This window comes from Eschrichtius robustus, chromosome 21 (assembly GCF_028021215.1).
Source record: "Eschrichtius robustus isolate mEscRob2 chromosome 21, mEscRob2.pri, whole genome shotgun sequence".
Taxonomy (NCBI): Eukaryota; Metazoa; Chordata; class Mammalia; order Artiodactyla; family Eschrichtiidae; genus Eschrichtius; species Eschrichtius robustus.
In genome coordinates, this window is record NC_090844.1 from 37,538,022 (window position 1) to 37,608,442 (window position 70,421).

A 70,421-nucleotide genomic window follows, 5' to 3' on the forward strand; every position below is an offset into this window, starting at 1 on the left:
TTCGCTTCAGGAGGGCTTTTCAGGCCTTAGCTTGAGGCAAGTACTCACGTCAAGTTTCCCTGTAGCTCTAGAGCATGACAGGAGGAGCTCCCCCACATGCTATGGAAGCACCGTGTTTCCTTAGAGAAAACGCCTTTTTTTCCAGAGGGCTCCCTACAGTGACTAGAGGCCAGTCAAAAACAGTGTTATTTAGGGATCTTCAGGCTAGCATGGATAGTGATTTAAAATGGGAAAGCAAGGCTTGTGCCATCAGGTCTTCTATTCCGGTGAACATGCAGCCAAAACCCTTCTGAATTCTTACAAGTCAAAAGAGACTCTAGCTACACCCTTGTCCCTTGCTGAATCAACTTTTCTTCACAGGGTGTTCTACATGTATCGAACTCCCTCATCCTTGGAACGTTCTATGTATGCTATCGGGCCTAACCCTATTCTAAAGTCCTGCAGTGTAACAGGAAAATATTTGCTTTGGTTCCAGTACGAATGCAAGCCTCTTTAACCTTTAGGTATGGGGTCCTTGGGTCAGAGTTCCTAGAGGACGGCGAAGCAGATTGTGTTTCTTAGTGTAGGTCCAATGAGGGCAATGAGGCAGAATTCCATGGCATGTAGGACGTGCGAGAACAGAATCCCTGGAGCTGTTGAAGAGCTGAGTCCACCTAGCTTCTTAAGGAAGGGTGCAGCGAGTTGCCCTACACTCTGAATACGTAGAGTTACTGGGAAAGGCTTTTATGTCTGGATGTGTCCTGGAAGGGGAAAGGAGACTGCTGGTACTCACTGTATTTGCAAGAAAAAGGGTGCCTACACGAGGGTGCCTAGTGTCAGGAAAAGTGAAGAAACGTTAAAGCAGAGCAGAACTGCGAATACGACCTAATGGAAACTGCTAAGCGCTTTCGCTTCAGCAGGGCTTTTCAGGCCTTAGCTTGAGGCAAGTACTCACGTCAAGTTTCCCTGTAGCTCTAGAGCATGACAGGAGGAGCTCCCACCCATGCTATGGAAGCACCGTGTTTTCTTAGAGAAAACTCATTTTCTTTCCAGAGGGCTGCCTGCAGTGTCTAGAGGCCAGTCAAAAACAGTGTTATTTAGGTATCTTCAATGCAGCATGGATAGAGCTTTTAAAATGGAAACGCAAGGTTTGTGCCATCAGGTGTTCTTTTCCAATGAACATGCAGCCGAACACCTTCTGATTTCTAACAAGTCAAAAGAGACTCTAGCTACACCCTGGTCCCTTGCTGTATCAACTTTTCTTCACAGGGTGTTCTGCATGTATCGAACTCCTTCATCCTTGGAACGTTCTATGTATGCTATCGGGCCTAACCCTATTGTAAAGTCCTGCAGTGTAACAGGAAAAACTTTGCTTTGGTTCCAGTAGAAATGCAAGCCTCCTTTATCCTGTAGGTATGGGGTCCTTGGGTAAGAGTTTCTAGAAGGAAGGCGAAGCAGATTGCGTTTTTTAGTGTAGCTCCAATGAGGGCAATGAGGCAGACTTCCATGGCATGTAGGACGTGAGAGAACAGAATCCCTGGAGCTCTTGGAGCGCTGAGGACATCTAGCTTTACCAAGGAAGAGTGCAGTGTGTTGCCCTCCCCTCTGAATACATTGACTGACTGGGAAAGGCTACTAGGCCTGGATGTTTCTTAGAAGGGCAGAGGAGCCTGCTGGTACTCACTGTATTTGTAGGCAAAAGGGTGCCTACACGAGGGTGCCTAGTGTCTAGAAAAGTGAAGAAAAGTTAAAGTATAGCAGAACTGCGAATACGACCTAGTGGAAACTGCTAAGCGCTTTCGCTTCAGGAGGGCTTTTCAGGCCTTAGCTTGAGGCAAGTACTCACGTCAAGTTTCCCTGTAGCTCTAGAGCATGACAGGAGGAGCTCCCCCACATGCTATGGAAGCACCGTGTTTCCTTAGAGAAAACGCCTTTTCTTTCCAGAGGGCTCCCTACAGTGACTAGAGGCCAGTCAAAAACAGTGTTATTTAGGGATCTTCAGGCTAGCATGGATAGTGATTTAAAATGGGAAAGCAAGGCTTGTGCCATCAGGTCTTCTATTCCGGTGAACATGCAGCCAAAACCCTTCTGAATTCTTACAAGTCAAAAGAGACTCTAGCTACACCCTTGTCCCTTGCTGAATCAACTTTTCTTCATAGGGTGTTCTACATGTATCGAAGGCCCTCATTCTTGGAAAGTTGTATGTATGCTATCAGGCCTAAGCCTATTTTCAAGCCCTGCAGTGTACCAGGAAAAACTGTGCTTTGGTTGCAGTAGGAATGCAAGCCTCCTTTCTCCTGTAGGTATGGTGTCCTTGGGTAAGAGTTCCTAGAAGGAAGGCGAAGCAGATTGCTTTTTTTAGTGTAGGTCCAATGAGGGCAATGAGGCAGACTTCCATGGCATGTAGGACGTGCGAGAACAGAATCCCTGGAGCTGTTGAAGATCTGAGTCCACCTAGCTTCTTAAGGAAGGGTGCAGCGAGTTGCCCTACACTCTGAATACGTAGAGTTACTGGGAAAGGCTTTTATGTCTGGATGTGATCCTGGAAGGGCAAAGGAGACTGCTGGTACTCACTGTATTTGCAAGAAAAAGGGTGCCTACACGAGGGTGCCTAGTGTCAGGAAAAGTGAAGAAACGTTAAAGTAGAGCAGAACTGCGAATACGACCTAATGGAAACTGTTAAGCACTTTCGCTTCAGCAGGGCTTTTCAGGCCTTAGCTTGAGGCAAGTACTCACGTCAAGTTTCCCTGTAGCTCTAGAGCATGACAGGAGGAGCTCCCACCCATGCTATGGAAGCACCGTGTTTCCTTAGAGAAAACTCCTTTTCTTTCCAGAGGGCTGCCTGCAGTGACTAGAGGCCAGTCAAAAACAGTGTTATTTAGGTATCTTCAGTGCAGCGTGGATAGAACTTTTCAACTGGGAAAGCAAGGTTTGTGCTCTCAGGTGTTCTTTTCCAGTGAACATGCAGCCGAACACCTTCTGATTTCTAACAAGTCAAAAGAGACTCTAGCTACACCCTTGTCCCTTGCTGAATCAACTTTTCTTCACAGGGTGTTCTGCATGTATCGAACGCCCTCATTCTTGGAAAGTTCTCTGTATGCTATCAGGCCTAAGCCTATTTTCAAGCCCTGCAGTGTACCAGGAAAAACTGTGCTTTTGTTGCAGTAGGAATGCAAGCCTCCTTTCTCCTGTAGGTATGGGGTCCTTGGGTCAGAGTTCCTAGAGGACGGCGAAGCAGATTGTGTTTCTTAGTGTAGGTCCAATGAGGGCAATGAGGCAGACTTCCATGGCATGTAGGACGTGCGAGAACAGAATCCCTGGAGCTGTTGAAGAGCTGAGTCCACCTAGCTTCTTAAGGAAGGGTGCAGCGAGTTGCCCTACACTCTGAATACGTAGAGTTACTGGGAAAGGCTTTTATGTCTGGATGTGTCCTGGAAGGGGAAAGGAGACTGCTGGTACTCACTGTATTTGCAAGAAAAAGGGTGCCTACACGAGGGTGCCTAGTGTCAGGAAAAGTGAAGAAACGTTAAAGCAGAGCAGAACTGCGAATACGACCTAATGGAAACTGCTAAGCGCTTTCGCTTCAGCAGGGCTTTTCAGGCCTTAGCTTGAGGCAAGTTCTCACGTCAAGTTTCCCTGTAGCTCTAGAGCATGACAGGAGGAGCTCCCACCCATGCTATGGAAGCACCGTGTTTTCTTAGAGAAAACTCATTTTCTTTCCAGAGGGCTGCCTGCAGTGACTAGAGGCCAGTCAAAAACAGTGTTATTTAGGTATCTTCAATGCAGCATGGATAGAGCTTTTAAAATGGAAACGCAAGGTTTGTGCCATCAGGTGTTCTTTTCCAGTGAACATGCAGCCGAACACCTTCTGATTTCTAACAAGTCAAAAGAGACTCTAGCTACACCCTGGTCCCTTGCTGTATCAACTTTTCTTCACAGGGTGTTCTGCATGTATCGAACTCCTTCATCCTTGGAACGTTCTAGGTATGCTATCGGGCCTAACTCTATTGTAAAGTCCTGCAGTGTAACAGGAAAAACTTTGCTTTGGTTCCAGTAGGAATGCAAGCCTCCTTTATCCTGTAGGTATGGGGTCCTTGGGTAAGAGTTTCTAGAAGGAAGGCGAAGCAGATTGCGTTTTTTAGTGTAGCTCCAATGAGGGCAATGAGGCAGACTTCCATGGCATGTAGGACGTGAGAGAACAGAATCCCTGGAGCTGTTGGAGCGCTGAGGACATCTAGCTTTACCAAGGAAGAGTGCAGTGTGTTGCCCTCCCCTCTGAATACATTGACTGACTGGGAAAGGCTTACTAGGCCTGGATGTTTCTTAGAAGGGCAGAGGAGCCTGCTGGTACTCACTGTATTTGTAGGCAAAAGGGTGCCTACACGAGGGTGCCTAGTGTCTAGAAAAGTGAAGAAACGTTAAAGTAGAGCAGAACTGCGAATACGACCTAATGGAAACTGTTAAGCACTTTCGCTTCAGCAGGGCTTTTCAGGCCTTAGCTTGAGGCAAGTACTCACGTCAAGTTTCCCTTTAGCTCTATAGCATGACAGGAGGAGCTCCCACCCATGCTATGGAAGCACCGTGTTTACTTAGAGAAAACTCCTTTTCTTTCCAGAGGGCTGCCTGCAGTGACTAGAGGCCAGTCAAAAACTGTGTTATTTAGGTATCTTCAATGCAGCGTGGATAGAGGTTTTAAAATGGAAACGCAAGGTTTGTGCTCTCAGGTGTTCTTTTCCAGTGAACATGCAGCCGAACACCTTCTGATTTCTAACAAGTCAAAAGAGACTCTAGCTACACCCTGGTCCCTTGCTGAATCAACTTTTCTTCACAGGGTGTTCTGCATGTATCGAACTCCCTCATCCTTGGAACGTTCTATGTATGCTATCGGGCCTAACCCTATTCTAAAGTCCTGCAGTGTAACAGGAAAATATTTGCTTTGGTTCCAGTAGGAATGCAAGCCTCTTTAACCTGTAGGTATGGTGTCCTTGGGTAAGAGTTCCTAGAAGGAAGGCGAAGCAGATTGCTTATTTTAGTGTAGGTCCAATGAGGGCAATGAGGCAGACTTCCATGGCATGTAGGATGTGCGAGAACAGAATCCCTGGAGCTGTTGAAGAGCTGAGTCCACCTAGCTTCTTAAGGAAGGGTGCAGCGAGTTGCCCTACACTCTGAATACGTAGAGTTACTGGGAAAGGCTTTTATGTCTGGATGTGTCCTGGAAGGGCAAAGGAGACTGCTGGTACTCACTGTATTTGCAAGAAAAAGGGTGCCTACACGAGGGTGCCTAGTGTCAGGAAAAGTGAAGAAACGTTAAAGTAGAGCAGAACTGCGAATACGACCTAGTGGAAACTGCTAAGCGCTTTCGCTTCAGGAGGGCTTTTCAGGCCTTAGCTTGAGGCAAGTACTCACGTCAAGTTTCCCTGTAGCTCTAGAGCATGACAGGAGGAGCTCCCCCACATGCTATGGAAGCACCGTGTTTCCTTAGAGAAAACGCCTTTTTTTCCAGAGGGCTCCCTACAGTGACTAGAGGCCAGTCAAAAACAGTGTTATTTAGGGATCTTCAGGCTAGCATGGATAGTGATTTAAAATGGGAAAGCAAGGCTTGTGCCATCAGGTCTTCTATTCCGGTGAACATGCAGCCAAAACCCTTCTGAATTCTTACAAGTCAAAAGAGACTCTAGCTACACCCTTGTCCCTTGCTGAATCAACTTTTCTTCACAGGGTGTTCTACATGTATCGAACGCCCTCATTCTTGGAAAGTTCTATGTATGCTATCAGGCCTAAGCCTATTTTCAAGCCCTGCAGTGTACCAGGAAAAACTGTGCTTTGGTTGCAGTAGGAATGCAAGCCTCCTTTCTCCTGTAGGTATGGGGTCCTTGGGTCAGAGTTCCTAGAGGACGGCGAAGCAGATTGTGTTTCTTAGTGTAGGTCCAATGAGGGCAATGAGGCAGACTTCCATGGCATGTAGGACGTGCGAGAACAGAATCCCTGGAGCTGTTGAAGAGCTGAGTCCACCTAGCTTCTTAAGGAAGGGTGCAGCGAGTTGCCCTACACTCTGAATACGTAGAGTTACTGGGAAAGGCTTTTATGTCTGGATGTGTCCTGGAAGGGCAAAGGAGACTGCTGGTACTCACTGTATTTGCAAGAAAAAGGGTGCCTACACGAGGGTGCCTAGTGTCTAGAAAAGTGAAGAAACGTTAAAGTATAGCAGAACTGCGAATACGACCTAATGGAAACTGTTAAGCACTTTCGCTTCAGCAGGGCTTTTCAGGCCTTAGCTTGAGGCAAGTACTCACGTCAAGTTTCCCTGTAGCTCTAGAGCATGACAGGAGGAGCTCCCACCCATGCTATGGAAGCACCGTGTTTCCTTAGAGAAAACTCCTTTTCTTTCCAGAGGGCTGCCTGCAGAGACTAGAGGCCAGTCAAAAACAGTGTTATTTAGGTATCTTCAGTGCAGCGTGGATAGAGGTTTTAAAATGGAAACGCAAGGTTTGTGCTCTCAGGTGTTCTTTTCCAGTGAACATGCAGCCGAACACCTTCTGATTTCTAACAAGTCAAAAGAGACTCTAGCTACACACTTGTCCCTTGCTGAATCAACTTTTCTTCACAGGGTGTTCTGCATGTATCGAACTCCCTCATCCTTGGAACGTTCTATGTATGCTATCGGGCCTAACCCTATTCTAAAGTCCTGCAGTGTAACAGGAAAATATTTGCTTTGGTTCCAGTAGGAATGCAAGCCTCTTTAACCTGTAGGTATGGTGTCCTTGGGTAAGAGTTCCTAGAAGGAAGGCGAAGCACATTGCTTTTTTTAGTGTAGGTCCAATGAGGGCAATGAGGAAGACTTCCATGGCATGTAGGATGTGCGAGAACAGAATCCCTGGAGCTGTTGAAGAGCTGAGTCCACCTAGCTTCTTAAGGAAGGGTGCAGCGAGTTGCCCTACACTCTGAATACGTAGAGTTACTGGGAAAGGCTTTTATGTCTGGATGTGTCCTGGAAGGGCAAAGGAGACTGCTGGTACTCACTGTATTTGCAAGAAAAAGGGTGCCTACACGAGGGTGCCTAGTGTCAGGAAAAGTGAAGAAACGTTAAAGTAGAGCAGAACTGCGAATACGACCTAGTGGAAACTGCTAAGCGCTTTCGCTTCAGGAGGGCTTTTCAGGCCTTAGCTTGAGGCAAGTACTCACGTCAAGTTTCCCTGTAGCTCTAGAGCATGACAGGAGGAGCTCCCCCACATGCTATGGAAGCACCGTGTTTCCTTAGAGAAAACGCCTTTTTTTCCAGAGGGCTCCCTACAGTGACTAGAGGCCAGTCAAAAACAGTGTTATTTAGGGATCTTCAGGCTAGCATGGATAGTGATTTAAAATGGGAAAGCAAGGCTTGTGCCATCAGGTCTTCTATTCCAGTGAACATGCAGCCAAAACCCTTCTGAATTCTTACAAGTCAAAAGAGACTCTAGCTACACCCTTGTCCCTTGTTGAATCAACTTTTCTTCACAGGGTGTTCTACATGTATCGAACGCCCTCATTCTTGGAAAGTTCTATGTATGCTATCAGGCCTAAGCCTATTTTCAAGCCCTGCAGTGTACCAGGAAAAACTGTGCTTTGGTTGCAGTAGGAATGCAAGCCTCCTTTCTCCTGTAGGTATGGGGTCCTTGGGTCAGAGTTCCTAGAGGACGGCGAAGCAGATTGTGTTTCTTAGTGTAGGTCCAATGAGGGCAATGAGGCAGACTTCCATGGCATGTAGGACGTGCGAGAACAGAATCCCTGGAGCTGTTGAAGAGCTGAGTCCACCTAGCTTCTTAAGGAAGGGTGCAGCGAGTTGCCCTACACTCTGAATACGTAGAGTTACTGGGAAAGGCTTTTATGTCTGGATGTGTCCTGGAAGGGCAAAGGAGACTGCTGGTACTCACTGTATTTGCAAGAAAAAGGGTGCCTACACGAGGGTGCCTAGTGTCTAGAAAAGTGAAGAAACGTTAAAGTATAGCAGAACTGCGAATACGACCTAATGGAAACTGTTAAGCACTTTCGCTTCAGCAGGGCTTTTCAGGCCTTAGCTTGAGGCAAGTACTCACGTCAAGTTTCCCTGTAGCTCTAGAGCATGACAGGAGGAGCTCCCACCCATGCTATGGAAGTACCGTGTTTCCTTAGAGAAAACTCCTTTTCTTTCCAGAGGGCTGCCTGCAGTGACTAGAGGCCAGTCAAAAACAGTGTTATTTAGGTATCTTCAGTGCAGCGTGGATAGAGGTTTTAAAATGGAAACGCAAGGTTTGTGCTCTCAGGTGTTCTTTTCCAGTGAACATGCAGCCGAACACCTTCTGATTTCTAACAAGTCAAAAGAGACTCTAGCTACACACTTGTCCCTTGCTGAATCAACTTTTCTTCACAGGGTGTTCTGCATGTATCGAACTCCCTCATCCTTGGAACGTTCTATGTATGCTATCGGGCCTAACCCTATTCTAAAGTCCTGCAGTGTAACAGGAAAATATTTGCTTTGGTTCCAGTAGGAATGCAAGCCTCTTTAACCTGTAGGTATGGTGTCCTTGGGTAAGAGTTCCTAGAAGGAAGGCGAAGCAGATTGCTTTTTTTAGTGTAGGTCCAATGAGGGCAATGAGGCAGACTTCCATGGCATGTAGGACGTGCGAGAACAGAATCCCTGGAGCTGTTGAAGATCTGAGTCCACCTAGCTTCTTAAGGAAGGGTGCAGCGAGTTGCCCTACACTCTGAATACGTAGAGTTACTGGGAAAGGCTTTTATGTCTGGATGTGTCCTGGAAGGGCAAAGGAGACTGCTGGTACTCACTGTATTTGCAAGAAAAAGGGTGCCTACACGAGGGTGCCTAGTGTCAGGAAAAGTGAAGAAACGTTAAAGTAGAGCAGAACTGCGAATACGACCTAATGGAAACTGCTAAGCGCTTTCGCTTCAGGAGGGCTTTTCAGGCCTTAGCTTGAGGCAAGTACTCACGTCAAGTTTCCCTGTAGCTCTAGAGCATGACAGGAGGAGCTCCCACCCATGCTATGGAAGCACCGTGTTTCCTTAGAGAAAACTCCTTTTCTTTCCAGAGGGCTGCCTGCAGTGACTAGAGGCCAGTCAAAAACAGTGTTATTTAGGTATCTTCAGTGCAGCGTGGATAGAACTTTTCAACTGGGAAAGCAAGGTTTGTGCTCTCAGGTGTTCTTTTCCAGTGAACATGCAGCCGAACATCTTCTGATTTCTAACAAGTCAAAAGAGACTCTAGCTACACCCTTGTCCCTTGCTGAATCAACTTTTCTTCACAGGGTGTTCTGCATGTATCGAACGCCCTCATTCTTGGAAAGTTCTATGTATGCTATCAGGCCTAAGCCTATTTTAAAGCCCTGCAGTGTACCAGGAAAAACTGTGCTTTGGTTGCAGTAGGAATGCAAGCCTCCTTTCTCCTGTAGGTATGGGGTCCTTGGGTCAGAGTTCCTAGAGGACGGCGAAGCAGATTGTGTTTCTTAGTGTAGGTCCAATGAGGGCAATGAGGCAGACTTCCATGGCATGTAGGACGTGCGAGAACAGAATCCCTGGAGCTGTTGAAGAGCTGAGTCCACCTAGCTTCTTAAGGAAGGGTGCAGCGAGTTGCCCTACACTCTGAATACGTAGAGTTACTGGGAAAGGCTTTTATGTCTGGATGTGTCCTGGAAGGGGAAAGGAGACTGCTGGTACTCACTGTATTTGCAAGAAAAAGGGTGCCTACACGAGGGTGCCTAGTGTCAGGAAAAGTGAAGAAACGTTAAAGCAGAGCAGAACTGCGAATACGACCTAATGGAAACTGCTAAGCGCTTTCGCTTCAGCAGGGCTTTTCAGGCCTTAGCCTGAGGCAAGTACTCACGTCAAGTTTCCCTGTAGCTCTAGAGCATGACAGGAGGAGCTCCCACCCATGCTATGGAAGCACCGTGTTTTCTTAGAGAAAACTCATTTTCTTTCCAGAGGGCTGCCTGCAGTGTCTAGAGGCCAGTCAAAAACAGTGTTATTTAGGTATCTTCAATGCAGCATGGATAGAGCTTTTAAAAAGGAAACGCAAGGTTTGTGCCATCAGGTGTTCTTTTCCAATGAACATGCAGCCGAACACCTTCTGATTTCTAACAAGTCAAAAGAGACTCTAGCTACACCCTGGTCCCTTGCTGTATCAACTTTTCTTCACAGGGTGTTCTGCATGTATCGAACTCCTTCATCCTTGGAACGTTCTATGTATGCTATCGGGCCTAACCCTATTGTAAAGTCCTGCAGTGTAACAGGAAAAACTTTGCTTTGGTTCCAGTAGAAATGCAAGCCTCCTTTATCCTGTAGGTATGGGGTCCTTGGGTAAGAGTTTGTAGAAGGAAGGCGAAGCAGATTGCGTTTTTTAGTGTAGCTCCAATGAGGGCAATGAGGCAGACTTCCATGGCATGTAGGACGTGAGAGAACAGAATCCCTGGAGCTCTTGGAGCGCTGAGGACATCTAGCTTTACCAAGGAAGAGTGCAGTGTGTTGCCCTCCCCTCTGAATACATTGACTGACTGGGAAAGGCTACTAGGCCTGGATGTTTCTTAGAAGGGCAGAGGAGCCTGCTGGTACTCACTGTATTTGTAGGCAAAAGGGTGCCTACACGAGGGTGCCTAGTGTCTAGAAAAGTGAAGAAACGTTAAAGTAGAGCAGAACTGCGAATACGACCTAATGGAAACTGTTAAGCACTTTCGCTTCAGCAGGGCTTTTCAGGCCTTAGCTTGAGGCAAGTACTCACGTCAAGTTTCCCTGTAGCTCTAGAGCATGACAGGAGGAGCTCCCACCCATGCTATGGAAGCACCGTGTTTACTTAGAGAAAACTCCTTTTCTTTCCAGAGGGCTGCCTGCAGTGACTAGAGGCCAGTCAAAAACAGTGTTATTTAGGTATCTTCAGTGCAGCGTGGATAGAGGTTTTAAAATGGAAACGCAAGGTTTGTGCTCTCAGGTGTTCTTTTCCAGTGAACATGCAGCCGAACACCTTCTGATTTCTAACAAGTCAAAAGAGACTCTAGCTACACCCTGGTCCCTTGCTGAATCAACTTTTCTTCACAGGGTGTTCTGCATGTATCGAACTCCCTCATCCTTGGAACGTTCTATGTATGCTATCGGGCCTAACCCTATTGTAAAGTCCTGCAGTGTAACAGGAAAAACTTTGCTTTGGTTCCAGTAGAAATGCAAGCCTCCTTTATCCTGTAGGTATGGGGTCCTTGGGTAAGAGTTTGTAGAAGGAAGGCGAAGCAGATTGCGTTTTTTAGTGTAGCTCCAATGAGGGCAATGAGGCAGACTTCCATGGCATGTAGGACGTGAGAGAACAGAATCCCTGGAGCTCTTGGAGCGCTGAGGACATCTAGCTTTACCAAGGAAGAGTGCAGTGTGTTGCCCTCCCCTCTGAATACATTGACTGACTGGGAAAGGCTACTAGGCCTGGATGTTTCTTAGAAGGGCAGAGGAGCCTGCTGGTACTCACTGTATTTGTAGGCAAAAGGGTGCCTACACGAGGGTGCCTAGTGTCTAGAAAAGTGAAGAAACGTTAAAGTAGAGCAGAACTGCGAATACGACCTAATGGAAACTGTTAAGCACTTTCGCTTCAGCAGGGCTTTTCAGGCCTTAGCTTGAGGCAAGTACTCACGTCAAGTTTCCCTGTAGCTCTAGAGCATGACAGGAGGAGCTCCCCCACATGCTATGGAAGCACCGTGTTTCCTTAGAGAAAACGCCTTTTTTTCCAGAGGGCTCCCTACAGTGACTAGAGGCCAGTCAAAAACAGTGTTATTTAGGGATCTTCAGGCTAGCATGGATAGTGATTTAAAATGGGAAAGCAAGGCTTGTGCCATCAGGTCTTCTATTCCGGTGAACATGCAGCCAAAACCCTTCTGAATTCTTACAAGTCAAAAGAGACTCTAGCTACACCCTTGTCCCTTGCTGAATCAACTTTTCTTCACAGGGTGTTCTACATGTATCGAACGCCCTCATTCTTGGAAAGTTCTATGTATGCTATCAGGCCTAAGCCTATTTTCAAGCCCTGCAGTGTACCAGGAAAAACTGTGCTTTGGTTGCAGTAGGAATGCAAGCCTCCTTTCTCCTGTAGGTATGGGGTCCTTGGGTCAGAGTTCCTAGAGGACGGCGAAGCAGATTGTGTTTCTTAGTGTAGGTCCAATGAGGGCAATGAGGCAGACTTCCATGGCATGTAGGACGTGCGAGAACAGAATCCCTGGAGCTGTTGAAGAGCTGAGTCCACCTAGCTTCTTAAGGAAGGGTGCAGCGAGTTGCCCTACACTCTGAATACGTAGAGTTACTGGGAAAGGCTTTTATGTCTGGATGTGTCCTGGAAGGGCAAAGGAGACTGCTGGTACTCACTGTATTTGCAAGAAAAAGGGTGCCTACACGAGGGTGCCTAGTGTCTAGAAAAGTGAAGAAACGTTAAAGTATAGCAGAACTGCGAATACGACCTAATGGAAACTGTTAAGCACTTTCGCTTCAGCAGGGCTTTTCAGGCCTTAGCTTGAGGCAAGTACTCACGTCAAGTTTCCCTGTAGCTCTAGAGCATGACAGGAGGAGCTCCCACCCATGCTATGGAAGCACCGTGTTTCCTTAGAGAAAACTCCTTTTCTTTCCAGAGGGCTGCCTGCAGTGACTAGAGGCCAGTCAAAAACAGTGTTATTTAGGTATCTTCAGTGCAGCGTGGATAGAGGTTTTAAAATGGAAACGCAAGGTTTGTGCTCTCAGGTGTTCTTTTCCAGTGAACATGCAGCCGAACACCTTCTGATTTCTAACAAGTCAAAAGAGACTCTAGCTACACACTTGTCCCTTGCTGAATCAACTTTTCTTCACAGGGTGTTCTGCATGTATCGAACTCCCTCATCCTTGGAACGTTCTATGTATGCTATCGGGCCTAACCCTATTCTAAAGTCCTGCAGTGTAACAGGAAAATATTTGCTTTGGTTCCAGTAGGAATGCAAGCCTCTTTAACCTGTAGGTATGGTGTCCTTGGGTAAGAGTTCCTAGAAGGAAGGCGAAGCACATTGCTTTTTTTAGTGTAGGTCCAATGAGGGCAATGAGGCAGACTTCCATGGCATGTAGGATGTGCGAGAACAGAATCCCTGGAGCTGTTGAAGAGCTGAGTCCACCTAGCTTCTTAAGGAAGGGTGCAGCGAGTTGCCCTACACTCTGAATACGTAGAGTTACTGGGAAAGGCTTTTATGTCTGGATGTGTCCTGGAAGGGCAAAGGAGACTGCTGGTACTCACTGTATTTGCAAGAAAAAGGGTGCCTACACGAGGGTGCCTAGTGTCAGGAAAAGTGAAGAAACGTTAAAGTAGAGCAGAACTGCGAATACGACCTAGTGGAAACTGCTAAGCGCTTTCGCTTCAGGAGGGCTTTTCAGGCCTTAGCTTGAGGCAAGTACTCACGTCAAGTTTCCCTGTAGCTCTAGAGCATGACAGGAGGAGCTCCCCCACATGCTATGGAAGCACCGTGTTTCCTTAAAGAAAACGCCTTTTTTTCCAGAGGGCTCCCTACAGTGACTAGAGGCCAGTCAAAAACAGTGTTATTTAGGGATCTTCAGGCTAGCATGGATAGTGATTTAAAATGGGAAAGCAAGGCTTGTGCCATCAGGTCTTCTATTCCAGTGAACATGCAGCCAAAACCCTTCTGAATTCTTACAAGTCAAAAGAGACTCTAGCTACACCCTTGTCCCTTGTTGAATCAACTTTTCTTCACAGGGTGTTCTACATGTATCGAACGCCCTCATTCTTGGAAAGTTCTATGTATGCTATCAGGCCTAAGCCTATTTTCAAGCCCTGCAGTGTACCAGGAAAAACTGTGCTTTGGTTGCAGTAGGAATGCAAGCCTCCTTTCTCCTGTAGGTATGGGGTCCTTGGGTCAGAGTTCCTAGAGGACGGCGAAGCAGATTGTGTTTCTTAGTGTAGGTCCAATGAGGGCAATGAGGCAGACTTCCATGGCATGTAGGACGTGCGAGAACAGAATCCCTGGAGCTGTTGAAGAGCTGAGTCCACCTAGCTTCTTAAGGAAGGGTGCAGCGAGTTGCCCTACACTCTGAATACGTAGAGTTACTGGGAAAGGCTTTTATGTCTGGATGTGTCCTGGAAGGGCAAAGGAGACTGCTGGTACTCACTGTATTTGCAAGAAAAAGGGTGCCTACACGAGGGTGCCTAGTGTCTAGAAAAGTGAAGAAACGTTAAAGTATAGCAGAACTGCGAATACGACCTAATGGAAACTGTTAAGCACTTTCGCTTCAGCAGGGCTTTTCAGGCCTTAGCTTGAGGCAAGTACTCACGTCAAGTTTCCCTGTAGCTCTAGAGCATGACAGGAGGAGCTCCCACCCATGCTATGGAAGTACCGTGTTTCCTTAGAGAAAACTCCTTTTCTTTCCAGAGGGCTGCCTGCAGTGACTAGAGGCCAGTCAAAAACAGTGTTATTTAGGTATCTTCAGTGCAGCGTGGATAGAGGTTTTAAAATGGAAACGCAAGGTTTGTGCTCTCAGGTGTTCTTTTCCAGTGAACATGCAGCCGAACACCTTCTGATTTCTAACAAGTCAAAAGAGACTCTAGCTACACACTTGTCCCTTGCTGAATCAACTTTTCTTCACAGGGTGTTCTGCATGTATCGAACTCCCTCATCCTTGGAACGTTCTATGTATGCTATCGGGCCTAACCCTATTCTAAAGTCCTGCAGTGTAACAGGAAAATATTTGCTTTGGTTCCAGTAGGAATGCAAGCCTCTTTAACCTGTAGGTATGGTGTCCTTGGGTAAGAGTTCCTAGAAGGAAGGCGAAGCAGATTGCTTTTTTTAGTGTAGGTCCAATGAGGGCAATGAGGCAGACTTCCATGGCATGTAGGACGTGCGAGAACAGAATCCCTGGAGCTGTTGAAGATCTGAGTCCACCTAGCTTCTTAAGGAAGGGTGCAGCGAGTTGCCCTACACTCTGAATACGTAGAGTTACTGGGAAAGGCTTTTATGTCTGGATGTGTCCTGGAAGGGCAAAGGAGACTGCTGGTACTCACTGTATTTGCAAGAAAAAGGGTGCCTACACGAGGGTGCCTAGTGTCAGGAAAAGTGAAGAAACGTTAAAGTAGAGCAGAACTGCGAATACGACCTAATGGAAACTGCTAAGCGCTTTCGCTTCAGGAGGGCTTTTCAGGCCTTAGCTTGAGGCAAGTACTCACGTCAAGTTTCCCTGTAGCTCTAGAGCATGACAGGAGGAGCTCCCACCCATGCTATGGAAGCACCGTGTTTCCTTAGAGAAAACTCCTTTTCTTTCCAGAGGGCTGCCTGCAGTGACTAGAGGCCAGTCAAAAACAGTGTTATTTAGGTATCTTCAGTGCAGCGTGGATAGAACTTTTCAACTGGGAAAGCAAGGTTTGTGCTCTCAGGTGTTCTTTTCCAGTGAACATGCAGCCGAACATCTTCTGATTTCTAACAAGTCAAAAGAGACTCTAGCTACACCCTTGTCCCTTGCTGAATCAACTTTTCTTCACAGGGTGTTCTGCATGTATCGAACGCCCTCATTCTTGGAAAGTTCTATGTATGCTATCAGGCCTAAGCCTATTTTAAAGCCCTGCAGTGTACCAGGAAAAACTGTGCTTTGGTTGCAGTAGGAATGCAAGCCTCCTTTCTCCTGTAGGTATGGGGTCCTTGGGTCAGAGTTCCTAGAGGACGGCGAAGCAGATTGTGTTTCTTAGTGTAGGTCCAATGAGGGCAATGAGGCAGACTTCCATGGCATGTAGGACGTGCGAGAACAGAATCCCTGGAGCTGTTGAAGAGCTGAGTCCACCTAGCTTCTTAAGGAAGGGTGCAGCGAGTTGCCCTACACTCTGAATACGTAGAGTTACTGGGAAAGGCTTTTATGTCTGGATGTGTCCTGGAAGGGGAAAGGAGACTGCTGGTACTCACTGTATTTGCAAGAAAAAGGGTGCCTACACGAGGGTGCCTAGTGTCAGGAAAAGTGAAGAAACGTTAAAGTAGAGCAGAACTGCGAATACGACCTAATGGAAACTGCTAAGCGCTTTCGCTTCAGCAGGGCTTTTCAGGCCTTAGCTTGAGGCAAGTACTCACGTCAAGTTTCCCTGTAGCTCTAGAGCATGACAGGAGGAGCTCCCACCCATGCTATGGAAGCACCGTGTTTTCTTAGAGAAAACTCCTTTTCTTTCCAGAGGGCTGCCTGCAGTGACTAGAGGCCAGTCAAAAACAGTGTTATTTAGGTATCTTCAGTGCAGCATGGATAGAGCTTTTAAAATGGAAACGCAAGGTTTGTGCCATCAGGTGTTCTTTTCCAGTGAACATGCAGCCGAACACCTTCTGATTTCTAACAAGTCAAAAGAGACTCTAGCTACACCCTGGTCCCTTGCTGTATCAACTTTTCTTCACAGGGTGTTCTGCATGTATCGAACTCCTTCATCCTTGGAACGTTCTATGTATGCTATCGGGCCTAACCCTATTGTAAAGTCCTGCAGTGTAACAGGAAAAACTTTGCTTTGGTTCCAGTAGGAATGCAAGCCTCCTTTATCCTGTAGGTATGGGGTCCTTGGGTAAGAGTTTCTAGAAGGAAGGTGAAGCAGATTGCGTTTTTTAGTGTAGCTCCAATGAGGGCAATGAGGCAGACTTCCATGGCATGTAGGACGTGCGAGAACAGAATCCCTGGAGCTGTTGAAGAGCTGAGGACATCTAGCTTCTTAAGGAAGGGTGCAGCGAGTTGCCCTACACTCTGAATACGTAGAGTTACTGGGAAAGGCTTTTATGTCTGGATGTGTCCTGGAAGGGCAAAGGAGACTGCTGGTACTCACTGTATTTGCAAGAAAAAGGGTGCCTACACGAGGGTGCCTAGTGTCAGGAAAAGTGAAGAAACGTTAAAGTAGAGCAGAACTGCGAATACGACCTAATGGAAACTGCTAAGCGCTTTCGCTTCAGGAGGGCTTTTCAGGCCTTAGCTTGAGGCAAGTACTCACGTCAAGTTTCCCTGTAGCTCTAGAGCATGACAGGAGGAGCTCCCACCCATGCTATGGAAGCACCGTGTTTCCTTAGAGAAAACTCCTTTTCTTTCCAGAGGGCTGCCTGCAGTGACTAGAGGCCAGTCAAAAACAGTGTTATTTAGGTATCTTCAGTGCAGCGTGGATAGAACTTTTCAACTGGGAAAGCAAGGTTTGTGCTCTCAGGTGTTCTTTTCCAGTGAACATGCAGCCGAACATCTTCTGATTTCTAACAAGTCAAAAGAGACTCTAGCTACACCCTTGTCCCTTGCTGAATCAACTTTTCTTCACAGGGTGTTCTGCATGTATCGAACGCCCTCATTCTTGGAAAGTTCTATGTATGCTATCAGGCCTAAGCCTATTTTAAAGCCCTGCAGTGTACCAGGAAAAACTGTGCTTTGGTTGCAGTAGGAATGCAAGCCTCCTTTCTCCTGTAGGTATGGGGTCCTTGGGTCAGAGTTCCTAGAGGACGGCGAAGCAGATTGTGTTTCTTAGTGTAGGTCCAATGAGGGCAATGAGGCAGACTTCCATGGCATGTAGGACGTGCGAGAACAGAATCCCTGGAGCTGTTGAAGAGCTGAGTCCACCTAGCTTCTTAAGGAAGGGTGCAGCGAGTTGCCCTACACTCTGAATACGTAGAGTTACTGGGAAAGGCTTTTATGTCTGGATGTGTCCTGGAAGGGGAAAGGAGACTGCTGGTACTCACTGTATTTGCAAGAAAAAGGGTGCCTACACGAGGGTGCCTAGTGTCAGGAAAAGTGAAGAAACGTTAAAGTAGAGCAGAACTGCGAATACGACCTAATGGAAACTGCTAAGCGCTTTCGCTTCAGCAGGGCTTTTCAGGCCTTAGCTTGAGGCAAGTACTCACGTCAAGTTTCCCTGTAGCTCTAGAGCATGACAGGAGGAGCTCCCACCCATGCTATGGAAGCACCGTGTTTTCTTAGAGAAAACTCCTTTTCTTTCCAGAGGGCTGCCTGCAGTGACTAGAGGCCAGTCAAAAACAGTGTTATTTAGGTATCTTCAGTGCAGCATGGATAGAGCTTTTAAAATGGAAACGCAAGGTTTGTGCCATCAGGTGTTCTTTTCCAGTGAACATGCAGCCGAACACCTTCTGATTTCTAACAAGTCAAAAGAGACTCTAGCTACACCCTGGTCCCTTGCTGTATCAACTTTTCTTCACAGGGTGTTCTGCATGTATCGAACTCCTTCATCCTTGGAACGTTCTATGTATGCTATCGGGCCTAACCCTATTGTAAAGTCCTGCAGTGTAACAGGAAAAACTTTGCTTTGGTTCCAGTAGGAATGCAAGCCTCCTTTATCCTGTAGGTATGGGGTCCTTGGGTAAGAGTTTCTAGAAGGAAGGTGAAGCAGATTGCGTTTTTTAGTGTAGCTCCAATGAGGGCAATGAGGCAGACTTCCATGGCATGTAGGACGTGCGAGAACAGAATCCCTGGAGCTGTTGAAGAGCTGAGGACATCTAGCTTCTTAAGGAAGGGTGCAGCGAGTTGCCCTACACTCTGAATACGTAGAGTTACTGGGAAAGGCTTTTATGTCTGGATGTGTCCTGGAAGGGCAAAGGAGACTGCTGGTACTCACTGTATTTGCAAGAAAAAGGGTGCCTACACGAGGGTGCCTAGTGTCAGGAAAAGTGAAGAAACGTTAAAGTAGAGCAGAACTGCGAATACGACCTAATGGAAACTGCTAAGCGCTTTCGCTTCAGGAGGGCTTTTCAGGCCTTAGCTTGAGGCAAGTACTCACGTCAAGTTTCCCTGTAGCTCTAGAGCATGACAGGAGGAGCTCCCACCCATGCTATGGAAGCACCGTGTTTCCTTAGAGAAAACTCCTTTTCTTTCCAGAGGGCTGCCTGCAGTGACTAGAGGCCAGTCAAAAACAGTGTTATTTAGGTATCTTCAGTGCAGCGTGGATAGAACTTTTCAACTGGGAAAGCAAGGTTTGTGCTCTCAGGTGTTCTTTTCCAGTGAACATGCAGCCGAACATCTTCTGATTTCTAACAAGTCAAAAGAGACTCTAGCTACACCCTTGTCCCTTGCTGAATCAACTTTTCTTCACAGGGTGTTCTGCATGTATCGAACGCCCTCATTCTTGGAAAGTTCTATGTATGCTATCAGGCCTAAGCCTATTTTAAAGCCCTGCAGTGTACCAGGAAAAACTGTGCTTTGGTTGCAGTAGGAATGCAAGCCTCCTTTCTCCTGTAGGTATGGGGTCCTTGGGTCAGAGTTCCTAGAGGACGGCGAAGCAGATTGTGTTTCTTAGTGTAGGTCCAATGAGGGCAATGAGGCAGACTTCCATGGCATGTAGGACGTGCGAGAACAGAATCCCTGGAGCTGTTGAAGAGCTGAGTCCACCTAGCTTCTTAAGGAAGGGTGCAGCGAGTTGCCCTACACTCTGAATACGTAGAGTTACTGGGAAAGGCTTTTATGTCTGGATGTGTCCTGGAAGGGGAAAGGAGACTGCTGGTACTCACTGTATTTGCAAGAAAAAGGGTGCCTACACGAGGGTGCCTAGTGTCAGGAAAAGTGAAGAAACGTTAAAGCAGAGCAGAACTGCGAATACGACCTAATGGAAACTGCTAAGCGCTTTCGCTTCAGCAGGGCTTTTCAGGCCTTAGCCTGAGGCAAGTACTCACGTCAAGTTTCCCTGTAGCTCTAGAGCATGACAGGAGGAGCTCCCACCCATGCTATGGAAGCACCGTGTTTTCTTAGAGAAAACTCATTTTCTTTCCAGAGGGCTGCCTGCAGTGTCTGGAGGCCAGTCAAAAACAGTGTTATTTAGGTATCTTCAATGCAGCATGGATAGAGCTTTTAAAATGGAAACGCAAGGTTTGTGCCATCAGGTGTTCTTTTCCAATGAACATGCAGCCGAACACCTTCTGATTTCTAACAAGTCAAAAGAGACTCTAGCTACACCCTGGTCCCTTGCTGTATCAACTTTTCTTCACAGGGTGTTCTGCATGTATCGAACTCCTTCATCCTTGGAACGTTCTATGTATGCTATCGGGCCTAACCCTATTGTAAAGTCCTGCAGTGTAACAGGAAAAACTTTGCTTTGGTTCCAGTAGAAATGCAAGCCTCCTTTATCCTGTAGGTATGGGGTCCTTGGGTAAGAGTTTGTAGAAGGAAGGCGAAGCAGATTGCGTTTTTTAGTGTAGCTCCAATGAGGGCAATGAGGCAGACTTCCATGGCATGTAGGACGTGAGAGAACAGAATCCCTGGAGCTCTTGGAGCGCTGAGGACATCTAGCTTTACCAAGGAAGAGTGCAGTGTGTTGCCCTCCCCTCTGAATACATTGACTGAGTGGGAAAGGCTACTAGGCCTGGATGTTTCTTAGAAGGGCAGAGGAGCCTGCTGGTACTCACTGTATTTGTAGGCAAAAGGGTGCCTACACGAGGGTGCCTAGTGTCTAGAAAAGTGAAGAAACGTTAAAGTAGAGCAGAACTGCGAATACGACCTAATGGAAACTGTTAAGCACTTTCGCTTCAGCAGGGCTTTTCAGGCCTTAGCTTGAGGCAAGTACTCACGTCAAGTTTCCCTGTAGCTCTAGAGCATGACAGGAGGAGCTCCCACCCATGCTATGGAAGCACCGTGTTTACTTAGAGAAAACTCCTTTTCTTTCCAGAGGGCTGCCTGCAGTGACTAGAGGCCAGTCAAAAACAGTGTTATTTAGGTATCTTCAGTGCAGCGTGGATAGAGGTTTTAAAATGGAAACGCAAGGTTTGTGCTCTCAGGTGTTCTTTTCCAGTGAACATGCAGCCGAACACCTTCTGATTTCTAACAAGTCAAAAGAGACTCTAGCTACACCCTGGTCCCTTGCTGAATCAACTTTTCTTCACAGGGTGTTCTGCATGTATCGAACTCCCTCATCCTTGGAACGTTCTATGTATGCTATCGGGCCTAACCCTATTGTAAAGTCCTGCAGTGTAACAGGAAAAACTTTGCTTTGGTTCCAGTAGAAATGCAAGCCTCCTTTATCCTGTAGGTATGGGGTCCTTGGGTAAGAGTTTGTAGAAGGAAGGCGAAGCAGATTGCGTTTTTTAGTGTAGCTCCAATGAGGGCAATGAGGCAGACTTCCATGGCATGTAGGACGTGAGAGAACAGAATCCCTGGAGCTCTTGGAGCGCTGAGGACATCTAGCTTTACCAAGGAAGAGTGCAGTGTGTTGCCCTCCCCTCTGAATACATTGACTGACTGGGAAAGGCTACTAGGCCTGGATGTTTCTTAGAAGGGCAGAGGAGCCTGCTGGTACTCACTGTATTTGTAGGCAAAAGGGTGCCTACACGAGGGTGCCTAGTGTCTAGAAAAGTGAAGAAACGTTAAAGTAGAGCAGAACTGCGAATACGACCTAATGGAAACTGTTAAGCACTTTCGCTTCAGCAGGGCTTTTCAGGCCTTAGCTTGAGGCAAGTACTCACGTCAAGTTTCCCTGTAGCTCTAGAGCATGACAGGAGGAGCTCCCACCCATGCTATGGAAGCACCGTGTTTACTTAGAGAAAACTCCTTTTCTTTCCAGAGGGCTGCCTGCAGTGACTAGAGGCCAGTCAAAAACAGTGTTATTTAGGTATCTTCAGTGCAGCGTGGATAGAGGTTTTAAAATGGAAACGCAAGGTTTGTGCTCTCAGGTGTTCTTTTCCAGTGAACATGCAGCCGAACACCTTCTGATTTCTAACAAGTCAAAAGAGACTCTAGCTACACCCTGGTCCCTTGCTGAATCAACTTTTCTTCACAGGGTGTTCTGCATGTATCGAACTCCCTCATCCTTGGAACGTTCTATGTATGCTATCGGGCCTAACCCTATTCTAAAGTCCTGCAGTGTAACAGGAAAATATTTGCTTTGGTTCCAGTAGGAATGCAAGCCTCTTTAACCTGTAGGTATGGTGTCCTTGGGTAAGAGTTCCTAGAAGGAAGGCGAAGCAGATTGCTTATTTTAGTGTAGGTCCAATGAGGGCAATGAGGCAGACTTCCATGGCATGTAGGATGTGCGAGAACAGAATCCCTGGAGCTGTTGAAGAGCTGAGTCCACCTAGCTTCTTAAGGAAGGGTGCAGCGAGTTGCCCTACACTCTGAATACGTAGAGTTACTGGGAAAGGCTTTTATGTCTGGATGTGTCCTGGAAGGGCAAAGGAGACTGCTGGTACTCACTGTATTTGCAAGAAAAAGGGTGCCTACACGAGGGTGCCTAGTGTCAGGAAAAGTGAAGAAACGTTAAAGTAGAGCAGAACTGCGAATACGACCTAGTGGAAACTGCTAAGCGCTTTCGCTTCAGGAGGGCTTTTCAGGCCTTAGCTTGAGGCAAGTACTCACGTCAAGTTTCCCTGTAGCTCTAGAGCATGACAGGAGGAGCTCCCCCACATGCTATGGAAGCACCGTGTTTCCTTAGAGAAAACGCCTTTTTTTCCAGAGGGCTCCCTACAGTGACTAGAGGCCAGTCAAAAACAGTGTTATTTAGGGATCTTCAGGCTAGCATGGATAGTGATTTAAAATGGGAAAGCAAGGCTTGTGCCATCAGGTCTTCTATTCCGGTGAACATGCAGCCAAAACCCTTCTGAATTCTTACAAGTCAAAAGAGACTCTAGCTACACCCTTGTCCCTTGCTGAATCAACTTTTCTTCACAGGGTGTTCTACATGTATCGAACGCCCTCATTCTTGGAAAGTTCTATGTATGCTATCAGGCCTAAGCCTATTTTCAAGCCCTGCAGTGTACCAGGAAAAACTGTGCTTTGGTTGCAGTAGGAATGCAAGCCTCCTTTCTCCTGTAGGTATGGGGTCCTTGGGTCAGAGTTCCTAGAGGACGGCGAAGCAGATTGTGTTTCTTAGTGTAGGTCCAATGAGGGCAATGAGGCAGACTTCCATGGCATGTAGGACGTGCGAGAACAGAATCCCTGGAGCTGTTGAAGAGCTGAGTCCACCTAGCTTCTTAAGGAAGGGTGCAGCGAGTTGCCCTACACTCTGAATACGTAGAGTTACTGGGAAAGGCTTTTATGTCTGGATGTGTCCTGGAAGGGCAAAGGAGACTGCTGGTACTCACTGTATTTGCAAGAAAAAGGGTGCCTACACGAGGGTGCCTAGTGTCTAGAAAAGTGAAGAAACGTTAAAGTATAGCAGAACTGCGAATACGACCTAATGGAAACTGTTAAGCACTTTCGCTTCAGCAGGGCTTTTCAGGCCTTAGCTTGAGGCAAGTACTCACGTCAAGTTTCCCTGTAGCTCTAGAGCATGACAGGAGGAGCTCCCACCCATGCTATGGAAGCACCGTGTTTCCTTAGAGAAAACTCCTTTTCTTTCCAGAGGGCTGCCTGCAGTGACTAGAGGCCAGTCAAAAACAGTGTTATTTAGGTATCTTCAGTGCAGCGTGGATAGAGGTTTTAAAATGGAAACGCAAGGTTTGTGCTCTCAGGTGTTCTTTTCCAGTGAACATGCAGCCGAACACCTTCTGATTTCTAACAAGTCAAAAGAGACTCTAGCTACACACTTGTCCCTTGCTGAATCAACTTTTCTTCACAGGGTGTTCTGCATGTATCGAACTCCCTCATCCTTGGAACGTTCTATGTATGCTATCGGGCCTAACCCTATTCTAAAGTCCTGCAGTGTAACAGGAAAATATTTGCTTTGGTTCCAGTAGGAATGCAAGCCTCTTTAACCTGTAGGTATGGTGTCCTTGGGTAAGAGTTCCTAGAAGGAAGGCGAAGCACATTGCTTTTTTTAGTGTAGGTCCAATGAGGGCAATGAGGCAGACTTCCATGGCATGTAGGATGTGCGAGAACAGAATCCCTGGAGCTGTTGAAGAGCTGAGTCCACCTAGCTTCTTAAGGAAGGGTGCAGCGAGTTGCCCTACACTCTGAATACGTAGAGTTACTGGGAAAGGCTTTTATGTCTGGATGTGTCCTGGAAGGGCAAAGGAGACTGCTGGTACTCACTGTATTTGCAAGAAAAAGGGTGCCTACACGAGGGTGCCTAGTGTCAGGAAAAGTGAAGAAACGTTAAAGTAGAGCAGAACTGCGAATACGACCTAGTGGAAACTGCTAAGCGCTTTCGCTTCAGGAGGGCTTTTCAGGCCTTAGCTTGAGGCAAGTACTCACGTCAAGTTTCCCTGTAGCTCTAGAGCATGACAGGAGGAGCTCCCCCACATGCTATGGAAGCACCGTGTTTCCTTAGAGAAAACGCCTTTTTTTCCAGAGGGCTCCCTACAGTGACTAGAGGCCAGTCAAAAACAGTGTTATTTAGGGATCTTCAGGCTAGCATGGATAGTGATTTAAAATGGGAAAGCAAGGCTTGTGCCATCAGGTCTTCTATTCCAGTGAACATGCAGCCAAAACCCTTCTGAATTCTTACAAGTCAAAAGAGACTCTAGCTACACCCTTGTCCCTTGTTGAATCAACTTTTCTTCACAGGGTGTTCTACATGTATCGAACGCCCTCATTCTTGGAAAGTTCTATGTATGCTATCAGGCCTAAGCCTATTTTCAAGCCCTGCAGTGTACCAGGAAAAACTGTGCTTTGGTTGCAGTAGGAATGCAAGCCTCCTTTCTCCTGTAGGTATGGGGTCCTTGGGTCAGAGTTCCTAGAGGACGGCGAAGCAGATTGTGTTTCTTAGTGTAGGTCCAATGAGGGCAATGAGGCAGACTTCCATGGCATGTAGGACGTGCGAGAACAGAATCCCTGGAGCTGTTGAAGAGCTGAGTCCACCTAGCTTCTTAAGGAAGGGTGCAGCGAGTTGCCCTACACTCTGAATACGTAGAGTTACTGGGAAAGGCTTTTATGTCTGGATGTGTCCTGGAAGGGCAAAGGAGACTGCTGGTACTCACTGTATTTGCAAGAAAAAGGGTGCCTACACGAGGGTGCCTAGTGTCTAGAAAAGTGAAGAAACGTTAAAGTATAGCAGAACTGCGAATACGACCTAATGGAAACTGTTAAGCACTTTCGCTTCAGCAGGGCTTTTCAGGCCTTAGCTTGAGGCAAGTACTCACGTCAAGTTTCCCTGTAGCTCTAGAGCATGACAGGAGGAGCTCCCACCCATGCTATGGAAGTACCGTGTTTCCTTAGAGAAAACTCCTTTTCTTTCCAGAGGGCTGCCTGCAGTGACTAGAGGCCAGTCAAAAACAGTGTTATTTAGGTATCTTCAGTGCAGCGTGGATAGAGGTTTTAAAATGGAAACGCAAGGTTTGTGCTCTCAGGTGTTCTTTTCCAGTGAACATGCAGCCGAACACCTTCTGATTTCTAACAAGTCAAAAGAGACTCTAGCTACACACTTGTCCCTTGCTGAATCAACTTTTCTTCACAGGGTGTTCTGCATGTATCGAACTCCCTCATCCTTGGAACGTTCTATGTATGCTATCGGGCCTAACCCTATTCTAAAGTCCTGCAGTGTAACAGGAAAATATTTGCTTTGGTTCCAGTAGGAATGCAAGCCTCTTTAACCTGTAGGTATGGTGTCCTTGGGTAAGAGTTCCTAGAAGGAAGGCGAAGCAGATTGCTTTTTTTAGTGTAGGTCCAATGAGGGCAATGAGGCAGACTTCCATGGCATGTAGGACGTGCGAGAACAGAATCCCTGGAGCTGTTGAAGATCTGAGTCCACCTAGCTTCTTAAGGAAGGGTGCAGCGAGTTGCCCTACACTCTGAATACGTAGAGTTACTGGGAAAGGCTTTTATGTCTGGATGTGTCCTGGAAGGGCAAAGGAGACTGCTGGTACTCACTGTATTTGCAAGAAAAAGGGTGCCTACACGAGGGTGCCTAGTGTCAGGAAAAGTGAAGAAACGTTAAAGTAGAGCAGAACTGCGAATACGACCTAATGGAAACTGCTAAGCGCTTTCGCTTCAGGAGGGCTTTTCAGGCCTTAGCTTGAGGCAAGTACTCACGTCAAGTTTCCCTGTAGCTCTAGAGCATGACAGGAGGAGCTCCCACCCATGCTATGGAAGCACCGTGTTTCCTTAGAGAAAACTCCTTTTCTTTCCAGAGGGCTGCCTGCAGTGACTAGAGGCCAGTCAAAAACAGTGTTATTTAGGTATCTTCAGTGCAGCGTGGATAGAACTTTTCAACTGGGAAAGCAAGGTTTGTGCTCTCAGGTGTTCTTTTCCAGTGAACATGCAGCCGAACATCTTCTGATTTCTAACAAGTCAAAAGAGACTCTAGCTACACCCTTGTCCCTTGCTGAATCAACTTTTCTTCACAGGGTGTTCTGCATGTGTCGAACGCCCTCATTCTTGGAAAGTTCTATGTATGCTATCAGGCCTAAGCCTATTTTAAAGCCCTGCAGTGTACCAGGAAAAACTGTGCTTTGGTTGCAGTAGGAATGCAAGCCTCCTTTCTCCTGTAGGTATGGGGTCCTTGGGTCAGAGTTCCTAGAGGACGGCGAAGCAGATTGTGTTTCTTAGTGTAGGTCCAATGAGGGCAATGAGGCAGACTTCCATGGCATGTAGGACGTGCGAGAACAGAATCCCTGGAGCTGTTGAAGAGCTGAGTCCACCTAGCTTCTTAAGGAAGGGTGCAGCGAGTTGCCCTACACTCTGAATACGTAGAGTTACTGGGAAAGGCTTTTATGTCTGGATGTGTCCTGGAAGGGGAAAGGAGACTGCTGGTACTCACTGTATTTGCAAGAAAAAGGGTGCCTACACGAGGGTGCCTAGTGTCAGGAAAAGTGAAGAAACGTTAAAGTAGAGCAGAACTGCGAATACGACCTAATGGAAACTGCTAAGCGCTTTCGCTTCAGCAGGGCTTTTCAGGCCTTAGCTTGAGGCAAGTACTCACGTCAAGTTTCCCTGTAGCTCTAGAGCATGACAGGAGGAGCTCCCACCCATGCTATGGAAGCACCGTGTTTTCTTAGAGAAAACTCCTTTTCTTTCCAGAGGGCTGCCTGCAGTGACTAGAGGCCAGTCAAAAACAGTGTTATTTAGGTATCTTCAGTGCAGCATGGATAGAGCTTTTAAAATGGAAACGCAAGGTTTGTGCCATCAGGTGTTCTTTTCCAGTGAACATGCAGCCGAACACCTTCTGATTTCTAACAAGTCAAAAGAGACTCTAGCTACACCCTGGTCCCTTGCTGTATCAACTTTTCTTCACAGGGTGTTCTGCATGTATCGAACTCCTTCATCCTTGGAACGTTCTATGTATGCTATCGGGCCTAACCCTATTGTAAAGTCCTGCAGTGTAACAGGAAAAACTTTGCTTTGGTTCCAGTAGGAATGCAAGCCTCCTTTATCCTGTAGGTATGGGGTCCTTGGGTAAGAGTTTCTAGAAGGAAGGTGAAGCAGATTGCGTTTTTTAGTGTAGCTCCAATGAGGGCAATGAGGCAGACTTCCATGGCATGTAGGACGTGCGAGAACAGAATCCCTGGAGCTGTTGAAGAGCTGAGGACATCTAGCTTCTTAAGGAAGGGTGCAGCGAGTTGCCCTACACTCTGAATACGTAGAGTTACTGGGAAAGGCTTTTATGTCTGGATGTGTCCTGGAAGGGCAAAGGAGACTGCTGGTACTCACTGTATTTGCAAGAAAAAGGGTGCCTACACGAGGGTGCCTAGTGTCAGGAAAAGTGAAGAAACGTTAAAGTAGAGCAGAACTGCGAATACGACCTAATGGAAACTGCTATGCGCTTTCGCTTCAGGAGGGCTTTTCAGGCCTTAGCTTGAGGCAAGTACTCACCTCAAGTTTCCCTGTAGCTCTAGAGCATGACAGGAGGAGCTCCCACCCATGCTATGGAAGTACCGTGTTTCCTTAGAGAAAACTCCTTTTCTTTCCAGAGGGCTGCCTGCAGTGACTAGAGGCCAGTCAAAAACAGTGTTATTTAGGTATCTTCAGTGCAGCGTGGATAGAGCTTTTCAACTGGGAAAGCAAGGTTTGTGCTCTCAGGTGTTCTTTTCCAGTGAACATGCAGCCGAACACCTTCTGATTTCTAACAAGTCCAAAGAGACTCTAGCTACACCCTTGTCCCTTGCTGAATCAACTTTTCTTCACAGGGTGTTCTGCATGTATCGAACGCCCTCATTCTTGGAAAGTTCTATGTATGCTATCAGGCCTAAGCCTATTTTAAAGCCCTGCAGTGTACCAGGAAAAACTGTGCTTTGGTTGCAGTAGGAATGCAAGCCTCCTTTCTCCTGTAGGTATGGGGTCCTTGGGTCAGAGTTCCTAGAGGACGGCGAAGCAGATTGTGTTTCTTAGTGTAGGTCCAATGAGGGCAATGAGGCAGACTTCCATGGCATGTAGGACGTGCGAGAACAGAATCCCTGGAGCTGTTGAAGAGCTGAGTCCACCTAGCTTCTTAAGGAAGGGTGCAGCGAGTTGCCCTACACTCTGAATACGTAGAGTTACTGGGAAAGGCTTTTATGTCTGGATGTGTCCTGGAAGGGGAAAGGAGACTGCTGGTACTCACTGTATTTGCAAGAAAAAGGGTGCCTACACGAGGGTGCCTAGTGTCAGGAAAAGTGAAGAAACGTTAAAGCAGAGCAGAACTGCGAATACGACCTAATGGAAACTGCTAAGCGCTTTCGCTTCAGCAGGGCTTTTCAGGCCTTAGCTTGAGGCAAGTACTCACGTCAAGTTTCGCTGTAGCTCTAGAGCATGACAGGAGGAGCTCCCAGCCATGCTATGGAAGCACCGTGTTTTCTTAGAGAAAACTCCTTTTCTTTCCAGAGGGCTGCCTGCAGTGACTAGAGGCCAGTCAAAAACAGTGTTATTTAGGTATCTTCAGTGCAGCATGGATAGAGCTTTTAAAATGGAAACGCAAGGTTTGTGCCATCAGGTGTTCTTTTCCAGTGAACATGCAGCCGAACACCTTCTGATTTCTAACAAGTCAAAAGAGACTCTAGCTACACCCTGGTCCCTTGCTGTATCAACTTTTCTTCACAGGGTGTTCTGCATGTATCGAACTCCTTCATCCTTGGAACGTTCTATGTATGCTATCGGGCCTAACCCTATTGTAAAGTCCTGCAGTGTAACAGGAAAAACTTTGCTTTGGTTCCAGTAGGAATGCAAGCCTCCTTTATCCTGTAGGTATGGGGTCCTTGGGTAAGAGTTTCTAGAAGGAAGGCGAAGCAGATTGCGTTTTTTAGTGTAGCTCCAATGAGGGCAATGAGGCAGACTTCCATGGCATGTAGGACGTGAGAGAACAGAATCCCTGGAGCTGTTGGAGCGCTGAGGACATCTAGCTTTACCAAGGAAGAGTGCAGTGTGTTTCCCTACCCTCTGAATACATTGACTGACTGGGAAAGGCTACTAGGCCTGGATGTTTCTTAGAAGGGCAGAGGAGCCTGCTGGTACTCACTGTATTTGTAGGCAAAAGGGTGCCTACACGAGGGTGCCTAGTGTCTAGAAAAGTGAAGAAAAGTTAAAGTATAGCAGAACTGCGAATACGACCTAGTGGAAACTGCTAAGCGCTTTCGCTTCAGGAGGGCTTTTCAGGCCTTAGCTTGAGGCAAGTACTCACGTCAAGTTTCCCTGTAGCTCTAGAGCATGACAGGAGGAGCTCCCCGACATGCTATGGAAGCACCGTGTTTCCTTAGAGAAAACGCCTTTTCTTTCCAGAGGGCTCCCTACAGTGACTAGAGGCCAGTCAAAAACAGTGTTATTTAGGGATCTTCAGGCTAGCATGGATAGTGATTTAAAATGGGAAAGCAAGGCTTGTGCCATCAGGTCTTCTATTCCGGTGAACATGCAGCCAAAACCCTTCTGAATTCTTACAAGTCAAAAGAGACTCTAGCTACACCCTTGTCCCTTGCTGAATCAACTTTACTTCATAGGGTGTTCTACATGTATCGAAGGCCCTCATTCTTGGAAAGTTGTATGTATGCTATCAGGCCTAAGCCTATTTTCAAGCCCTGCAGTGTACCAGGAAAAACTGTGCTTTGGTTGCAGTAGGAATGCAAGCCTCCTTTCTCCTGTAGGTATGGGGTCCTTGGGTCAGAGTTCCTAGAGGACGGCGAAGCAGATTGTGTTTCTTAGTGTAGGTCCAATGAGGGCAATGAGGCAGACTTCCATGGCATGTAGGACGTGCGAGAACAGAATCCCTGGAGCTGTTGAAGAGCTGAGTCCACCTAGCTTCTTAAGGAAGGGTGCAGCGAGTTGCCCTACACTCTGAATACGTAGAGTTACTGGGAAAGGCTTTTATGTCTGGATGTGTCCTGGAAGGGCAAAGGAGACTGCTGGTACTCACTGTATTTGCAAGAAAAAGGGTGCCTACACGAGGGTGCCTAGTGTCTAGAAAAGTGAAGAAACGTTAAAGTATAGCAGAACTGCGAATACGACCTAATGGAAACTGTTAAGCACTTTCGCTTCAGCAGGGCTTTTCAGGCCTTAGCTTGAGGCAAGTACTCACGTCAAGTTTCCCTGTAGCTCTAGAGCATGACAGGAGGAGCTCCCACCCATGCTATGGAAGCACCGTGTTTCCTTAGAGAAAACTCCTTTTCTTTCCAGAGGGCTGCCTGCAGTGACTAGAGGCCAGTCAAAAACAGTGTTATTTAGGTATCTTCAGTGCAGCGTGGATAGAGGTTTTAAAATGGAAACGCAAGGTTTGTGCTCTCAGGTGTTCTTTTCCAGTGAACATGCAGCCGAACACCTTCTGATTTCTAACAAGTCAAAAGAGACTCTAGCTACACACTTGTCCCTTGCTGAATCAACTTTTCTTCACAGGGTGTTCTGCATGTATCGAACTCCCTCATCCTTGGAACGTTCTATGTATGCTATCGGGCCTAACCCTATTCTAAAGTCCTGCAGTGTAACAGGAAAATATTTGCTTTGGTTCCAGTAGGAATGCAAGCCTCTTTAACCTGTAGGTATGGTGTCCTTGGGTAAGAGTTCCTAGAAGGAAGGCGAAGCAGATTGCTTTTTTTAGTGTAGGTCCAATGAGGGCAATGAGGCAGACTTCCATGGCATGTAGGACGTGCGAGAACAGAATCCCTGGAGCTGTTGAAGATCTGAGTCCACCTAGCTTCTTAAGGAAGGGTGCAGCGAGTTGCCCTACACTCTGAATACGTAGAGTTACTGGGAAAGGCTTTTATGTCTGGATGTGTCCTGGAAGGGCAAAGGAGACTGCTGGTACTCACTGTATTTGCAAGAAAAAGGGTGCCTACACGAGGGTGCCTAGTGTCAGGAAAAGTGAAGAAACGTTAAAGTAGAGCAGAACTGCGAATACGACCTAATGGAAACTGCTAAGCGCTTTCGCTTCAGGAGGGCTTTTCAGGCCTTAGCTTGAGGCAAGTACTCACGTCAAGTTTCCCTGTAGCTCTAGAGCATGACAGGAGGAGCTCCCACCCATGCTATGGAAGCACCTTGTTTCCTTAGAGAAAACTCCTTTTCTTTCCAGAGGGCTGCCTGCAGTGACTAGAGGCCAGTCAAAAACAGTGTTACTTAGGTATCTTCAGTGCAGCGTGGATAGAACTTTTCAACTGGGAAAGCAAGGTTTGTGCTCTCAGGTGTTCTTTTCCAGTGAACATGCAGCCGAACACCTTCTGATTTCTAACAAGTCAAAAGAGACTCTAGCTACACACTTGTCCCTTGCTGAATCAACTTTTCTTCACAGGGTGTTCTGCATGTATCGAACGCCCTCATTCTTGGAAAGTTCTATGTATGCTATCAGGCCTAAGCCTATTTTCAAGCCCTGCAGTGTACCAGGAAAAACTGTGCTTTGGTTGCAGTAGGAATGCAAGCCTCCTTTCTCTTGTAGGTATGGGGTCCTTGGGTCAGAGTTCCTAGAGGACTGCGAAGCAGATTGTGTTTCTTAGTGTAGGTCCAATGAGGGCAATGAGGCAGACTTCCATGGCATGTAGGACGTGCGAGAACAGAATCCCTGGAGCTGTTGAAGAGCTGAGTCGACCTAGCTTCTTAAGGAAGGGTGCAGCGAGTTGCCCTACACTCTGAATACGTAGAGTTACTGGGAAAGGCTTTTATGTCTGGATGTGTCCTGGAAGGGCAAAGGAGACTGCTGGTACTCACTGTATTTGCAAGAAAAAGGGTGCCTACACGAGGGTGCCTAGTGTCAGGAAAAGTGAAGAAACGTTAAAGTAGAGCAGAACTGCGAATACGACCTAATGGAAACTGCTACGCGCTTTTGCTTCAGCAGGGCTTTTCAGGCCTTAGCTTGAGGCAAGTACTCACGTCAAGTTTCCCTGTAGCTCTAGAGAATGACAGGAGGAGCTCCCACCCATGCTATGGAAGCACCGTGTTTTCTTAGAGAAAACTCCTTTTCTTTCCAGAGGGCTGCCTGCAGTGACTAGAGGCCAGTCAAAAACAGTGTTATTTAGGTATCTTCAGTGCAGCAAGGATAGAGCTTTTAAAATGGAAATGCAAGGTTTGTGCCATCAGGTGTTCTTTTCCAGTGAACATGCAGCCGAAAACCTTCTGATTTCTAACAAGTCAAAAGAGACTCTAGCTACACCCTGGTCCCTTGCTGTATCAACTTTTCTTCACAGGGTGTTCTGCATGTATCGAACTCCTTCATCCTTGGAACGTTCTATGTATGCTATCGGGCCTAACCCTATTGTAAAGTCCTGCAGTGTAACAGGAAAAACTTTGCTTTGGTTCCAGTAGGAATGCAAGCCTCCTTTATCCTGTAGGTATGGGGTCCTTGGGTAAGAGTTTCTAGAAGGAAGGCGAAGCAGATTGCGTTTTTTAGTGTAGCTCCAATGAGGGCAATGAGGCAGACTTCCATGGCATGTAGGACGTGAGAGAACAGAATCCCTGGAGCTGTTGGAGCGCTGAGGACATCTAGCTTTACCAAGGAAGAGTGCAGTGTGTTGCCCTCCCCTCTGAATACATTGACTGACTGGGAAAGGCTTACTAGGCCTGGATGTTTCTTAGAAGGGCAGAGGAGCCTGCTGGTACTCACTGTATTTGTAGGCAAAAGGGTGCCTACACGAGGGTGCCTAGTGTCTAGAAAAGTGAAGAAACGTTAAAGTAGAGCAGAACTGCGAATACGACCTAATGGAAACTGCTACACGCTTTCGCTTCAGCAGGGCTTTTCAGGCCTTAGCTTGAGTCAAGTACTCACGTCAAGTTTCCCTGTAGCTCTAGAGCATGACAGGAGGAGCTCCCACCCATGCTATGGAAGCACCGTGTTTCCTTAGAGAAAACTCCTTTTCTTTCCAGAGGGCTGCCTGCTGTGACTAGAGGCCAGTCAAAAACAGTGTTATTTAGGTATCTTCAGTGCAGCGTGGATAGAGGTTTTAAAATGGAAACGCAAGGTTTGTGCTCTCAGGTGTTCTTTTCCAGTGAACATGCAGCCGAACACCTTCTGATTTCTAACAAGTCAAAAGAGACTCTAGCTACACCCTGGTCCCTTGCTGAATCAACTTTTCTTCACAGGGTGTTCTGCATGTATCGAACTCCCTCATCCTTGGAACGTTCTATGTATGCTATCGGGCCTAACCCTATTGTAAAGTCCTGCAGTGTAACAGGAAAAACTTTGCTTTGGTTCCAGTAGAAATGCAAGCCTCCTTTATCCTGTAGGTATGGGGTCCTTGGGTAAGAGTTTGTAGAAGGAAGGCGAAGCAGATTGCGTTTTTTAGTGTAGCTCCAATGAGGGCAATGAGGCAGACTTCCATGGCATGTAGGACGTGAGAGAACAGAATCCCTGGAGCTCTTGGAGCGCTGAGGACATCTAGCTTTACCAAGGAAGAGTGCAGTGTGTTGCCCTCCCCTCTGAATACATTGACTGACTGGGAAAGGCTACTAGGCCTGGATGTTTCTTAGAAGGGCAGAGGAGCCTGCTGGTACTCACTGTATTTGTAGGCAAAAGGGTGCCTACACGAGGGTGCCTAGTGTCTAGAAAAGTGAAGAAACGTTAAAGTAGAGCAGAACTGCGAATACGACCTAATGGAAACTGTTAAGCACTTTCGCTTCAGCAGGGCTTTTCAGGCCTTAGCTTGAGGCAAGTACTCACGTCAAGTTTCCCTGTAGCTCTAGAGCATGACAGGAGGAGCTCCCACCCATGCTATGGAAGCACCGTGTTTACTTAGAGAAAACTCCTTTTCTTTCCAGAGGGCTGCCTGCAGTGACTAGAGGCCAGTCAAAAACAGTGTTATTTAGGTATCTTCAGTGCAGCGTGGATAGAGGTTTTAAAATGGAAACGCAAGGTTTGTGCTCTCAGGTGTTCTTTTCCAGTGAACATGCAGCCGAACACCTTCTGATTTCTAACAAGTCAAAAGAGACTCTAGCTACACCCTGGTCCCTTGCTGAATCAACTTTTCTTCACAGGGTGTTCTGCATGTATCGAACTCCCTCATCCTTGGAACGTTCTATGTATGCTATCGGGCCTAACCCTATTCTAAAGTCCTGCAGTGTAACAGGAAAATATTTGCTTTGGTTCCAGTAGGAATGCAAGCCTCTTTAACCTGTAGGTATGGTGTCCTTGGGTAAGAGTTCCTAGAAGGAAGGCGAAGCAGATTGCTTATTTTAGTGTAGGTCCAATGAGGGCAATGAGGCAGACTTCCATGGCATGTAGGATGTGCGAGAACAGAATCCCTGGAGCTGTTGAAGAGCTGAGTCCACCTAGCTTCTTAAGGAAGGGTGCAGCGAGTTGCCCTACACTCTGAATACGTAGAGTTACTGGGAAAGGCTTTTATGTCTGGATGTGTCCTGGAAGGGCAAAGGAGACTGCTGGTACTCACTGTATTTGCAAGAAAAAGGGTGCCTACACGAGGGTGCCTAGTGTCAGGAAAAGTGAAGAAACGTTAAAGTAGAGCAGAACTGCGAATACGACCTAGTGGAAACTGCTAAGCGCTTTCGCTTCAGGAGGGCTTTTCAGGCCTTAGCTTGAGGCAAGTACTCACGTCAAGTTTCCCTGTAGCTCTAGAGCATGACAGGAGGAGCTCCCCCACATGCTATGGAAGCACCGTGTTTCCTTAGAGAAAACGCCTTTTTTTCCAGAGGGCTCCCTACAGTGACTAGAGGCCAGTCAAAAACAGTGTTATTTAGGGATCTTCAGGCTAGCATGGATAGTGATTTAAAATGGGAAAGCAAGGCTTGTGCCATCAGGTCTTCTATTCCGGTGAACATGCAGCCAAAACCCTTCTGAATTCTTACAAGTCAAAAGAGACTCTAGCTACACCCTTGTCCCTTGCTGAATCAACTTTTCTTCACAGGGTGTTCTACATGTATCGAACGCCCTCATTCTTGGAAAGTTCTATGTATGCTATCAGGCCTAAGCCTATTTTCAAGCCCTGCAGTGTACCAGGAAAAACTGTGCTTTGGTTGCAGTAGGAATGCAAGCCTCCTTTCTCCTGTAGGTATGGGGTCCTTGGGTCAGAGTTCCTAGAGGACGGCGAAGCAGATTGTGTTTCTTAGTGTAGGTCCAATGAGGGCAATGAGGCAGACTTCCATGGCATGTAGGACGTGCGAGAACAGAATCCCTGGAGCTGTTGAAGAGCTGAGTCCACCTAGCTTCTTAAGGAAGGGTGCAGCGAGTTGCCCTACACTCTGAATACGTAGAGTTACTGGGAAAGGCTTTTATGTCTGGATGTGTCCTGGAAGGGCAAAGGAGACTGCTGGTACTCACTGTATTTGCAAGAAAAAGGGTGCCTACACGAGGGTGCCTAGTGTCTAGAAAAGTGAAGAAACGTTAAAGTATAGCAGAACTGCGAATACGACCTAATGGAAACTGTTAAGCACTTTCGCTTCAGCAGGGCTTTTCAGGCCTTAGCTTGAGGCAAGTACTCACGTCAAGTTTCCCTGTAGCTCTAGAGCATGACAGGAGGAGCTCCCACCCATGCTATGGAAGCACCGTGTTTCCTTAGAGAAAACTCCTTTTCTTTCCAGAGGGCTGCCTGCAGTGACTAGAGGCCAGTCAAAAACAGTGTTATTTAGGTATCTTCAGTGCAGCGTGGATAGAGGTTTTAAAATGGAAACGCAAGGTTTGTGCTCTCAGGTGTTCTTTTCCAGTGAACATGCAGCCGAACACCTTCTGATTTCTAACAAGTCAAAAGAGACTCTAGCTACACACTTGTCCCTTGCTGAATCAACTTTTCTTCACAGGGTGTTCTGCATGTATCGAACTCCCTCATCCTTGGAACGTTCTATGTATGCTATCGGGCCTAACCCTATTCTAAAGTCCTGCAGTGTAACAGGAAAATATTTGCTTTGGTTCCAGTAGGAATGCAAGCCTCTTTAACCTGTAGGTATGGTGTCCTTGGGTAAGAGTTCCTAGAAGGAAGGCGAAGCACATTGCTTTTTTTAGTGTAGGTCCAATGAGGGCAATGAGGCAGACTTCCATGGCATGTAGGATGTGCGAGAACAGAATCCCTGGAGCTGTTGAAGAGCTGAGTCCACCTAGCTTCTTAAGGAAGGGTGCAGCGAGTTGCCCTACACTCTGAATACGTAGAGTTACTGGGAAAGGCTTTTATGTCTGGATGTGTCCTGGAAGGGCAAAGGAGACTGCTGGTACTCACTGTATTTGCAAGAAAAAGGGTGCCTACACGAGGGTGCCTAGTGTCAGGAAAAGTGAAGAAACGTTAAAGTAGAGCAGAACTGCGAATACGACCTAGTGGAAACTGCTAAGCGCTTTCGCTTCAGGAGGGCTTTTCAGGCCTTAGCTTGAGGCAAGTACTCACGTCAAGTTTCCCTGTAGCTCTAGAGCATGACAGGAGGAGCTCCCCCACATGCTATGGAAGCACCGTGTTTCCTTAGAGAAAACGCCTTTTTTTCCAGAGGGCTCCCTACAGTGACTAGAGGCCAGTCAAAAACAGTGTTATTTAGGGATCTTCAGGCTAGCATGGATAGTGATTTAAAATGGGAAAGCAAGGCTTGTGCCATCAGGTCTTCTATTCCAGTGAACATGCAGCCAAAACCCTTCTGAATTCTTACAAGTCAAAAGAGACTCTAGCTACACCCTTGTCCCTTGTTGAATCAACTTTTCTTCACAGGGTGTTCTACATGTATCGAACGCCCTCATTCTTGGAAAGTTCTATGTATGCTATCAGGCCTAAGCCTATTTTCAAGCCCTGCAGTGTACCAGGAAAAACTGTGCTTTGGTTGCAGTAGGAATGCAAGCCTCCTTTCTCCTGTAGGTATGGGGTCCTTGGGTCAGAGTTCCTAGAGGACGGCGAAGCAGATTGTGTTTCTTAGTGTAGGTCCAATGAGGGCAATGAGGCAGACTTCCATGGCATGTAGGACGTGCGAGAACAGAATCCCTGGAGCTGTTGAAGAGCTGAGTCCACCTAGCTTCTTAAGGAAGGGTGCAGCGAGTTGCCCTACACTCTGAATACGTAGAGTTACTGGGAAAGGCTTTTATGTCTGGATGTGTCCTGGAAGGGCAAAGGAGACTGCTGGTACTCACTGTATTTGCAAGAAAAAGGGTGCCTACACGAGGGTGCCTAGTGTCTAGAAAAGTGAAGAAACGTTAAAGTATAGCAGAACTGCGAATACGACCTAATGGAAACTGTTAAGCACTTTCGCTTCAGCAGGGCTTTTCAGGCCTTAGCTTGAGGCAAGTACTCACGTCAAGTTTCCCTGTAGCTCTAGAGCATGACAGGAGGAGCTCCCACCCATGCTATGGAAGTACCGTGTTTCCTTAGAGAAAACTCCTTTTCTTTCCAGAGGGCTGCCTGCAGTGACTAGAGGCCAGTCAAAAACAGTGTTATTTAGGTATCTTCAGTGCAGCATGGATAGAGCTTTTAAAATGGAAACGCAAGGTTTGTGCCATCAGGTGTTCTTTTCCAGTGAACATGCAGCCGAACACCTTCTGATTTCTAACAAGTCAAAAGAGACTCTAGCTACACCCTGGTCCCTTGCTGTATCAACTTTTCTTCACAGGGTGTTCTGCATGTATCGAACTCCTTCATCCTTGGAACGTTCTATGTATGCTATCGGGCCTAACCCTATTGTAAAGTCCTGCAGTGTAACAGGAAAAACTTTGCTTTGGTTCCAGTAGGAATGCAAGCCTCCTTTATCCTGTAGGTATGGGGTCCTTGGGTAAGAGTTTCTAGAAGGAAGGTGAAGCAGATTGCGTTTTTTAGTGTAGCTCCAATGAGGGCAATGAGGCAGACTTCCATGGCATGTAGGACGTGCGAGAACAGAATCCCTGGAGCTGTTGAAGAGCTGAGGACATCTAGCTTCTTAAGGAAGGGTGCAGCGAGTTGCCCTACACTCTGAATACGTAGAGTTACTGGGAAAGGCTTTTATGTCTGGATGTGTCCTGGAAGGGCAAAGGAGACTGCTGGTACTCACTGTATTTGCAAGAAAAAGGGTGCCTACACGAGGGTGCCTAGTGTCAGGAAAAGTGAAGAAACGTTAAAGTAGAGCAGAACTGCGAATACGACCTAATGGAAACTGCTAAGCGCTTTCGCTTCAGGAGGGCTTTTCAGGCCTTAGCTTGAGGCAAGTACTCACGTCAAGTTTCCCTGTAGCTCTAGAGCATGACAGGAGGAGCTCCCACCCATGCTATGGAAGCACCGTGTTTCCTTAGAGAAAACTCCTTTTCTTTCCAGAGGGCTGCCTGCAGTGACTAGAGGCCAGTCAAAAACAGTGTTATTTAGGTATCTTCAGTGCAGCGTGGATAGAACTTTTCAACTGGGAAAGCAAGGTTTGTGCTCTCAGGTGTTCTTTTCCAGTGAACATGCAGCCGAACATCTTCTGATTTCTAACAAGTCAAAAGAGACTCTAGCTACACCCTTGTCCCTTGCTGAATCAACTTTTCTTCACAGGGTGTTCTGCATGTATCGAACGCCCTCATTCTTGGAAAGTTCTATGTATGCTATCAGGCCTAAGCCTATTTTAAAGCCCTGCAGTGTACCAGGAAAAACTGTGCTTTGGTTGCAGTAGGAATGCAAGCCTCCTTTCTCCTGTAGGTATGGGGTCCTTGGGTCAGAGTTCCTAGAGGACGGCGAAGCAGATTGTGTTTCTTAGTGTAGGTCCAATGAGGGCAATGAGGCAGACTTCCATGGCATGTAGGACGTGCGAGAACAGAATCCCTGGAGCTGTTGAAGAGCTGAGTCCACCTAGCTTCTTAAGGAAGGGTGCAGCGAGTTGCCCTACACTCTGAATACGTAGAGTTACTGGGAAAGGCTTTTATGTCTGGATGTGTCCTGGAAGGGGAAAGGAGACTGCTGGTACTCACTGTATTTGCAAGAAAAAGGGTGCCTACACGAGGGTGCCTAGTGTCAGGAAAAGTGAAGAAACGTTAAAGCAGAGCAGAACTGCGAATACGACCTAATGGAAACTGCTAAGCGCTTTCGCTTCAGCAGGGCTTTTCAGGCCTTAGCCTGAGGCAAGTACTCACGTCAAGTTTCCCTGTAGCTCTAGAGCATGACAGGAGGAGCTCCCACCCATGCTATGGAAGCACCGTGTTTTCTTAGAGAAAACTCATTTTCTTTCCAGAGGGCTGCCTGCAGTGTCTGGAGGCCAGTCAAAAACAGTGTTATTTAGGTATCTTCAATGCAGCATGGATAGAGCTTTTAAAATGGAAACGCAAGGTTTGTGCCATCAGGTGTTCTTTTCCAATGAACATGCAGCCGAACACCTTCTGATTTCTAACAAGTCAAAAGAGACTCTAGCTACACCCTGGTCCCTTGCTGTATCAACTTTTCTTCACAGGGTGTTCTGCATGTATCGAACTCCTTCATCCTTGGAACGTTCTATGTATGCTATCGGGCCTAACCCTATTGTAAAGTCCTGCAGTGTAACAGGAAAAACTTTGCTTTGGTTCCAGTAGAAATGCAAGCCTCCTTTATCCTGTAGGTATGGGGTCCTTGGGTAAGAGTTTGTAGAAGGAAGGCGAAGCAGATTGCGTTTTTTAGTGTAGCTCCAATGAGGGCAATGAGGCAGACTTCCATGGCATGTAGGACGTGAGAGAACAGAATCCCTGGAGCTCTTGGAGCGCTGAGGACATCTAGCTTTACCAAGGAAGAGTGCAGTGTGTTGCCCTCCCCTCTGAATACATTGACTGAGTGGGAAAGGCTACTAGGCCTGGATGTTTCTTAGAAGGGCAGAGGAGCCTGCTGGTACTCACTGTATTTGTAGGCAAAAGGGTGCCTACACGAGGGTGCCTAGTGTCTAGAAAAGTGAAGAAACGTTAAAGTAGAGCAGAACTGCGAATACGACCTAATGGAAACTGTTAAGCACTTTCGCTTCAGCAGGGCTTTTCAGGCCTTAGCTTGAGGCAAGTACTCACGTCAAGTTTCCCTGTAGCTCTAGAGCATGACAGGAGGAGCTCCCACCCATGCTATGGAAGCACCGTGTTTACTTAGAGAAAACTCCTTTTCTTTCCAGAGGGCTGCCTGCAGTGACTAGAGGCCAGTCAAAAACAGTGTTATTTAGGTATCTTCAGTGCAGCGTGGATAGAGGTTTTAAAATGGAAACGCAAGGTTTGTGCTCTCAGGTGTTCTTTTCCAGTGAACATGCAGCCGAACACCTTCTGATTTCTAACAAGTCAAAAGAGACTCTAGCTACACCCTGGTCCCTTGCTGAATCAACTTTTCTTCACAGGGTGTTCTGCATGTATCGAACTCCCTCATCCTTGGAACGTTCTATGTATGCTATCGGGCCTAACCCTATTGTAAAGTCCTGCAGTGTAACAGGAAAAACTTTGCTTTGGTTCCAGTAGAAATGCAAGCCTCCTTTATCCTGTAGGTATGGGGTCCTTGGGTAAGAGTTTGTAGAAGGAAGGCGAAGCAGATTGCGTTTTTTAGTGTAGCTCCAATGAGGGCAATGAGGCAGACTTCCATGGCATGTAGGACGTGAGAGAACAGAATCCCTGGAGCTCTTGGAGCGCTGAGGACATCTAGCTTTACCAAGGAAGAGTGCAGTGTGTTGCCCTCCCCTCTGAATACATTGACTGACTGGGAAAGGCTACTAGGCCTGGATGTTTCTTAGAAGGGCAGAGGAGCCTGCTGGTACTCACTGTATTTGTAGGCAAAAGGGTGCCTACACGAGGGTGCCTAGTGTCTAGAAAAGTGAAGAAACGTTAAAGTAGAGCAGAACTGCGAATACGACCTAATGGAAACTGTTAAGCACTTTCGCTTCAGCAGGGCTTTTCAGGCCTTAGCTTGAGGCAAGTACTCACGTCAAGTTTCCCTGTAGCTCTAGAGCATGACAGGAGGAGCTCCCACCCATGCTATGGAAGCACCGTGTTTACTTAGAGAAAACTCCTTTTCTTTCCAGAGGGCTGCCTGCAGTGACTAGAGGCCAGTCAAAAACAGTGTTATTTAGGTATCTTCAGTGCAGCGTGGATAGAGGTTTTAAAATGGAAACGCAAGGTTTGTGCTCTCAGGTGTTCTTTTCCAGTGAACATGCAGCCGAACACCTTCTGATTTCTAACAAGTCAAAAGAGACTCTAGCTACACCCTGGTCCCTTGCTGAATCAACTTTTCTTCACAGGGTGTTCTGCATGTATCGAACTCCCTCATCCTTGGAACGTTCTATGTATGCTATCGGGCCTAACCCTATTCTAAAGTCCTGCAGTGTAACAGGAAAATATTTGCTTTGGTTCCAGTAGGAATGCAAGCCTCTTTAACCTGTAGGTATGGTGTCCTTGGGTAAGAGTTCCTAGAAGGAAGGCGAAGCAGATTGCTTATTTTAGTGTAGGTCCAATGAGGGCAATGAGGCAGACTTCCATGGCATGTAGGATGTGCGAGAACAGAATCCCTGGAGCTGTTGAAGAGCTGAGTCCACCTAGCTTCTTAAGGAAGGGTGCAGCGAGTTGCCCTACACTCTGAATACGTAGAGTTACTGGGAAAGGCTTTTATGTCTGGATGTGTCCTGGAAGGGCAAAGGAGACTGCTGGTACTCACTGTATTTGCAAGAAAAAGGGTGCCTACACGAGGGTGCCTAGTGTCAGGAAAAGTGAAGAAACGTTAAAGTAGAGCAGAACTGCGAATACGACCTAGTGGAAACTGCTAAGCGCTTTCGCTTCAGGAGGGCTTTTCAGGCCTTAGCTTGAGGCAAGTACTCACGTCAAGTTTCCCTGTAGCTCTAGAGCATGACAGGAGGAGCTCCCCCACATGCTATGGAAGCACCGTGTTTCCTTAGAGAAAACGCCTTTTTTTCCAGAGGGCTCCCTACAGTGACTAGAGGCCAGTCAAAAACAGTGTTATTTAGGGATCTTCAGGCTAGCATGGATAGTGATTTAAAATGGGAAAGCAAGGCTTGTGCCATCAGGTCTTCTATTCCGGTGAACATGCAGCCAAAACCCTTCTGAATTCTTACAAGTCAAAAGAGACTCTAGCTACACCCTTGTCCCTTGCTGAATCAACTTTTCTTCACAGGGTGTTCTACATGTATCGAACGCCCTCATTCTTGGAAAGTTCTATGTATGCTATCAGGCCTAAGCCTATTTTCAAGCCCTGCAGTGTACCAGGAAAAACTGTGCTTTGGTTGCAGTAGGAATGCAAGCCTCCTTTCTCCTGTAGGTATGGGGTCCTTGGGTCAGAGTTCCTAGAGGACGGCGAAGCAGATTGTGTTTCTTAGTGTAGGTCCAATGAGGGCAATGAGGCAGACTTCCATGGCATGTAGGACGTGCGAGAACAGAATCCCTGGAGCTGTTGAAGAGCTGAGTCCACCTAGCTTCTTAAGGAAGGGTGCAGCGAGTTGCCCTACACTCTGAATACGTAGAGTTACTGGGAAAGGCTTTTATGTCTGGATGTGTCCTGGAAGGGCAAAGGAGACTGCTGGTACTCACTGTATTTGCAAGAAAAAGGGTGCCTACACGAGGGTGCCTAGTGTCTAGAAAAGTGAAGAAACGTTAAAGTATAGCAGAACTGCGAATACGACCTAATGGAAACTGTTAAGCACTTTCGCTTCAGCAGGGCTTTTCAGGCCTTAGCTTGAGGCAAGTACTCACGTCAAGTTTCCCTGTAGCTCTAGAGCATGACAGGAGGAGCTCCCACCCATGCTATGGAAGCACCGTGTTTCCTTAGAGAAAACTCCTTTTCTTTCCAGAGGGCTGCCTGCAGTGACTAGAGGCCAGTCAAAAACAGTGTTATTTAGGTATCTTCAGTGCAGCGTGGATAGAGGTTTTAAAATGGAAACGCAAGGTTTGTGCTCTCAGGTGTTCTTTTCCAGTGAACATGCAGCCGAACACCTTCTGATTTCTAACAAGTCAAAAGAGACTCTAGCTACACACTTGTCCCTTGCTGAATCAACTTTTCTTCACAGGGTGTTCTGCATGTATCGAACTCCCTCATCCTTGGAACGTTCTATGTATGCTATCGGGCCTAACCCTATTCTAAAGTCCTGCAGTGTAACAGGAAAATATTTGCTTTGGTTCCAGTAGGAATGCAAGCCTCTTTAACCTGTAGGTATGGTGTCCTTGGGTAAGAGTTCCTAGAAGGAAGGCGAAGCACATTGCTTTTTTTAGTGTAGGTCCAATGAGGGCAATGAGGCAGACTTCCATGGCATGTAGGATGTGCGAGAACAGAATCCCTGGAGCTGTTGAAGAGCTGAGTCCACCTAGCTTCTTAAGGAAGGGTGCAGCGAGTTGCCCTACACTCTGAATACGTAGAGTTACTGGGAAAGGCTTTTATGTCTGGATGTGTCCTGGAAGGGCAAAGGAGACTGCTGGTACTCACTGTATTTGCAAGAAAAAGGGTGCCTACACGAGGGTGCCTAGTGTCAGGAAAAGTGAAGAAACGTTAAAGTAGAGCAGAACTGCGAATACGACCTAGTGGAAACTGCTAAGCGCTTTCGCTTCAGGAGGGCTTTTCAGGCCTTAGCTTGAGGCAAGTACTCACGTCAAGTTTCCCTGTAGCTCTAGAGCATGACAGGAGGAGCTCCCCCACATGCTATGGAAGCACCGTGTTTCCTTAGAGAAAACGCCTTTTTTTCCAGAGGGCTCCCTACAGTGACTAGAGGCCAGTCAAAAACAGTGTTATTTAGGGATCTTCAGGCTAGCATGGATAGTGATTTAAAATGGGAAAGCAAGGCTTGTGCCATCAGGTCTTCTATTCCAGTGAACATGCAGCCAAAACCCTTCTGAATTCTTACAAGTCAAAAGAGACTCTAGCTACACCCTTGTCCCTTGTTGAATCAACTTTTCTTCACAGGGTGTTCTACATGTATCGAACGCCCTCATTCTTGGAAAGTTCTATGTATGCTATCAGGCCTAAGCCTATTTTCAAGCCCTGCAGTGTACCAGGAAAAACTGTGCTTTGGTTGCAGTAGGAATGCAAGCCTCCTTTCTCCTGTAGGTATGGGGTCCTTGGGTCAGAGTTCCTAGAGGACGGCGAAGCAGATTGTGTTTCTTAGTGTAGGTCCAATGAGGGCAATGAGGCAGACTTCCATGGCATGTAGGACGTGCGAGAACAGAATCCCTGGAGCTGTTGAAGAGCTGAGTCCACCTAGCTTCTTAAGGAAGGGTGCAGCGAGTTGCCCTACACTCTGAATACGTAGAGTTACTGGGAAAGGCTTTTATGTCTGGATGTGTCCTGGAAGGGCAAAGGAGACTGCTGGTACTCACTGTATTTGCAAGAAAAAGGGTGCCTACACGAGGGTGCCTAGTGTCTAGAAAAGTGAAGAAACGTTAAAGTATAGCAGAACTGCGAATACGACCTAATGGAAACTGTTAAGCACTTTCGCTTCAGCAGGGCTTTTCAGGCCTTAGCTTGAGGCAAGTACTCACGTCAAGTTTCCCTGTAGCTCTAGAGCATGACAGGAGGAGCTCCCACCCATGCTATGGAAGTACCGTGTTTCCTTAGAGAAAACTCCTTTTCTTTCCAGAGGGCTGCCTGCAGTGACTAGAGGCCAGTCAAAAACAGTGTTATTTAGGTATCTTCAGTGCAGCGTGGATAGAGGTTTTAAAATGGAAACGCAAGGTTTGTGCTCTCAGGTGTTCTTTTCCAGTGAACATGCAGCCGAACACCTTCTGATTTCTAACAAGTCAAAAGAGACTCTAGCTACACACTTGTCCCTTGCTGAATCAACTTTTCTTCACAGGGTGTTCTGCATGTATCGAACTCCCTCATCCTTGGAACGTTCTATGTATGCTATCGGGCCTAACCCTATTCTAAAGTCCTGCAGTGTAACAGGAAAATATTTGCTTTGGTTCCAGTAGGAATGCAAGCCTCTTTAACCTGTAGGTATGGTGTCCTTGGGTAAGAGTTCCTAGAAGGAAGGCGAAGCAGATTGCTTTTTTTAGTGTAGGTCCAATGAGGGCAATGAGGCAGACTTCCATGGCATGTAGGACGTGCGAGAACAGAATCCCTGGAGCTGTTGAAGATCTGAGTCCACCTAGCTTCTTAAGGAAGGGTGCAGCGAGTTGCCCTACACTCTGAATACGTAGAGTTACTGGGAAAGGCTTTTATGTCTGGATGTGTCCTGGAAGGGCAAAGGAGACTGCTGGTACTCACTGTATTTGCAAGAAAAAGGGTGCCTACACGAGGGTGCCTAGTGTCAGGAAAAGTGAAGAAACGTTAAAGTAGAGCAGAACTGCGAATACGACCTAATGGAAACTGCTAAGCGCTTTCGCTTCAGGAGGGCTTTTCAGGCCTTAGCTTGAGGCAAGTACTCACGTCAAGTTTCCCTGTAGCTCTAGAGCATGACAGGAGGAGCTCCCACCCATGCTATGGAAGCACCGTGTTTCCTTAGAGAAAACTCCTTTTCTTTCCAGAGGGCTGCCTGCAGTGACTAGAGGCCAGTCAAAAACAGTGTTATTTAGGTATCTTCAGTGCAGCGTGGATAGAACTTTTCAACTGGGAAAGCAAGGTTTGTGCTCTCAGGTGTTCTTTTCCAGTGAACATGCAGCCGAACATCTTCTGATTTCTAACAAGTCAAAAGAGACTCTAGCTACACCCTTGTCCCTTGCTGAATCAACTTTTCTTCACAGGGTGTTCTGCATGTATCGAACGCCCTCATTCTTGGAAAGTTCTATGTATGCTATCAGGCCTAAGCCTATTTTAAAGCCCTGCAGTGTACCAGGAAAAACTGTGCTTTGGTTGCAGTAGGAATGCAAGCCTCCTTTCTCCTGTAGGTATGGGGTCCTTGGGTCAGAGTTCCTAGAGGACGGCGAAGCAGATTGTGTTTCTTAGTGTAGGTCCAATGAGGGCAATGAGGCAGACTTCCATGGCATGTAGGACGTGCGAGAACAGAATCCCTGGAGCTGTTGAAGAGCTGAGTCCACCTAGCTTCTTAAGGAAGGGTGCAGCGAGTTGCCCTACACTCTGAATACGTAGAGTTACTGGGAAAGGCTTTTATGTCTGGATGTGTCCTGGAAGGGGAAAGGAGACTGCTGGTACTCACTGTATTTGCAAGAAAAAGGGTGCCTACACGAGGGTGCCTAGTGTCAGGAAAAGTGAAGAAACGTTAAAGTAGAGCAGAACTGCGAATACGACCTAATGGAAACTGCTAAGCGCTTTCGCTTCAGCAGGGCTTTTCAGGCCTTAGCTTGAGGCAAGTACTCACGTCAAGTTTCCCTGTAGCTCTAGAGCATGACAGGAGGAGCTCCCACCCATGCTATGGAAGCACCGTGTTTTCTTAGAGAAAACTCCTTTTCTTTCCAGAGGGCTGCCTGCAGTGACTAGAGGCCAGTCAAAAACAGTGTTATTTAGGTATCTTCAGTGCAGCATGGATAGAGCTTTTAAAATGGAAACGCAAGGTTTGTGCCATCAGGTGTTCTTTTCCAGTGAACATGCAGCCGAACACCTTCTGATTTCTAACAAGTCAAAAGAGACTCTAGCTACACCCTGGTCCCTTGCTGTATCAACTTTTCTTCACAGGGTGTTCTGCATGTATCGAACTCCTTCATCCTTGGAACGTTCTATGTATGCTATCGGGCCTAACCCTATTGTAAAGTCCTGCAGTGTAACAGGAAAAACTTTGCTTTGGTTCCAGTAGGAATGCAAGCCTCCTTTATCCTGTAGGTATGGGGTCCTTGGGTAAGAGTTTCTAGAAGGAAGGTGAAGCAGATTGCGTTTTTTAGTGTAGCTCCAATGAGGGCAATGAGGCAGACTTCCATGGCATGTAGGACGTGCGAGAACAGAATCCCTGGAGCTGTTGAAGAGCTGAGGACATCTAGCTTCTTAAGGAAGGGTGCAGCGAGTTGCCCTACACTCTGAATACGTAGAGTTACTGGGAAAGGCTTTTATGTCTGGATGTGTCCTGGAAGGGCAAAGGAGACTGCTGGTACTCACTGTATTTGCAAGAAAAAGGGTGCCTACACGAGGGTGCCTAGTGTCAGGAAAAGTGAAGAAACGTTAAAGTAGAGCAGAACTGCGAATACGACCTAATGGAAACTGCTATGCGCTTTCGCTTCAGGAGGGCTTTTCAGGCCTTAGCTTGAGGCAAGTACTCACCTCAAGTTTCCCTGTAGCTCTAGAGCATGACAGGAGGAGCTCCCACCCATGCTATGGAAGTACCGTGTTTCCTTAGAGAAAACTCCTTTTCTTTCCAGAGGGCTGCCTGCAGTGACTAGAGGCCAGTCAAAAACAGTGTTATTTAGGTATCTTCAGTGCAGCGTGGATAGAGCTTTTCAACTGGGAAAGCAAGGTTTGTGCTCTCAGGTGTTCTTTTCCAGTGAACATGCAGCCGAACACCTTCTGATTTCTAACAAGTCCAAAGAGACTCTAGCTACACCCTTGTCCCTTGCTGAATCAACTTTTCTTCACAGGGTGTTCTGCATGTATCGAACGCCCTCATTCTTGGAAAGTTCTATGTATGCTATCAGGCCTAAGCCTATTTTAAAGCCCTGCAGTGTACCAGGAAAAACTGTGCTTTGGTTGCAGTAGGAATGCAAGCCTCCTTTCTCCTGTAGGTATGGGGTCCTTGGGTCAGAGTTCCTAGAGGACGGCGAAGCAGATTGTGTTTCTTAGTGTAGGTCCAATGAGGGCAATGAGGCAGACTTCCATGGCATGTAGGACGTGCGAGAACAGAATCCCTGGAGCTGTTGAAGAGCTGAGTCCACCTAGCTTCTTAAGGAAGGGTGCAGCGAGTTGCCCTACACTCTGAATACGTAGAGTTACTGGGAAAGGCTTTTATGTCTGGATGTGTCCTGGAAGGGGAAAGGAGACTGCTGGTACTCACTGTATTTGCAAGAAAAAGGGTGCCTACACGAGGGTGCCTAGTGTCAGGAAAAGTGAAGAAACGTTAAAGCAGAGCAGAACTGCGAATACGACCTAATGGAAACTGCTAAGCGCTTTCGCTTCAGCAGGGCTTTTCAGGCCTTAGCTTGAGGCAAGTACTCACGTCAAGTTTCGCTGTAGCTCTAGAGCATGACAGGAGGAGCTCCCAGCCATGCTATGGAAGCACCGTGTTTTCTTAGAGAAAACTCCTTTTCTTTCCAGAGGGCTGCCTGCAGTGACTAGAGGCCAGTCAAAAACAGTGTTATTTAGGTATCTTCAGTGCAGCATGGATAGAGCTTTTAAAATGGAAACGCAAGGTTTGTGCCATCAGGTGTTCTTTTCCAGTGAACATGCAGCCGAACACCTTCTGATTTCTAACAAGTCAAAAGAGACTCTAGCTACACCCTGGTCCCTTGCTGTATCAACTTTTCTTCACAGGGTGTTCTGCATGTATCGAACTCCTTCATCCTTGGAACGTTCTATGTATGCTATCGGGCCTAACCCTATTGTAAAGTCCTGCAGTGTAACAGGAAAAACTTTGCTTTGGTTCCAGTAGGAATGCAAGCCTCCTTTATCCTGTAGGTATGGGGTCCTTGGGTAAGAGTTTCTAGAAGGAAGGCGAAGCAGATTGCGTTTTTTAGTGTAGCTCCAATGAGGGCAATGAGGCAGACTTCCATGGCATGTAGGACGTGAGAGAACAGAATCCCTGGAGCTGTTGGAGCGCTGAGGACATCTAGCTTTACCAAGGAAGAGTGCAGTGTGTTTCCCTACCCTCTGAATACATTGACTGACTGGGAAAGGCTACTAGGCCTGGATGTTTCTTAGAAGGGCAGAGGAGCCTGCTGGTACTCACTGTATTTGTAGGCAAAAGGGTGCCTACACGAGGGTGCCTAGTGTCTAGAAAAGTGAAGAAAAGTTAAAGTATAGCAGAACTGCGAATACGACCTAGTGGAAACTGCTAAGCGCTTTCGCTTCAGGAGGGCTTTTCAGGCCTTAGCTTGAGGCAAGTACTCACGTCAAGTTTCCCTGTAGCTCTAGAGCATGACAGGAGGAGCTCCCCGACATGCTATGGAAGCACCGTGTTTCCTTAGAGAAAACGCCTTTTCTTTCCAGAGGGCTCCCTACAGTGACTAGAGGCCAGTCAAAAACAGTGTTATTTAGGGATCTTCAGGCTAGCATGGATAGTGATTTAAAATGGGAAAGCAAGGCTTGTGCCATCAGGTCTTCTATTCCGGTGAACATGCAGCCAAAACCCTTCTGAATTCTTACAAGTCAAAAGAGACTCTAGCTACACCCTTGTCCCTTGCTGAATCAACTTTACTTCATAGGGTGTTCTACATGTATCGAAGGCCCTCATTCTTGGAAAGTTGTATGTATGCTATCAGGCCTAAGCCTATTTTCAAGCCCTGCAGTGTACCAGGAAAAACTGTGCTTTGGTTGCAGTAGGAATGCAAGCCTCCTTTCTCCTGTAGGTATGGGGTCCTTGGGTCAGAGTTCCTAGAGGACGGCGAAGCAGATTGTGTTTCTTAGTGTAGGTCCAATGAGGGCAATGAGGCAGACTTCCATGGCATGTAGGACGTGCGAGAACAGAATCCCTGGAGCTGTTGAAGAGCTGAGTCCACCTAGCTTCTTAAGGAAGGGTGCAGCGAGTTGCCCTACACTCTGAATACGTAGAGTTACTGGGAAAGGCTTTTATGTCTGGATGTGTCCTGGAAGGGCAAAGGAGACTGCTGGTACTCACTGTATTTGCAAGAAAAAGGGTGCCTACACGAGGGTGCCTAGTGTCTAGAAAAGTGAAGAAACGTTAAAGTATAGCAGAACTGCGAATACGACCTAATGGAAACTGTTAAGCACTTTCGCTTCAGCAGGGCTTTTCAGGCCTTAGCTTGAGGCAAGTACTCACGTCAAGTTTCCCTGTAGCTCTAGAGCATGACAGGAGGAGCTCCCACCCATGCTATGGAAGCACCGTGTTTCCTTAGAGAAAACTCCTTTTCTTTCCAGAGGGCTGCCTGCAGTGACTAGAGGCCAGTCAAAAACAGTGTTATTTAGGTATCTTCAGTGCAGCGTGGATAGAGGTTTTAAAATGGAAACGCAAGGTTTGTGCTCTCAGGTGTTCTTTTCCAGTGAACATGCAGCCGAACACCTTCTGATTTCTAACAAGTCAAAAGAGACTCTAGCTACACACTTGTCCCTTGCTGAATCAACTTTTCTTCACAGGGTGTTCTGCATGTATCGAACTCCCTCATCCTTGGAACGTTCTATGTATGCTATCGGGCCTAACCCTATTCTAAAGTCCTGCAGTGTAACAGGAAAATATTTGCTTTGGTTCCAGTAGGAATGCAAGCCTCTTTAACCTGTAGGTATGGTGTCCTTGGGTAAGAGTTCCTAGAAGGAAGGCGAAGCAGATTGCTTTTTTTAGTGTAGGTCCAATGAGGGCAATGAGGCAGACTTCCATGGCATGTAGGACGTGCGAGAACAGAATCCCTGGAGCTGTTGAAGATCTGAGTCCACCTAGCTTCTTAAGGAAGGGTGCAGCGAGTTGCCCTACACTCTGAATACGTAGAGTTACTGGGAAAGGCTTTTATGTCTGGATGTGTCCTGGAAGGGCAAAGGAGACTGCTGGTACTCACTGTATTTGCAAGAAAAAGGGTGCCTACACGAGGGTGCCTAGTGTCAGGAAAAGTGAAGAAACGTTAAAGTAGAGCAGAACTGCGAATACGACCTAATGGAAACTGCTAAGCGCTTTCGCTTCAGGAGGGCTTTTCAGGCCTTAGCTTGAGGCAAGTACTCACGTCAAGTTTCCCTGTAGCTCTAGAGCATGACAGGAGGAGCTCCCACCCATGCTATGGAAGCACCTTGTTTCCTTAGAGAAAACTCCTTTTCTTTCCAGAGGGCTGCCTGCAGTGACTAGAGGCCAGTCAAAAACAGTGTTACTTAGGTATCTTCAGTGCAGCGTGGATAGAACTTTTCAACTGGGAAAGCAAGGTTTGTGCTCTCAGGTGTTCTTTTCCAGTGAACATGCAGCCGAACACCTTCTGATTTCTAACAAGTCAAAAGAGACTCTAGCTACACACTTGTCCCTTGCTGAATCAACTTTTCTTCACAGGGTGTTCTGCATGTATCGAACGCCCTCATTCTTGGAAAGTTCTATGTATGCTATCAGGCCTAAGCCTATTTTCAAGCCCTGCAGTGTACCAGGAAAAACTGTGCTTTGGTTGCAGTAGGAATGCAAGCCTCCTTTCTCTTGTAGGTATGGGGTCCTTGGGTCAGAGTTCCTAGAGGACTGCGAAGCAGATTGTGTTTCTTAGTGTAGGTCCAATGAGGGCAATGAGGCAGACTTCCATGGCATGTAGGACGTGCGAGAACAGAATCCCTGGAGCTGTTGAAGAGCTGAGTCGACCTAGCTTCTTAAGGAAGGGTGCAGCGAGTTGCCCTACACTCTGAATACGTAGAGTTACTGGGAAAGGCTTTTATGTCTGGATGTGTCCTGGAAGGGCAAAGGAGACTGCTGGTACTCACTGTATTTGCAAGAAAAAGGGTGCCTACACGAGGGTGCCTAGTGTCAGGAAAAGTGAAGAAACGTTAAAGTAGAGCAGAACTGCGAATACGACCTAATGGAAACTGCTACGCGCTTTTGCTTCAGCAGGGCTTTTCAGGCCTTAGCTTGAGGCAAGTACTCACGTCAAGTTTCCCTGTAGCTCTAGAGAATGACAGGAGGAGCTCCCACCCATGCTATGGAAGCACCGTGTTTTCTTAGAGAAAACTCCTTTTCTTTCCAGAGGGCTGCCTGCAGTGACTAGAGGCCAGTCAAAAACAGTGTTATTTAGGTATCTTCAGTGCAGCAAGGATAGAGCTTTTAAAATGGAAATGCAAGGTTTGTGCCATCAGGTGTTCTTTTCCAGTGAACATGCAGCCGAAAACCTTCTGATTTCTAACAAGTCAAAAGAGACTCTAGCTACACCCTGGTCCCTTGCTGTATCAACTTTTCTTCACAGGGTGTTCTGCATGTATCGAACTCCTTCATCCTTGGAACGTTCTATGTATGCTATCGGGCCTAACCCTATTGTAAAGTCCTGCAGTGTAACAGGAAAAACTTTGCTTTGGTTCCAGTAGGAATGCAAGCCTCCTTTATCCTGTAGGTATGGGGTCCTTGGGTAAGAGTTTCTAGAAGGAAGGCGAAGCAGATTGCGTTTTTTAGTGTAGCTCCAATGAGGGCAATGAGGCAGACTTCCATGGCATGTAGGACGTGAGAGAACAGAATCCCTGGAGCTGTTGGAGCGCTGAGGACATCTAGCTTTACCAAGGAAGAGTGCAGTGTGTTGCCCTCCCCTCTGAATACATTGACTGACTGGGAAAGGCTTACTAGGCCTGGATGTTTCTTAGAAGGGCAGAGGAGCCTGCTGGTACTCACTGTATTTGTAGGCAAAAGGGTGCCTACACGAGGGTGCCTAGTGTCTAGAAAAGTGAAGAAACGTTAAAGTAGAGCAGAACTGCGAATACGACCTAATGGAAACTGCTACACGCTTTCGCTTCAGCAGGGCTTTTCAGGCCTTAGCTTGAGTCAAGTACTCACGTCAAGTTTCCCTGTAGCTCTAGAGCATGACAGGAGGAGCTCCCACCCATGCTATGGAAGCACCGTGTTTCCTTAGAGAAAACTCCTTTTCTTTCCAGAGGGCTGCCTGCTGTGACTAGAGGCCAGTCAAAAACAGTGTTATTTAGGTATCTTCAGTGCAGCGTGGATAGAGGTTTTAAAATGGAAACGCAAGGTTTGTGCTCTCAGGTGTTCTTTTCCAGTGAACATGCAGCCGAACACCTTCTGATTTCTAACAAGTCAAAAGAGACTCTAGCTACACCCTGGTCCCTTGCTGAATCAACTTTTCTTCACAGGGTGTTCTGCATGTATCGAACTCCCTCATCCTTGGAACGTTCTATGTATGCTATCGGGCCTAACCCTATTGTAAAGTCCTGCAGTGTAACAGGAAAAACTTTGCTTTGGTTCCAGTAGAAATGCAAGCCTCCTTTATCCTGTAGGTATGGGGTCCTTGGGTAAGAGTTTGTAGAAGGAAGGCGAAGCAGATTGCGTTTTTTAGTGTAGCTCCAATGAGGGCAATGAGGCAGACTTCCATGGCATGTAGGACGTGAGAGAACAGAATCCCTGGAGCTCTTGGAGCGCTGAGGACATCTAGCTTTACCAAGGAAGAGTGCAGTGTGTTGCCCTCCCCTCTGAATACATTGACTGACTGGGAAAGGCTACTAGGCCTGGATGTTTCTTAGAAGGGCAGAGGAGCCTGCTGGTACTCACTGTATTTGTAGGCAAAAGGGTGCCTACACGAGGGTGCCTAGTGTCTAGAAAAGTGAAGAAACGTTAAAGTAGAGCAGAACTGCGAATACGACCTAATGGAAACTGTTAAGCACTTTCGCTTCAGCAGGGCTTTTCAGGCCTTAGCTTGAGGCAAGTACTCACGTCAAGTTTCCCTGTAGCTCTAGAGCATGACAGGAGGAGCTCCCACCCATGCTATGGAAGCACCGTGTTTACTTAGAGAAAACTCCTTTTCTTTCCAGAGGGCTGCCTGCAGTGACTAGAGGCCAGTCAAAAACAGTGTTATTTAGGTATCTTCAGTGCAGCGTGGATAGAGGTTTTAAAATGGAAACGCAAGGTTTGTGCTCTCAGGTGTTCTTTTCCAGTGAACATGCAGCCGAACACCTTCTGATTTCTAACAAGTCAAAAGAGACTCTAGCTACACCCTGGTCCCTTGCTGAATCAACTTTTCTTCACAGGGTGTTCTGCATGTATCGAACTCCCTCATCCTTGGAACGTTCTATGTATGCTATCGGGCCTAACCCTATTCTAAAGTCCTGCAGTGTAACAGGAAAATATTTGCTTTGGTTCCAGTAGGAATGCAAGCCTCTTTAACCTGTAGGTATGGTGTCCTTGGGTAAGAGTTCCTAGAAGGAAGGCGAAGCAGATTGCTTATTTTAGTGTAGGTCCAATGAGGGCAATGAGGCAGACTTCCATGGCATGTAGGATGTGCGAGAACAGAATCCCTGGAGCTGTTGAAGAGCTGAGTCCACCTAGCTTCTTAAGGAAGGGTGCAGCGAGTTGCCCTACACTCTGAATACGTAGAGTTACTGGGAAAGGCTTTTATGTCTGGATGTGTCCTGGAAGGGCAAAGGAGACTGCTGGTACTCACTGTATTTGCAAGAAAAAGGGTGCCTACACGAGGGTGCCTAGTGTCAGGAAAAGTGAAGAAACGTTAAAGTAGAGCAGAACTGCGAATACGACCTAGTGGAAACTGCTAAGCGCTTTCGCTTCAGGAGGGCTTTTCAGGCCTTAGCTTGAGGCAAGTACTCACGTCAAGTTTCCCTGTAGCTCTAGAGCATGACAGGAGGAGCTCCCCCACATGCTATGGAAGCACCGTGTTTCCTTAGAGAAAACGCCTTTTTTTCCAGAGGGCTCCCTACAGTGACTAGAGGCCAGTCAAAAACAGTGTTATTTAGGGATCTTCAGGCTAGCATGGATAGTGATTTAAAATGGGAAAGCAAGGCTTGTGCCATCAGGTCTTCTATTCCGGTGAACATGCAGCCAAAACCCTTCTGAATTCTTACAAGTCAAAAGAGACTCTAGCTACACCCTTGTCCCTTGCTGAATCAACTTTTCTTCACAGGGTGTTCTACATGTATCGAACGCCCTCATTCTTGGAAAGTTCTATGTATGCTATCAGGCCTAAGCCTATTTTCAAGCCCTGCAGTGTACCAGGAAAAACTGTGCTTTGGTTGCAGTAGGAATGCAAGCCTCCTTTCTCCTGTAGGTATGGGGTCCTTGGGTCAGAGTTCCTAGAGGACGGCGAAGCAGATTGTGTTTCTTAGTGTAGGTCCAATGAGGGCAATGAGGCAGACTTCCATGGCATGTAGGACGTGCGAGAACAGAATCCCTGGAGCTGTTGAAGAGCTGAGTCCACCTAGCTTCTTAAGGAAGGGTGCAGCGAGTTGCCCTACACTCTGAATACGTAGAGTTACTGGGAAAGGCTTTTATGTCTGGATGTGTCCTGGAAGGGCAAAGGAGACTGCTGGTACTCACTGTATTTGCAAGAAAAAGGGTGCCTACACGAGGGTGCCTAGTGTCTAGAAAAGTGAAGAAACGTTAAAGTATAGCAGAACTGCGAATACGACCTAATGGAAACTGTTAAGCACTTTCGCTTCAGCAGGGCTTTTCAGGCCTTAGCTTGAGGCAAGTACTCACGTCAAGTTTCCCTGTAGCTCTAGAGCATGACAGGAGGAGCTCCCACCCATGCTATGGAAGCACCGTGTTTCCTTAGAGAAAACTCCTTTTCTTTCCAGAGGGCTGCCTGCAGTGACTAGAGGCCAGTCAAAAACAGTGTTATTTAGGTATCTTCAGTGCAGCGTGGATAGAGGTTTTAAAATGGAAACGCAAGGTTTGTGCTCTCAGGTGTTCTTTTCCAGTGAACATGCAGCCGAACACCTTCTGATTTCTAACAAGTCAAAAGAGACTCTAGCTACACACTTGTCCCTTGCTGAATCAACTTTTCTTCACAGGGTGTTCTGCATGTATCGAACTCCCTCATCCTTGGAACGTTCTATGTATGCTATCGGGCCTAACCCTATTCTAAAGTCCTGCAGTGTAACAGGAAAATATTTGCTTTGGTTCCAGTAGGAATGCAAGCCTCTTTAACCTGTAGGTATGGTGTCCTTGGGTAAGAGTTCCTAGAAGGAAGGCGAAGCACATTGCTTTTTTTAGTGTAGGTCCAATGAGGGCAATGAGGCAGACTTCCATGGCATGTAGGATGTGCGAGAACAGAATCCCTGGAGCTGTTGAAGAGCTGAGTCCACCTAGCTTCTTAAGGAAGGGTGCAGCGAGTTGCCCTACACTCTGAATACGTAGAGTTACTGGGAAAGGCTTTTATGTCTGGATGTGTCCTGGAAGGGCAAAGGAGACTGCTGGTACTCACTGTATTTGCAAGAAAAAGGGTGCCTACACGAGGGTGCCTAGTGTCAGGAAAAGTGAAGAAACGTTAAAGTAGAGCAGAACTGCGAATACGACCTAGTGGAAACTGCTAAGCGCTTTCGCTTCAGGAGGGCTTTTCAGGCCTTAGCTTGAGGCAAGTACTCACGTCAAGTTTCCCTGTAGCTCTAGAGCATGACAGGAGGAGCTCCCCCACATGCTATGGAAGCACCGTGTTTCCTTAGAGAAAACGCCTTTTTTTCCAGAGGGCTCCCTACAGTGACTAGAGGCCAGTCAAAAACAGTGTTATTTAGGGATCTTCAGGCTAGCATGGATAGTGATTTAAAATGGGAAAGCAAGGCTTGTGCCATCAGGTCTTCTATTCCAGTGAACATGCAGCCAAAACCCTTCTGAATTCTTACAAGTCAAAAGAGACTCTAGCTACACCCTTGTCCCTTGTTGAATCAACTTTTCTTCACAGGGTGTTCTACATGTATCGAACGCCCTCATTCTTGGAAAGTTCTATGTATGCTATCAGGCCTAAGCCTATTTTCAAGCCCTGCAGTGTACCAGGAAAAACTGTGCTTTGGTTGCAGTAGGAATGCAAGCCTCCTTTCTCCTGTAGGTATGGGGTCCTTGGGTCAGAGTTCCTAGAGGACGGCGAAGCAGATTGTGTTTCTTAGTGTAGGTCCAATGAGGGCAATGAGGCAGACTTCCATGGCATGTAGGACGTGCGAGAACAGAATCCCTGGAGCTGTTGAAGAGCTGAGTCCACCTAGCTTCTTAAGGAAGGGTGCAGCGAGTTGCCCTACACTCTGAATACGTAGAGTTACTGGGAAAGGCTTTTATGTCTGGATGTGTCCTGGAAGGGCAAAGGAGACTGCTGGTACTCACTGTATTTGCAAGAAAAAGGGTGCCTACACGAGGGTGCCTAGTGTCTAGAAAAGTGAAGAAACGTTAAAGTATAGCAGAACTGCGAATACGACCTAATGGAAACTGTTAAGCACTTTCGCTTCAGCAGGGCTTTTCAGGCCTTAGCTTGAGGCAAGTACTCACGTCAAGTTTCCCTGTAGCTCTAGAGCATGACAGGAGGAGCTCCCACCCATGCTATGGAAGTACCGTGTTTCCTTAGAGAAAACTCCTTTTCTTTCCAGAGGGCTGCCTGCAGTGACTAGAGGCCAGTCAAAAACAGTGTTATTTAGGTATCTTCAGTGCAGCGTGGATAGAGGTTTTAAAATGGAAACGCAAGGTTTGTGCTCTCAGGTGTTCTTTTCCAGTGAACATGCAGCCGAACACCTTCTGATTTCTAACAAGTCAAAAGAGACTCTAGCTACACACTTGTCCCTTGCTGAATCAACTTTTCTTCACAGGGTGTTCTGCATGTATCGAACTCCCTCATCCTTGGAACGTTCTATGTATGCTATCGTGCCTAACCCTATTCTAAAGTCCTGCAGTGTAACAGGAAAATATTTGCTTTGGTTCCAGTAGGAATGCAAGCCTCTTTAACCTGTAGGTATGGTGTCCTTGGGTAAGAGTTCCTAGAAGGAAGGCGAAGCAGATTGCTTTTTTTAGTGTAGGTCCAATGAGGGCAATGAGGCAGACTTCCATGGCATGTAGGACGTGCGAGAACAGAATCCCTGGAGCTGTTGAAGATCTGAGTCCACCTAGCTTCTTAAGGAAGGGTGCAGCGAGTTGCCCTACACTCTGAATACGTAGAGTTACTGGGAAAGGCTTTTATGTCTGGATGTGTCCTGGAAGGGCAAAGGAGACTGCTGGTACTCACTGTATTTGCAAGAAAAAGGGTGCCTACACGAGGGTGCCTAGTGTCAGGAAAAGTGAAGAAACGTTAAAGTAGAGCAGAACTGCGAATACGACCTAATGGAAACTGCTAAGCGCTTTCGCTTCAGGAGGGCTTTTCAGGCCTTAGCTTGAGGCAAGTACTCACGTCAAGTTTCCCTGTAGCTCTAGAGCATGACAGGAGGAGCTCCCACCCATGCTATGGAAGCACCGTGTTTCCTTAGAGAAAACTCCTTTTCTTTCCAGAGGGCTGCCTGCAGTGACTAGAGGCCAGTCAAAAACAGTGTTATTTAGGTATCTTCAGTGCAGCGTGGATAGAACTTTTCAACTGGGAAAGCAAGGTTTGTGCTCTCAGGTGTTCTTTTCCAGTGAACATGCAGCCGAACATCTTCTGATTTCTAACAAGTCAAAAGAGACTCTAGCTACACCCTTGTCCCTTGCTGAATCAACTTTTCTTCACAGGGTGTTCTGCATGTATCGAACGCCCTCATTCTTGGAAAGTTCTATGTATGCTATCAGGCCTAAGCCTATTTTAAAGCCCTGCAGTGTACCAGGAAAAACTGTGCTTTGGTTGCAGTAGGAATGCAAGCCTCCTTTCTCCTGTAGGTATGGGGTCCTTGGGTCAGAGTTCCTAGAGGACGGCGAAGCAGATTGTGTTTCTTAGTGTAGGTCCAATGAGGGCAATGAGGCAGACTTCCATGGCATGTAGGACGTGCGAGAACAGAATCCCTGGAGCTGTTGAAGAGCTGAGTCCACCTAGCTTCTTAAGGAAGGGTGCAGCGAGTTGCCCTACACTCTGAATACGTAGAGTTACTGGGAAAGGCTTTTATGTCTGGATGTGTCCTGGAAGGGGAAAGGAGACTGCTGGTACTCACTGTATTTGCAAGAAAAAGGGTGCCTACACGAGGGTGCCTAGTGTCAGGAAAAGTGAAGAAACGTTAAAGCAGAGCAGAACTGCGAATACGACCTAATGGAAACTGCTAAGCGCTTTCGCTTCAGCAGGGCTTTTCAGGCCTTAGCTTGAGGCAAGTACTCACGTCAAGTTTCGCTGTAGCTCTAGAGCATGACAGGAGGAGCTCCCAGCCATGCTATGGAAGCACCGTGTTTTCTTAGAGAAAACTCCTTTTCTTTCCAGAGGGCTGCCTGCAGTGACTAGAGGCCAGTCAAAAACAGTGTTATTTAGGTATCTTCAGTGCAGCATGGATAGAGCTTTTAAAATGGAAACGCAAGGTTTGTGCCATCAGGTGTTCTTTTCCAGTGAACATGCAGCCGAACACCTTCTGATTTCTAACAAGTCAAAAGAGACTCTAGCTACACCCTGGTCCCTTGCTGTATCAACTTTTCTTCACAGGGTGTTCTGCATGTATCGAACTCCTTCATCCTTGGAACGTTCTATGTATGCTATCGGGCCTAACCCTATTGTAAAGTCCTGCAGTGTAACAGGAAAAACTTTGCTTTGGTTCCAGTAGGAATGCAAGCCTCCTTTATCCTGTAGGTATGGGGTCCTTGGGTAAGAGTTTCTAGAAGGAAGGCGAAGCAGATTGCGTTTTTTAGTGTAGCTCCAATGAGGGCAATGAGGCAGACTTCCATGGCATGTAGGACGTGAGAGAACAGAATCCCTGGAGCTGTTGGAGCGCTGAGAACATCTAGCTTTACCAAGGAAGAGTGCAGTGTGTTTCCCTACCCTCTGAATACATTGACTGACTGGGAAAGGCTACTAGGCCTGGATGTTTCTTAGAAGGGCAGAGGAGCCTGCTGGTACTCACTGTATTTGTAGGCAAAAGGGTGCCTACACGAGGGTGCCTAGTGTCTAGAAAAGTGAAGAAAAGTTAAAGTATAGCAGAACTGCGAATACGACCTAGTGGAAACTGCTAAGCGCTTTCGCTTCAGGAGGGCTTTTCAGGCCTTAGCTTGAGGCAAGTACTCACGTCAAGTTTCCCTGTAGCTCTAGAGCATGACAGGAGGAGCTCCCCGACATGCTATGGAAGCACCGTGTTTCCTTAGAGAAAACGCCTTTTCTTTCCAGAGGGCTCCCTACAGTGACTAGAGGCCAGTCAAAAACAGTGTTATTTAGGGATCTTCAGGCTAGCATGGATAGTGATTTAAAATGGGAAAGCAAGGCTTGTGCCATCAGGTCTTCTATTCCGGTGAACATGCAGCCAAAACCCTTCTGAATTCTTACAAGTCAAAAGAGACTCTAGCTACACCCTTGTCCCTTGCTGAATCAACTTTTCTTCACAGGGTGTTCTACATGTATCGAACGCCCTCATTCTTGGAAAGTTCTATGTATGCTATCAGGCCTAAGCCTATTTTCAAGCCCTGCAGTGTACCAGGAAAAACTGTGCTTTGGTTGCAGTAGGAATGCAAGCCTCCTTTCTCCTGTAGGTATGGGGTCCTTGGGTCAGAGTTCCTAGAGGACGGCGAAGCAGATTGTGTTTCTTAGTGTAGGTCCAATGAGGGCAATGAGGCAGACTTCCATGGCATGTAGGACGTGCGAGAACAGAATCCCTGGAGCTGTTGAAGAGCTGAGTCCACCTAGCTTCTTAAGGAAGGGTGCAGCGAGTTGCCCTACACTCTGAATACGTAGAGTTACTGGGAAAGGCTTTTATGTCTGGATGTGTCCTGGAAGGGCAAAGGAGACTGCTGGTACTCACTGTATTTGCAAGAAAAAGGGTGCCTACACGAGGGTGCCTAGTGTCTAGAAAAGTGAAGAAACGTTAAAGTATAGCAGAACTGCGAATACGACCTAATGGAAACTGTTAAGCACTTTCGCTTCAGCAGGGCTTTTCAGGCCTTAGCTTGAGGCAAGTACTCACGTCAAGTTTCCCTGTAGCTCTAGAGCATGACAGGAGGAGCTCCCACCCATGCTATGGAAGCACCGTGTTTCCTTAGAGAAAACTCCTTTTCTTTCCAGAGGGCTGCCTGCAGTGACTAGAGGCCAGTCAAAAACAGTGTTATTTAGGTATCTTCAGTGCAGCGTGGATAGAGGTTTTAAAATGGAAACGCAAGGTTTGTGCTCTCAGGTGTTCTTTTCCAGTGAACATGCAGCCGAACACCTTCTGATTTCTAACAAGTCAAAAGAGACTCTAGCTACACACTTGTCCCTTGCTGAATCAACTTTTCTTCACAGGGTGTTCTGCATGTATCGAACTCCCTCATCCTTGGAACGTTCTATGTATGCTATCGGGCCTAACCCTATTCTAAAGTCCTGCAGTGTAACAGGAAAATATTTGCTTTGGTTCCAGTAGGAATGCAAGCCTCTTTAACCTGTAGGTATGGTGTCCTTGGGTAAGAGTTCCTAGAAGGAAGGCGAAGCAGATTGCTTTTTTTAGTGTAGGTCCAATGAGGGCAATGAGGCAGACTTCCATGGCATGTAGGACGTGCGAGAACAGAATCCCTGGAGCTGTTGAAGATCTGAGTCCACCTAGCTTCTTAAGGAAGGGTGCAGCGAGTTGCCCTACACTCTGAATACGTAGAGTTACTGGGAAAGGCTTTTATGTCTGGATGTGTCCTGGAAGGGCAAAGGAGACTGCTGGTACTCACTGTATTTGCAAGAAAAAGGGTGCCTACACGAGGGTGCCTAGTGTCAGGAAAAGTGAAGAAACGTTAAAGTAGAGCAGAACTGCGAATACGACCTAATGGAAACTGCTAAGCGCTTTCGCTTCAGGAGGGCTTTTCAGGCCTTAGCTTGAGGCAAGTACTCACGTCAAGTTTCCCTGTAGCTCTAGAGCATGACAGGAGGAGCTCCCACCCATGCTATGGAAGCACCTTGTTTCCTTAGAGAAAACTCCTTTTCTTTCCAGAGGGCTGCCTGCAGTGACTAGAGGCCAGTCAAAAACAGTGTTACTTAGGTATCTTCAGTGCAGCGTGGATAGAACTTTTCAACTGGGAAAGCAAGGTTTGTGCTCTCAGGTGTTCTTTTCCAGTGAACATGCAGCCGAACACCTTCTGATTTCTAACAAGTCAAAAGAGACTCTAGCTACACACTTGTCCCTTGCTGAATCAACTTTTCTTCACAGGGTGTTCTGCATGTATCGAACGCCCTCATTCTTGGAAAGTTCTATGTATGCTATCAGGCCTAAGCCTATTTTCAAGCCCTGCAGTGTACCAGGAAAAACTGTGCTTTGGTTGCAGTAGGAATGCAAGCCTCCTTTCTCTTGTAGGTATGGGGTCCTTGGGTCAGAGTTCCTAGAGGACTGCGAAGCAGATTGTGTTTCTTAGTGTAGGTCCAATGAGGGCAATGAGGCAGACTTCCATGGCATGTAGGACGTGCGAGAACAGAATCCCTGGAGCTGTTGAAGAGCTGAGTCGACCTAGCTTCTTAAGGAAGGGTGCAGCGAGTTGCCCTACACTCTGAATACGTAGAGTTACTGGGAAAGGCTTTTATGTCTGGATGTGTCCTGGAAGGGCAAAGGAGACTGCTGGTACTCACTGTATTTGCAAGAAAAAGGGTGCCTACACGAGGGTGCCTAGTGTCAGGAAAAGTGAAGAAACGTTAAAGTAGAGCAGAACTGCGAATACGACCTAATGGAAACTGCTACGCGCTTTTGCTTCAGCAGGGCTTTTCAGGCCTTAGCTTGAGGCAAGTACTCACGTCAAGTTTCCCTGTAGCTCTAGAGAATGACAGGAGGAGCTCCCACCCATGCTATGGAAGCACCGTGTTTTCTTAGAGAAAACTCCTTTTCTTTCCAGAGGGCTGCCTGCAGTGACTAGAGGCCAGTCAAAAACAGTGTTATTTAGGTATCTTCAGTGCAGCAAGGATAGAGCTTTTAAAATGGAAATGCAAGGTTTGTGCCATCAGGTGTTCTTTTCCAGTGAACATGCAGCCGAAAACCTTCTGATTTCTAACAAGTCAAAAGAGACTCTAGCTACACCCTGGTCCCTTGCTGTATCAACTTTTCTTCACAGGGTGTTCTGCATGTATCGAACTCCTTCATCCTTGGAACGTTCTATGTATGCTATCGGGCCTAACCCTATTGTAAAGTCCTGCAGTGTAACAGGAAAAACTTTGCTTTGGTTCCAGTAGGAATGCAAGCCTCCTTTATCCTGTAGGTATGGGGTCCTTGGGTAAGAGTTTCTAGAAGGAAGGCGAAGCAGATTGCGTTTTTTAGTGTAGCTCCAATGAGGGCAATGAGGCAGACTTCCATGGCATGTAGGACGTGAGAGAACAGAATCCCTGGAGCTGTTGGAGCGCTGAGGACATCTAGCTTTACCAAGGAAGAGTGCAGTGTGTTGCCCTCCCCTCTGAATACATTGACTGACTGGGAAAGGCTTACTAGGCCTGGATGTTTCTTAGAAGGGCAGAGGAGCCTGCTGGTACTCACTGTATTTGTAGGCAAAAGGGTGCCTACACGAGGGTGCCTAGTGTCTAGAAAAGTGAAGAAACGTTAAAGTAGAGCAGAACTGCGAATACGACCTAATGGAAACTGCTACACGCTTTCGCTTCAGCAGGGCTTTTCAGGCCTTAGCTTGAGTCAAGTACTCACGTCAAGTTTCCCTGTAGCTCTAGAGCATGACAGGAGGAGCTCCCACCCATGCTATGGAAGCACCGTGTTTCCTTAGAGAAAACTCCTTTTCTTTCCAGAGGGCTGCCTGCTGTGACTAGAGGCCAGTCAAAAACAGTGTTATTTAGGTATCTTCAGTGCAGCGTGGATAGAGGTTTTAAAATGGAAACGCAAGGTTTGTGCTCTCAGGTGTTCTTTTCCAGTGAACATGCAGCCGAACACCTTCTGATTTCTAACAAGTCAAAAGAGACTCTAGCTACACCCTGGTCCCTTGCTGAATCAACTTTTCTTCACAGGGTGTTCTGCATGTATCGAACTCCCTCATCCTTGGAACGTTCTATGTATGCTATCGGGCCTAACCCTATTCTAAAGTCCTGCAGTGTAACAGGAAAATATTTGCTTTGGTTCCAGTAGGAATGCAAGCCTCTTTAACCTGTAGGTATGGTGTCCTTGGGTAAGAGTTCCTAGAAGGAAGGCGAAGCAGATTGCTTATTTTAGTGTAGGTCCAATGAGGGCAATGAGGCAGACTTCCATGGCATGTAGGACGTGCGAGAACAGAATCCCTGGAGCTGTTGAAGAGCTGAGTCCACCTAGCTTCTTAAGGAAGGGTGCAGCGAGTTGCCCTACACTCTGAATACGTAGAGTTACTGGGAAAGGCTTTTATGTCTGGATGTGTCCTGGAAGGGCAAAGGAGACTGCTGGTACTCACTGTATTTGCAAGAAAAAGGGTGCCTACACGAGGGTGCCTAGTGTCAGGAAAAGTGAAGAAACGTTAAAGTAGAGCAGAACTGCGAATACTACCTAATGGAAACTGCTAAGCGCTTTCGCTTCAGGAGGGCTTTTCAGGCCTTAGCTTGAGGCAAGTACTCACGTCAAGTTTCCCTGTAGCTCTAGAGCATGACAGGAGGAGCTCCCACCCATGCTATGGAAGCACCGTGTTTCCTTACAGAAAACTCCTTTTCTTTCCAGAGGGCTGCCTGCAGTGACTAGAGGCCAGTCAAAAACAGTGTTATTTAGGTATCTTCAGTGCAGCGTGGATAGAGCTTTTCAACTGGGAAAGCAAGGTTTGTGCTCTCAGGTGTTCTTTTCCAGTGAACATGCAGCCGAACACCTTCTGATTTCTAACAAGTCAAAAGAGACTCTAGCTACACCCTTGTCCCTTGCTGAATCAACTTTTCTTCACAGGGTGTTCTGCATGTATCGAACGCCCTCATTCTTGGAAAGTTCTATGTATGCTATCAGGCCTAAGCCTATTTTCAAGCCCTGCAGTGTACCAGGAAAAAATGTGCTTTGGTTGCAGTAGGAATGCAAGCCTCCTTTCTCCTGTAGGTATGGGGTCCTTGGGTCAGAGTTCCTAGAGGACGGCGAAGCAGATTGTGTTTCTTAGTGTAGGTCCAATGAGGGCAATGAGGCAGACTTCCATGGCATGTAGGACGTGCGAGAACAGAATCCCTGGAGCTGTTGAAGAGCTGAGTCCACCTAGCTTCTTAAGGAAGGGTGCAGCGAGTTGCCCTACACTCTGAATACGTAGAGTTACTGGGAAAGGCTTTTATGTCTGGATGTGTCCTGGAAGGGGAAAGGAGACTGCTGGTACTCACTGTATTTGCAAGAAAAAGGGTGCCTACACGAGGGTGCCTAGTGTCAGGAAAAGTGAAGAAACGTTAAAGCAGAGCAGAACTGCGAATACGACCTAATGGAAACTGCTAAGCGCTTTCGCTTCAGCAGGGCTTTTCAGGCCTTAGCTTGAGGCAAGTACTCACGTCAAGTTTCGCTGTAGCTCTAGAGCATGACAGGAGGAGCTCCCAGCCATGCTATGGAAGCACCGTGTTTTCTTAGAGAAAACTCCTTTTCTTTCCAGAGGGCTGCCTGCAGTGACTAGAGGCCAGTCAAAAACAGTGTTATTTAGGTATCTTCAGTGCAGCATGGATAGAGCTTTTAAAATGGAAACGCAAGGTTTGTGCCATCAGGTGTTCTTTTCCAGTGAACATGCAGCCGAACACCTTCTGATTTCTAACAAGTCAAAAGAGACTCTAGCTACACCCTGGTCCCTTGCTGTATCAACTTTTCTTCACAGGGTGTTCTGCATGTATCGAACTCCTTCATCCTTGGAACGTTCTATGTATGCTATCGGGCCTAACCCTATTGTAAAGTCCTGCAGTGTAACAGGAAAAACTTTGCTTTGGTTCCAGTAGGAATGCAAGCCTCCTTTATCCTGTAGGTATGGGGTCCTTGGGTAAGAGTTTCTAGAAGGAAGGCGAAGCAGATTGCGTTTTTTAGTGTAGCTCCAATGAGGGCAATGAGGCAGACTTCCATGGCATGTAGGACGTGAGAGAACAGAATCCCTGGAGCTGTTGGAGCGCTGAGGACATCTAGCTTTACCAAGGAAGAGTGCAGTGTGTTTCCCTACCCTCTGAATACATTGACTGACTGGGAAAGGCTACTAGGCCTGGATGTTTCTTAGAAGGGCAGAGGAGCCTGCTGGTACTCACTGTATTTGTAGGCAAAAGGGTGCCTACACGAGGGTGCCTAGTGTCTAGAAAAGTGAAGAAAAGTTAAAGTATAGCAGAACTGCGAATACGACCTAGTGGAAACTGCTAAGCGCTTTCGCTTCAGGAGGGCTTTTCAGGCCTTAGCTTGAGGCAAGTACTCACGTCAAGTTTCCCTGTAGCTCTAGAGCATGACAGGAGGAGCTCCCCGACATGCTATGGAAGCACCGTGTTTCCTTAGAGAAAACGCCTTTTCTTTCCAGAGGGCTCCCTACAGTGACTAGAGGCCAGTCAAAAACAGTGTTATTTAGGGATCTTCAGGCTAGCATGGATAGTGATTTAAAATGGGAAAGCAAGGCTTGTGCCATCAGGTCTTCTATTCCGGTGAACATGCAGCCAAAACCCTTCTGAATTCTTACAAGTCAAAAGAGACTCTAGCTACACCCTTGTCCCTTGCTGAATCAACTTTACTTCATAGGGTGTTCTACATGTATCGAAGGCCCTCATTCTTGGAAAGTTGTATGTATGCTATCAGGCCTAAGCCTATTTTCAAGCCCTGCAGTGTACCAGGAAAAACTGTGCTTTGGTTGCAGTAGGAATGCAAGCCTCCTTTCTCCTGTAGGTATGGGGTCCTTGGGTCAGAGTTCCTAGAGGACGGCGAAGCAGATTGTGTTTCTTAGTGTAGGTCCAATGAGGGCAATGAGGCAGACTTCCATGGCATGTAGGACGTGCGAGAACAGAATCCCTGGAGCTGTTGAAGAGCTGAGTCCACCTAGCTTCTTAAGGAAGGGTGCAGCGAGTTGCCCTACACTCTGAATACGTAGAGTTACTGGGAAAGGCTTTTATGTCTGGATGTGTCCTGGAAGGGCAAAGGAGACTGCTGGTACTCACTGTATTTGCAAGAAAAAGGGTGCCTACACGAGGGTGCCTAGTGTCTAGAAAAGTGAAGAAACGTTAAAGTATAGCAGAACTGCGAATACGACCTAATGGAAACTGTTAAGCACTTTCGCTTCAGCAGGGCTTTTCAGGCCTTAGCTTGAGGCAAGTACTCACGTCAAGTTTCCCTGTAGCTCTAGAGCATGACAGGAGGAGCTCCCACCCATGCTATGGAAGCACCGTGTTTCCTTAGAGAAAACTCCTTTTCTTTCCAGAGGGCTGCCTGCAGTGACTAGAGGCCAGTCAAAAACAGTGTTATTTAGGTATCTTCAGTGCAGCGTGGATAGAGGTTTTAAAATGGAAACGCAAGGTTTGTGCTCTCAGGTGTTCTTTTCCAGTGAACATGCAGCCGAACACCTTCTGATTTCTAACAAGTCAAAAGAGACTCTAGCTACACACTTGTCCCTTGCTGAATCAACTTTTCTTCACAGGGTGTTCTGCATGTATCGAACTCCCTCATCCTTGGAACGTTCTATGTATGCTATCGGGCCTAACCCTATTCTAAAGTCCTGCAGTGTAACAGGAAAATATTTGCTTTGGTTCCAGTAGGAATGCAAGCCTCTTTAACCTGTAGGTATGGTGTCCTTGGGTAAGAGTTCCTAGAAGGAAGGCGAAGCAGATTGCTTTTTTTAGTGTAGGTCCAATGAGGGCAATGAGGCAGACTTCCATGGCATGTAGGACGTGCGAGAACAGAATCCCTGGAGCTGTTGAAGATCTGAGTCCACCTAGCTTCTTAAGGAAGGGTGCAGCGAGTTGCCCTACACTCTGAATACGTAGAGTTACTGGGAAAGGCTTTTATGTCTGGATGTGTCCTGGAAGGGCAAAGGAGACTGCTGGTACTCACTGTATTTGCAAGAAAAAGGGTGCCTACACGAGGGTGCCTAGTGTCAGGAAAAGTGAAGAAACGTTAAAGTAGAGCAGAACTGCGAATACGACCTAATGGAAACTGCTAAGCGCTTTCGCTTCAGGAGGGCTTTTCAGGCCTTAGCTTGAGGCAAGTACTCACGTCAAGTTTCCCTGTAGCTCTAGAGCATGACAGGAGGAGCTCCCACCCATGCTATGGAAGCACCTTGTTTCCTTAGAGAAAACTCCTTTTCTTTCCAGAGGGCTGCCTGCAGTGACTAGAGGCCAGTCAAAAACAGTGTTACTTAGGTATCTTCAGTGCAGCGTGGATAGAACTTTTCAACTGGGAAAGCAAGGTTTGTGCTCTCAGGTGTTCTTTTCCAGTGAACATGCAGCCGAACACCTTCTGATTTCTAACAAGTCAAAAGAGACTCTAGCTACACACTTGTCCCTTGCTGAATCAACTTTTCTTCACAGGGTGTTCTGCATGTATCGAACGCCCTCATTCTTGGAAAGTTCTATGTATGCTATCAGGCCTAAGCCTATTTTCAAGCCCTGCAGTGTACCAGGAAAAACTGTGCTTTGGTTGCAGTAGGAATGCAAGCCTCCTTTCTCTTGTAGGTATGGGGTCCTTGGGTCAGAGTTCCTAGAGGACTGCGAAGCAGATTGTGTTTCTTAGTGTAGGTCCAATGAGGGCAATGAGGCAGACTTCCATGGCATGTAGGACGTGCGAGAACAGAATCCCTGGAGCTGTTGAAGAGCTGAGTCGACCTAGCTTCTTAAGGAAGGGTGCAGCGAGTTGCCCTACACTCTGAATACGTAGAGTTACTGGGAAAGGCTTTTATGTCTGGATGTGTCCTGGAAGGGCAAAGGAGACTGCTGGTACTCACTGTATTTGCAAGAAAAAGGGTGCCTACACGAGGGTGCCTAGTGTCAGGAAAAGTGAAGAAACGTTAAAGTAGAGCAGAACTGCGAATACGACCTAATGGAAACTGCTACGCGCTTTTGCTTCAGCAGGGCTTTTCAGGCCTTAGCTTGAGGCAAGTACTCACGTCAAGTTTCCCTGTAGCTCTAGAGAATGACAGGAGGAGCTCCCACCCATGCTATGGAAGCACCGTGTTTTCTTAGAGAAAACTCCTTTTCTTTCCAGAGGGCTGCCTGCAGTGACTAGAGGCCAGTCAAAAACAGTGTTATTTAGGTATCTTCAGTGCAGCAAGGATAGAGCTTTTAAAATGGAAATGCAAGGTTTGTGCCATCAGGTGTTCTTTTCCAGTGAACATGCAGCCGAAAACCTTCTGATTTCTAACAAGTCAAAAGAGACTCTAGCTACACCCTGGTCCCTTGCTGTATCAACTTTTCTTCACAGGGTGTTCTGCATGTATCGAACTCCTTCATCCTTGGAACGTTCTATGTATGCTATCGGGCCTAACCCTATTGTAAAGTCCTGCAGTGTAACAGGAAAAACTTTGCTTTGGTTCCAGTAGGAATGCAAGCCTCCTTTATCCTGTAGGTATGGGGTCCTTGGGTAAGAGTTTCTAGAAGGAAGGCGAAGCAGATTGCGTTTTTTAGTGTAGCTCCAATGAGGGCAATGAGGCAGACTTCCATGGCATGTAGGACGTGAGAGAACAGAATCCCTGGAGCTGTTGGAGCGCTGAGGACATCTAGCTTTACCAAGGAAGAGTGCAGTGTGTTGCCCTCCCCTCTGAATACATTGACTGACTGGGAAAGGCTTACTAGGCCTGGATGTTTCTTAGAAGGGCAGAGGAGCCTGCTGGTACTCACTGTATTTGTAGGCAAAAGGGTGCCTACACGAGGGTGCCTAGTGTCTAGAAAAGTGAAGAAACGTTAAAGTAGAGCAGAACTGCGAATACGACCTAATGGAAACTGCTACACGCTTTCGCTTCAGCAGGGCTTTTCAGGCCTTAGCTTGAGTCAAGTACTCACGTCAAGTTTCCCTGTAGCTCTAGAGCATGACAGGAGGAGCTCCCACCCATGCTATGGAAGCACCGTGTTTCCTTAGAGAAAACTCCTTTTCTTTCCAGAGGGCTGCCTGCTGTGACTAGAGGCCAGTCAAAAACAGTGTTATTTAGGTATCTTCAGTGCAGCGTGGATAGAGGTTTTAAAATGGAAACGCAAGGTTTGTGCTCTCAGGTGTTCTTTTCCAGTGAACATGCAGCCGAACACCTTCTGATTTCTAACAAGTCAAAAGAGACTCTAGCTACACCCTGGTCCCTTGCTGAATCAACTTTTCTTCACAGGGTGTTCTGCATGTATCGAACTCCCTCATCCTTGGAACGTTCTATGTATGCTATCGGGCCTAACCCTATTCTAAAGTCCTGCAGTGTAACAGGAAAATATTTGCTTTGGTTCCAGTAGGAATGCAAGCCTCTTTAACCTGTAGGTATGGTGTCCTTGGGTAAGAGTTCCTAGAAGGAAGGCGAAGCAGATTGCTTATTTTAGTGTAGGTCCAATGAGGGCAATGAGGCAGACTTCCATGGCATGTAGGACGTGCGAGAACAGAATCCCTGGAGCTGTTGAAGAGCTGAGTCCACCTAGCTTCTTAAGGAAGGGTGCAGCGAGTTGCCCTACACTCTGAATACGTAGAGTTACTGGGAAAGGCTTTTATGTCTGGATGTGTCCTGGAAGGGCAAAGGAGACTGCTGGTACTCACTGTATTTGCAAGAAAAAGGGTGCCTACACGAGGGTGCCTAGTGTCAGGAAAAGTGAAGAAACGTTAAAGTAGAGCAGAACTGCGAATACGACCTAATGGAAACTGCTAAGCGCTTTCGCTTCAGGAGGGCTTTTCAGGCCTTAGCTTGAGGCAAGTACTCACGTCAAGTTTCCCTGTAGCTCTAGAGCATGACAGGAGGAGCTCCCACCCATGCTATGGAAGCACCGTGTTTCCTTACAGAAAACTCCTTTTCTTTCCAGAGGGCTGCCTGCAGTGACTAGAGGCCAG